This window comes from Urocitellus parryii, chromosome 10 (genome assembly GCF_045843805.1).
Source record: "Urocitellus parryii isolate mUroPar1 chromosome 10, mUroPar1.hap1, whole genome shotgun sequence".
Classification (NCBI taxonomy): Eukaryota; Metazoa; Chordata; class Mammalia; order Rodentia; family Sciuridae; genus Urocitellus; species Urocitellus parryii.
The window spans coordinates 97,569,775-97,641,863 of NC_135540.1; the positions used below are offsets into that span (position 1 = coordinate 97,569,775).

Sequence of the window (72,089 nt, forward strand, 5' to 3'; positions counted from 1 at the left end):
ACTGTATATAGTTGTTTTAAAATGCAAAAGAGTGAAAATACGTTTTATTAAATTAATTGATATAGAGAATTTTCGTGATGTTAAAAGAATTTCATTAGTGTTTCTGAAAGTTTGTTAAAAGAAGAACTTAAAGTTAAATTAAGAAATTTAAGTTCTAGAAGACAGGCCACAAAAAGTTGCATTTGTACAAAATAGTAACTCTAGCTAGGTTATTCTCAACCTGTGTGGAAAGAATCTAGACACTTTGTCTTTGTTTACGTAGCTTTTGCTTCTATTTTTTAAATGTCATGAACTTAACAGTCTGACTTTTAATTCCTCTTACATATTTTTCTACATACTTGTTTTTCTCTGAAAAATCATACATTGGCTCCCTAATTACTTTATGAAGATGGCAATGAGGATGATGATGTTGATGTTAAGATATTTTGGCATTTTGTTGCAATGATAATTACAGGTTAGGTGTTATGCAAAGCTCATTACATAAAATTTCCTTTAGATTTCATAGAACAATTCTAGGAGGCAGTAGATATGAATATCAACTCCACTTTTGAGATGTTTAATAGCAACCTAGAAAGGGTAATTTACTTAGCTAAGGTTACTGAAATAAAAAAATAAAGGGGAAGGGAGGGGACATGGGATAATTAATGATGGTGGAATGTGATGAGCATTATTATTGAAAGTACAGGTATGAAGACAGGAATTGGTGGGAATATACTATGTATACAACCAGAGATATGAAAAATTATGCTCTATATATGTAATAGGGATTGTAATGCATTCTGCTGTCAAAAATAAATAAATAAAACAAAAAAGGTTAATAAACAAATAAAGATGCTGGAGTTCACACGCAAATAGACTAGTTAAAAAACTTGGCATCTTAACCAATATGCTGTTATGTTTCCCAACTGCAGATGATACTCTACTAATTATATCTACATATTCCAAATTTAATAATCATACAATGACTCTATAGTGAAATGTGTGTAAAAAAATTCCAAATATATAATTTTTTTCAAAAAGTTGTTGACTTCTTAATTTACAAGTAAAATTGTATATATTTATAGTGTACAAAATAATTTCTTGATATGTATATATACACATTGTGAAATAGCTAAATAATATTATTTAACATGTACACTATCTCAAACCTTTGTCTTTTTTTGTGGTAAGAACATAACTTCTTTTATAACAATTTTTAATTACCTAATGCATTGTTATTTCCTGTATTCCTACAATATATGACATATCTCTTGAACTTTAAATGAATTAGTATCCTTTGGCCAACATCCCTCTAATACCTCTCCCTAATAACTGACAACCAACCTTTCATTTTCTGTTTCTATGAGTGTGACTTTTTACATTCCACATATAAATGAGATCATGTTAACATTTACCTCTGTGCCTTGTTTATTTCTTATAACATAATGTCCTGCATATTCATCCATGTGGTCAGAAATGACAGGAATTCTTTCTTCTTAAGTTTGAATAGTACACCAAATTTTTAAAAAATTTTTTCAGTTGATAAAAAATTTTATCTTGTATCTTGGCAATTGTGAGATAATGCTGCAAAGAAGAGGAAAATACTGATGTCTTTTTGGAATAATAAGTTTGTATACTTACGAAATATACCAGTGGTGGGATTGCTATTTCTTCTTCTTCTTCTTCTCCTTCTCCTTCTCCTTTCTTCTTCTTCTCCTCTTCCTCCTCCTCCTCCTCCTTCTCATCCTTATCCTCATCCTCTTCATCCTCCTCATCCTTCTCATCCTCCTCATCTTCCTCATCCTCCTCCTTCTCCTTTCTCTAACTTCCATATTGTTTTCCATTATGTTTGTATAATTAAATTAATGCAAAAAATTTACAAGTTTTTTCCCTCCACTTCCTCTCTGAGACTTATCTTTCATCTTATTCACTAATAGCCACAATAAAACATGGGAGGTGGTATCTCATTATGATTTTAATATCACTTTCTTTTTTAAAAAAACATTTGTAGATGTAGATGGACAAAATGCCTTTATTTATTCATTTATTTTTATTGGTGCTGAGGATTGAACCCAGTGCCTCACATGTAGTAGGCAAGTGCTCTACTCCTGAGCTACAATCCCAGCCCTTAATTTCACATTCTTAATGATTAATGATGGCAAGTATTTTCTTATAATACACTTCAGCAATTTCTGTTTTCAATTTCTACATATTCAAGTTCATTACCCATTGCTTTAGTTAGCTTTTGCATAATTGCAAACGAAATACCTGACAAGAATAACTTAGAAGAGGGAAAGCTCATTTGGTCTCATGATTTTTGAGGTCTCAGTCCATATGGCTGACTTTGTTTCTCTGGGCTCAAAATAAGATAACACATCAGAGGGGAAGGACTCATCAGAGCAAAATGGCTCAGCTAATGGTAGGGTCAGAAAGTGGAAAAGAACAGAGAAAGATGCTACATGGAAAGATGAACCCTTGCAGAACCTGATCCCAGTGATCTACCTACTCCAGGCATACCCCACCTGCCTACAGTTACCACCCAGTTAGTACTTTGGAACCAGAACGGACTGATTAGGATATAGCTCTCACAATCCAATCATTTTTACCTCTGAACATTTCTGCATTTATATAGGAGCTTTGAGGGGACACTCATGTCCAAATCATAATACAAAACCTTTTTTAATTTGGGTCATTTTTATATTTGTTCAGTTGTTTGCATTCCTTGTGTATTTTGCTCACCTTGTCAGTTGTCTTATTAACAAACATATTCTCCTTTTATACTGAATGTCTCTACTCTGTTGGCATATATTTGCTTTTCATAGTCTCTTATGACCTTTAGTAGTTCTGTGTTATCAATTTTAATCTTTTCTTTCATTTTTGGCTGTAAAATCTCATTTGCCTGTTTTCATTTTGTTGCCATGCTTTTAGGTCCATATACAAAAAAAAAAAAAAATGCATTGCTTAGTCTAATGTTATGGAGTGTTTCCTCTGTATTTTCTTCTAATACTTTTATAGTTTTAGGTTTTATTTCATTCTTTAATACATTTCACTCCATTTTTAAATATAATGTGAGATAAGGATCTAACGTTATTCTGCTGCATGTGGACATTCAGTTTCCCTAGCTCCATATATTAAAGAGGTTGTCCTTTTGCCACAGTATCCTTAAAATTATTGTTAAAACCAATTATTCACAAAAATGTGTGCAAATGTGATTATTTCTGGGCTCTCTACTATACCCATTAATTTTCAAGTGTCTGTTTTTATGCCAGTAATACATTGTTTTGATTATTATATCTTTGTAATTGATTTTAATGGGGCAGTGTTTGTTGTTATTTGTGAAAGGAAAGCAAGGAAGTAGGAGACAGGTAAGCAAGAAATGAAAGACAGAGACCAGGCAGAGTTACTCATGAGAGTTTATTTGTGACAGCTGATAAATAAAGGCACATCTCTCTATAGACAGAGAAAGGCAACACAGGCTTGAATATTGGGACTTTTCTGGGGCAGGCTCAGGAATTAGAGCCCAGCAGGTCCTAATGAGGGCAGTTTGGGCAGTTAAGGGTGGAGTAGGTATGAGAGAGTGCTGAGCCTTTCTCAGGAATGCCCTGGGGTGGGAAAGTGAAACTTTTTCTTAAGATGGTGGCTGTCACTTAAGATGGCCAACCAGATGTTAATTAAGCAAGGACCTTACAATTTGCCTCAAGATTACTTTTTTATTTTTTTTTATTTTTGTATTGGTCTTTTGTGCTTGCATATGGATATCAGAATTTTTTTTCTAACTTCTTTGAACCATATAATATGAATTTCGATGGAAATTATATTGAGTCTGGAGGTCACTTTGGTAGTGTAGAAATTTTTAAAAAATCTGTGACTTTGGATTCTCTTTCCATTTATTTGTATCTTCTTTAATACTTTATTAATGCTGTTTAGTTTTCAGTGTACAGATCTTTCACAGACTTGGTTAAATTTATCCCTAAGTCTTTTATTTATTTGTTCTTTTTGGACGTATCATGAATGACATTTGTTTTTCAGTTTTTTTTTCAGATAGTTTATTTTTGATGTATAAAAATCTAACTGATTTTATGTGTGGACTCATATTATGCAGCTATACTGAATCTGTTCATTAATCTAAAAGTTTTTGTAGAATACTAACCATTTTATATATAAGATAATATCATCTGCCAACAGAAATAATTGAATTTCTTTGCTTCTGATTTTGATGCCTTTTAATTCTTTCTTGCCTAATTGCTCTGACAAGAACTTTCAGTACTACGCTGAAAAGTGCCAAGAGTCTGTATACTTGTCTATTTTTCTGAATTTAGGAATAAAAAGTTTTCAACTTTTCACTGTTGCATATAATGTTTGATATGGGTTTGTCATTTATGGAATTTATTATGTTTAAGGACATTACTTGCATAACATTTTGTTGAGAGATTTTACCAAGAAAGTTGTTGAATTTTATCTATGTCCTTTGCTGCATTGAAATGATCATAAAATTTGTGTTCTTCGTTCTGATAATACAGGGTATCACATTTATAGATCTGTAGATTTTTAACCATCTTTGTTTCCAAAGGATAAATCCCAATTTATCATTGTATACGATTCTTTTAATATACTGTAGCATTGCTAATATTTTGTTATGGGTTTTTGCATCTATGTTTATCATGGATCTTGGTCTACAATGTTCTTTTTTTTTTTTCTCTTGGTGTGTCTTTCAATGTTCTTTCCTTGTATTATCCTTGTCTGGCTTTAGTATCAGAGTAATGTGGTCCTCCTAAAATATATTTGAAAGTATTCCCTTCCTTTCAAGTCTTTGGAAAACTTAAAGAAAGATTGGTATTCTTTTACTGTTTGATAGAATTGAGCAAGGGAATCATAGTTAGGTCTTGGTTTTTTTTCTTGAATGGAAGATGTTTTATTACTAGTTTAATCTTCTTAATCATTATTTGCATGTAGAAGCTTCACATATCTTTATGGTTTATCCTTAGTCATTTGGATGTATCCAGATATTATGTCATTTGGAAGCCAAAATTAGACAGGCAGTCAGTATAGATAGGTAAATTGAGTCAGGTTGCATCAAGGAGACCAATTTTGAGTTGGGGAAGTTGGAGACTGTCCCCTGAGGGATTGAAATGTTAATTCCTTAGGAACCCTTCCTCCACCCTTATCAAGAACCTCCTCTTGTTCCAACTTGTTGCTAAGGTAACCTGTTGCAGGAATTGCCCCTCCCTACCAGAAGCCACAAAGTTGTTAATTAATGTGTCCTTGGCACCTCCAGCCTGCCCTTCCCCCTCCAGCCCACCTGTGTCCCACATTTTGGCCATCCACATACCACACAGGAAGGAGAAAGGTAAGAAGAAGAGGGCAGGAGAACAAAGAGAGCCTCGGATATATAAATAGGGCAGAATACCTCACTTTTTGGGATACCAGGATACCAGCTATGGTCCTCTTCTCCCTCCTGGGAGAAGGTCTATGTTACACCTTTCTAAATAAACCCTGCTTTATATGCTTTCCTTGGCGTGCTTCTCCAATGTTGAGATTTCAACATGTGGGGGAGCAGCACTCATCACCAATAACTTGCAGTATCAATTTTTTCTACTTTATCAAAATTGATGGTTTATAATTGCTCATAGTCACTAATGATTCTTTGTAGTTCTATGGTATCAGCTGTAACTTTTCTGATTTTATTTTACTAGATCATCTTTTTTTTATTAGTATAGCTAAATGTTTGTTGATTTAACTTTGTAAAACATATTTTCAGGCCATTTATCTTTTCCATTGGTTTTCCAGATGAACATTCCATTTGTTTTATTGATTTTGACTGATTCTTATTATTTTTTTTCCCTTGTACTAACTTTGCGCCTACCTCTTTATTATAGTTTCTTGAAGATTAATGTTAGGTTATGTAAAGTCCTTGCTTAGCCCTTGGATGGCCATCTTAAGTGACAGCCACCATTTTAAGAAGAATTTTGCTTTCCTACCCAAGAGCCTTTCTGAGAGGGGCTAACCACTCCCTCATACCAACCCACTCTTAAGACTTTTAACTACCTGCATTAGGACCTGCGGTGGGCTCTAATGCCTGAACCTCCCCCATAAAAGTCTCAAACCCCAAGCTTGTGTTGCTTCTCTTCTCTAGAGTGATGACCTTTATTTGTCAGCTCTGACAAATAAACTCTTTGTGTATCTCTACCTGGTCTCCGTCTTTCATTTCTCGCTCACCTGGTTCCTTGCTTTCCTTTCAGGTTGTTGAAAATATTTCTTCTTTTTTGATTTAGGCACTTACTGCCATAAACTTTCTTCTTAGAATAACAAGCATGCCATAAATGTTAGTATGTTGTGTTTCAACTTTAGTTAGTCTCAAAATATTTAAGTGTCCTTTATTTTCCTCTTTGACCTATCATTTTTTAAAAGTATTATTATAGTTTAGATATTAAGTGTGCCCCCCAAATTCATGTGTGAGACAATGCAAGAAAGCTTAGCTGTGAAAGAATTTGGTTATAAGAGTTAAAGCCTAATCAGTGCATTAATATTTTGATAGGGACTAACTGATTGGTAACATAAGACAAGTATGGTGTGGCGACAGAGGTGGGTTTTTGGTGGTGTGCTTTTGGGGTAGGTATTTTGTCCCTGGAGTGTGGGGCTATCTCTATTTTCCTCCTGGTACCATGTCCTAAACTTCTTTTCTCTACCTCACTCTTGTGCCATGCTGTTCTGCCTCCCCTCCAGTCCAGAGCAATGTAGTTGGCCATTTTAGACTGAAGCCTCTGAAACAATGAGCCCTAAATAAACTTTTCCTCCTGTAATTGTTGTTAAGTCTTTGGTCACAACAGTGAAAAGGTTGACTAAAACAAGTATGTCATTTAATTTTCAGGTATTTGTGAATTTTCTCAACTTCTTCTGATTACTGGTTCCCAGTTTCATACTGTTGTGATGGGAAAAGACACCTGATATTTCACAGTGTAGTAAAAAAGATATGCATTTTAAACAATATCCAAAATACCTTAACATTTAATTTACATTTATATTACTTTCTTTACCACTATTCAAATTAAAAAATACCCCAATCTTGTTTTCTTAATTCATATATCTGTGTTTTGTGAACTTTATTTTGATTAATTCTCTGCCTTACTCTAAGCTTATTCAAATCACTTTAAATATTTCTAGTATTGACATTATACTAAACATCCTCGAAAGATTCTAACATAACAAGTTGAAAACATTATCTTAGATTTCAGTAGCTTTCAGAAAATCTTTGTAATTATATAGATAATGTTTTCTGGTACCATTTCTATTTTTAACATTTGTTTAGCACATTTTTATAGTCTTCATGTTTGCCCATACCAACTAAACTATCTTTGATTTGGTGACTTAATCTATATCTGTTCTTCATCATCAAGTCTCACCTATTCTTAAAACTCATTTTGAGTACCTTATACAATCTCTAATGTCCTAAGGATCATGATAATCTAGAATGTAGATTTTGGCAGCATTTTAAAAACTTAATGCCAGCTGGCAAAACAATTAATATAGTTGTTTCATATTACCCCTTTAGAATAAAGAATATTTTAAAAATCCAAAATAATTATAAAAGAACACTAGATTTCTTTTTGAAATATTGGTTCTGAAGTGAAAGGCAGATTCTTTTACAAAGCTAGGGTTACTGCAAGTACTCTCTATTAATGCATAGCTTCTTTATAGAAATAAACAGAAGACAGGAGATAAATATCACAATTAAGATTAATGTGAGAGAAGTATCTGTAATAACTCATTCCTAATTGCTCTTACCCTTATTTGGATGAGATGTTCAGGTTTCAGCTTTCAACCTTATAAATTAAAATTGTAATGAATTTTAAGTTCTTACTTAAAACTTCTATTCTCCCCAACTAATTATGGTTAATTTAACCCCATAACCCCACTGAAATTATTTTGCTATTTTCTTAAGTAACCTTCTTATTGTCAAATAGTCATTTCTCAGACTTAATTTTATTCTACCATTCAGTAGTAGTTGATTTTACTTGCCACTTCTTTAACTTTGTGGAAAGTTTTTTTGTTTTTTTTTTTCTCTTCTCTCACTGGATTCTTTGTTTATCTGATACTTTTCTTATCTTTTCATTCTCTCAGTGTTGTTAGGTTTCCCCTGCCTTTTGATATGTTCACTGGGTCATTAGATGATAACATATAGTCACACAAATTTCAATATTATCTCTTTTCTTTCTTCAGAAATTCAGACTACTTTAATCTACTTAATATGCATTCTTTGATACGTAGTTCATGTCAAAAATAACAAGGTAAAAGGTCCTCATTTTTCTCAAATCCTTCTAAGCTATTGTTTTTTTGTTGTTGTTGTTTGTTTGTTTGTTTTTTGGCAGTGGAGGTAGTTTGTTTTGGTTTTGGCTCAGTAGAAATTTACTTCTAAAGGTTCTAGAGGCTGAAAGACCAAGATTAAGGTGTCAAAGGTAAGTCATTTCTGAGGCCTCTTTTTAGACAGTTATCTTCTCCCTGTATCTTTACCTGGCCTTTTCTATGTAGTGACTGTGTGCTAATCTCCTATTCTTATAAAAACATCATGTGGCCTACCCTAATGACCTCATTTTAATTTAATTGCCTTTTTGAAGATTCTCTCTTCAGTTGTAGCTACATTCTGAGTACTGGGCATTAGGACTCCAACATAGAAATTTTGGGGCAACATAACATCATTCCCTAACAAATGCTGATTGTTAAATAAGTCTTCCAGCCCTGGATGTCACCTAATGATTAAAAAAAAATTATGTGAGAAGACACATTAATGGTCTTACAAAAAGTCAAAACTGACTTAATTATTTCCTCTTCTATACTTCAACCTTAAAATAAGAATAGATGGACCTAGTTTTATCTTTTCAATTTTTCCCCTTTTGAAATATCTTATATTTCATGAAAAAATCAAGATTACTGAAAATACATCAAATCAGTATTCTTCAACTTGGTACATGTCCATTCTTGCTGACTATCTTCACACATGCCATATGTAATTCATTTGAGATCTTGAGCTTTTTTCACTACTTCTACCACAACCTTCTTAGTATAAACAACTTCACTATAACATTTGTGAGGTCCCGAGCAAGAACAAAAATGCAGTCCATATGTAAACAAAGTTTCACTCACAGACAGATTTACTTCTATGGAATAGAACACAACTTCCCCTTTCTCAAGGATGTTTTTATTTTAATTAATTACAAGTAAAACAAAGGATCTCCTTTCTCCTGCTGTCCAAGTTCATTGCCTGTGAACCAGAGTGATAGCAAGGACAAGCCAGGGATGAGCCACAATTTTCAAAGCTGCAGTTGGGTTCTAGGACTCCTGGTGCTTGACTCAACAATCTTAAACTCTGTTTAGAGACTGATGAGGTGTGACAAGGTAAAATTCACTGGAGAACCAGGACATGCTTGTTCCCCTCACATTCTGTCCTTAACACCATTGACAAAATACTACCCCCAAGAAGGGGAAAGAAGAAGAATTATTAATCTGAAGACCTTAGGTTATACACATGGGGGGAGAAAAGAAGAAGAGAAATTCGTTGGGTTAAACAAAGGGGAAGAAGAGAAAGGAGGGGAATGGGAATTGGAAAGACAGTAGAACAAATCAGAATCAGACATAACTTTCCTATGTTCACATGTGAATAAACAACCCAGTGTAAGTCCACATCATGTTTAACCATAAGAATAGGATCCTAATTAGAGTAAGTTATTCTCCATATATATATATAATATATCAAAATACACTGAACTGTCATGTATTTCTAAAAAGAACAACAACAACAACAACAACAAAGAGCTGGGTTGCATAGGCTTTCTGGGTGACCTGAGTTCTTTCCTCCTCCACCTACTTAGATTGGCAGTCTCACTGAATCTTATGGCTTGTTCAGGCAAAGTGCTCTCTGTCTGTCTGTCTCTCTGTCTCTGTCTCTCTCTACACACACACACACATACACACACACTCTATTTTCATTTTTATATACAATCATTGTTCACTTGCATATATAAATATATAGAGAAATAAAATAAAATGTATTTATGTTTCTGTTTCATTGTATAGATATAGTGCAATATTTGTGGAGCCCTCCAACATGTGGCCCAGGTAGAACCCCTGCCTTGCTCAAAGTGTCCTGGTATTTGTTGTAGTCATCATTATCTGGCTTTTGTGCTATTTTATTACCTCTGACAACAATTAGTGCATAATTATATTCCTAATAACTTCATAAGATATAATTTAATCTATATTATTTATCTAGTTTTTAATAGAAAATATCAACTTTGTGAAAAAAAAAATATATATTCTATTTCTATCCAAGAAATATAGCTCTTAAACTCATACTATTTCCAAAAGATCACAGGGAAAAAGAGGATTCACTAACTTGATACGAATTTACCAACTTGTTTAAAAATGTCATATGTCATTATTTGGAGATTTTCCTGAAAGTGCATTTCTAGAAATGGAAACTATCTCAAAACTTGCAAATTGTAGCCTCTGCAAATAAAGTATGATCTCTTCACCAAGTGTTGATTTTTTTTTCATTTTCAGTTTTCACCCTGATTTTTGAGAACAGTGATTTTCAGATGTTTTAGCTAAAGTACTGTGTTACATAGAAGCATGTAAGGTTATATGCCAGTCACGCTACATCACAAAAGTAGAAAAGTATGTCTTAAAGTTGGGCTTAAAAGACACTGCTATTTTCGAATGCAGTCCAGCAACAAAATCTTTAAAGAGTCTTTTTGTTGTTGTTGTTGTTGTTGTTGTTTAGTGCCTCAGGAGATGCTTTCACCTCTAACACAAAAGAAATAAAAATGGTTTGTAATGGAAAAACTATTATTGAAGACTCAGCAATTTGTGATTATTGAAAGTACATAAAAATTCAATTCTAGTTTCATCTTTGTCAATGTTTTAAAGGGAATTTAAAAAACTAACAACAGATACTCTCTGTTTTCTGACCTAATATTTGAATTTGCCATTTTGAGAGTTTCACTGTGCTAACAAAACTTGGTGGTGTGTAAATAAGCACTTGCCTTAAGAAATATGACTAGACTTAAACTACCAAGAACTTAAGATTAAATGTTCTTGGACTTATCCACTATTTATTCGTTTGAGTAAAGCTGTTCCATGAATCTGTCACTTCTCATAGTTATATTGCAACTATATTAATTAAATAAATTGCAAGTTGCATGCAATGGCTCAGAAGGCTGAATCAGGAGGATCACAGGATTGAAGCCAGCCTCAGCAGTTTAGTAAGGCTATAAGCAACCTAATAAGACCCTCAAAATAAAATAAAAAATAAAAATGGCTGGGGATGTGGTTCAGTGGCTAAATGCCTCTGGGTTCAATCCCTATTATAAAAAAAATGAAAGTTCATACATCTACTGATTTATTCAAAAAAGTAAAATATCTCATGCAATAGTACAGAACATTTCTAGTACTTAGAGGAAAATAGAAGTTTTCAGTTTCAATATCATCTTAATTCCGTTTTGTTAAAATATATTACTAATAGTATAATATCCATTAATACATTCCAAGAAAAACTGGAAAACATACATTTTTCATGTATGCTTAATAAGTTATACACCCATATGTTTTCAAATGCAGAATTTGTAAAATTTTTATTTCTATATACTACAGATATAGATACAACAAAAAATAAGTATTTAAATATTAAAATGAAATTTAAAGAGAAAATATCACCATATGGCTCTTATGATTTTTATAATCATTCAGACTATTATGATTATGGACTTTTCCCCCTTTTTTTATATCAAAGTGTTAAATTTGTGACCTTACGGAGATACGCTCCATTTGTCAAGCAATTTGGGGAATTTTCTCAAAATTCTTGGCAATGAAACTAAATGCATTACTCACCAGATTCACATTTCAGGCTACATTAACTAAAAATGAATCCACACTAAAATAATGATTATATAGGCAGACCTATCTGAAAAGAGCCTCACTAATTCACACTTAATGAATAGCAAAGTAGGGTCATTAAAAAAAGGACTTATCCTGATACTTTTGGAGGCACCATATTCATTTACTTCTCAAGAACATTCACTTTTTTTCCCCTGTAATGGTCATTTCCAAGAAGTTAGTCCATCTACCATTCATTCATGTGTTATGTTTCTCATTTATAAAATGCTCAAGAACTTTACATAAAACTTCTCACTTAATCCTCAGTTACTTAAAGAAATCAGGACTGCTGAGAGCCAGACTGCGGCACAGGACTACTATGAGCAGTTTAAAGACAGTACAATAAAGGCATAGAGATCAATTTATGGTCACGTGTCTAGAAAGAGATAGTCCCAGACCAAGAATGTAGTACAACAATTCTGTCATTTTCACCTTCCTTAGCCTTAATACCATGATTATTTTGACTCTATATAGTTTTCCAAATGGATGAATCTAGTTATTCGAGTCCAAACTAGATTTAGTATAACATTATTTATTGCCAACCTGGCCCGCGGGGGCAGCTGAAAGTAAGGTACCCTAGTGTGAATTTTCAGGGACACTAAATAAAACACAGACACACACTTTACCTCCAAACAAGCTTCAGGGTGGCTCCTCCACTCTCGGCCTCAAGCTCCCCAAATGGGAGAGTGAGGGACAGTCACGAGACACTGGGGAGGGGGGAGAGAGAGAGACAGTTCAGAAGTGGGCTTTTATTGGGAGGACCCTCATTCTTAGAAAGTTCCATCCAAAAATGGTAAGAAGGGATGGAGTTAGAAGAGGGCAACGCCTATGTCTGAAGATGTGTCCTCAAACTTCCGAGTGGCGGCAATGTCCAAGTCACTATGAGATGTAGTGACAGTCAAAGCCTCTTGGCTCCAAGGGAAGACGTGACTCATTCAGACTGTCTCCCCACAATTTATGCATTTGAATAAGTCAAATAAAATTGCACTAATTATCTCTAAATTTGAAAATGTAAATGACTGCTTTTTTGAATATAAAAATGCATCTTTCATATTAAAATTTATATTTAAAAAATTATTTTATGAGAATCAATACAGCTGCAAAAGTATGAGTTAGCTATAGACATTTTTAATTAGAGTAGAATTTGAATTCGTATCACAGGCACTTTTAGGTATTTACCACAAATTAAATTTCAGTAATACAGAAATATAACCAGAATTATCATGTTTGCCAAAATTATCTTTTTCTTGTTTGTATTTATATATTCAAAAAAGCAACTGAAAAATAATTTCTGGTTCTTTGTCTTATATTTGTCATGTATATTTATATTTTTAACTATATGATACTTTTAGTTTGTTATATAATGTACAGTGGAAATATTAAAAATATTAGATTAATATTGCAATGATCTGCATGGTAAGTGAACAGTTCTCCAAACATTGGCAGTAGGCAGAATGAGAAATAAGAAATTATTTGAAATTAAAACAAAGACTCAATTATAGGTCAGAAGTGGGACTTGGTTTGTGAATCAGCACTAGTGGGGCCTGATCCAACAATGAATTAGAGTCACTTATACATTATAAAGTCTTTAAACATCAAAGGGTTTCACTGTGAAAAGGCTTCTTGAGGTAAACAGGAGGAAGTTGTGAGCAAAACAGTTTAGTTGAGGCTTATCAGTTCACACCCATCTCTTCTATCTCTGGGCAGCTGGGATTTGAATTCAAGGCTTTTGAACTACTAAATTTCATGACAAGCATGGAATACTCCCTATCAACAGAAGTCATCTGCAAATGGACATTGCTTTCAACACCCTCCCACTGGACAGATTCCCAGGAGAGACATCTCGCTGTCCAGGGTTACATAGTTTAAGGTAATGATTCATTCACAGCTCCCAACAGATAAATTAAAAATATATTATTCCTTATAGACATTTTATGTGACAAGAATCAGTTCAGCTCTAAGTCATTTCAAATCTTTTCTTTACATTATGCTTCTTTAGCATTTAAAAATCTTATTTATTTATATAAATCTACATTGAACTTCCATTTTAAAAGGTAACAATTAATCACCAATTATTGAGCATGTGAAATCTGACTAGTTTGAATTGAAAAATGTTGTGAGTATAACTCTAGAATTTGAAGATGTAGTATAAAAAAATTCCTTAATCATCTTTCATTGATTACATGTAGAAATAGTACTTGGTGGATAGACTGGTTTTAAGGAAATACTTAAAAAATTATGGTTGCTCTTTTTTAATGTGGCTACTAGAAAGTTTAAATTTCATATAGACTTACACTGATGATTCACATTATATTTTAATGGGGTAGCATTTATCTATTAAAATCTGTGTCTATGCACATAAATGTTAGTGCACATATGGGTTAATGTACACAATGAAAAAACTTGCATGATTTCATTATTCACTACACAGACTTTACAATATGGATCTTTTCATTATCTTTACTGAAAGGCATATGAATTCAATGTTAAAGTCAAGATTTCATGCTATAAGAAAATAATAATTATTTTCTATAACCACTTTTTTTTTAAATACCAATTGCTCTACAGTATATTCCTTTGGAATAGAGACTTTTGCAAAGGTTAGAATATACTATTCTTAACCTTTGAAGTCTGATTATTCTTTGTGTAACATATCATCTGACATTTACTCATTTGCTCATCATAAATAAGATTTATGAAAGAAGTAACCCCATACATGTTGTTCAGTGCTATGTGCCCAAAACCTACCTTAGTCTGTAGCACATAGGAGATATGCTATCATAAAAATTATATAAATGAATAAAGGCATCATAATATATTATGCAGATTAATTTAATGTCTGCATTGTATTCTATGTTGCAATTTATTTAGTAATTACTAAACATATTTAAAAATATCTACATTTGCATATATATATTTGACTTTTATACTAAGATATTTGAATATTTATAAACTCTTTAGGGTGAATTTGTATTCATTTAATTGAGTACATAGTAGCACACAAAAATAAATATTGCTAGTTATTTTTCCAGAAGTATTTCTGAACTTAGAGAGAAGTTACATTGCTAGTACTGTCCCGGAGTCTTACATATTCAACAAAAATAGATTATAAATATTAAAGTGGTTAGAGAGAGAAATTGCTACAACTTTGAGCATTCCATTAAAAAAATTATGTGTTCATATTTTTATTATATAAAACTTAAACACATTTAAACCTGATTTTTGTATCTTAGGAATAACAGAAAAAGCATATATATATATATATATATATATATATATATATATATATAGACAGAGAGAGAGAGAGAAAGAAAGAGAGAGAGAGAGAGAGTCAGTATAATAGACAATTCCAACTCAATGTGACTTTATGAAAACCATCTTCTTTTTAACAAACTTGGATTTTTCTGGACTGTTGTAATTTTAAAAATGTATTCTCAGGTTATCATAAAACAGTTGTACATGTTTGAAATTAATTTTTTTATTTCCATAATAATTTAAAAAAACATTAGAAAAATATATTTGAATAAAATAATAGTCTAGTAACCTTAACAAGTATTTCTCTGGAGTATAATCTTGTAGACAAGACTAACTTTTAGCTTTCCTCTTAATATCTACATTCAAGTTAGGATAACTCTTCTGTCAAGTATATGTTTGTAATACCATATGTTAACATTCTTTGTTAATTTTACATTACTAATCTCATTTTATATAAGTTCCCTAAATGGAGATTTGTTTTTTATTATGCCTTAAGTAAGTAGAATATTACCTGGCAAATGCCTCTTGAAATCTGTAAGATCATGGATGATTATATTTATCAATATGAACAAAATATCCCAATTTTATTGATATATTACAGTTAAAATTTTGTAGATTAATTTTATTTAAGCATGTAATTAATTAAAATATTAAAGTAATTTGTCATAAAATTGTGTAGCAATTTATATTTTATTTGTCTTATGGACTAAACTGTAATAATACAAAGTGTTTGTTATAATTAATTAAATGTACTGTATGAAAAATTACTTTGAAGTGGTTTGAAAAGAGGAATATGTTAGGAAAATTAAATCTTTGTATAATATACTATCATAAAGATGTATGATCACCACCAAAAGGACATTTAAGTGCATGTATACAGTTTAATATGCTGTCAAGTAGTAGTAAGTATGCTATGAAGTTTTTCCTAAAAGCATATTGCTTTTATTTTTTCAAGATCATACTCCCAAAGTAATATCAGGCCACTGGTCCCCCAGAGGTATGGGGAGAAGACAAGTTCACAGAGTGCTAGACACCTCCAGTATTATCCAGCAAGAAGTAAATGGTGTCTGTCCAAAGACGCCTTTGTGCTGGCTGGATTGGGGGTTGGAGGGGCTTCCAGCAGGGTGTTGAGAGTGAACACAGAGCTGGTAAACTGTATCTGAGTGGGGCTTAAATCCTTGTGATCCTGTGTAGACAGGGTTATGGGAAATCAAATGGGGGTAGCTGATAACCCTAAAAGTTTCAGCTTTTCTGGAGAAATTCTTTGTTGAATCTTAAGGGATATACATGTACAAACCAGATGAATATTGCTTTTCTTTCATTTTTTAATTTTATTGTTTTACTTCTATTCCACTTTATTTACTATTACCTGGGCATTGAACTTGTGTTTGAATTAATTACATCCTTCACAGTTCCAGTTCAGCACATGCAAATGTGTATAAAATAATTAATGATAAGCCTCTTATTTTTATTACCTTCATTCTGCTGTTCCTTGTTTATCAGTCTTTGATCTTCTAAAATAAGTTCACATTAAAATTATCTTAAGGTATACAAATCTTCAGAAACATCCTTTGACAACACACTTCTGTTACTTCACCACTGGCATCAAAAAAACTCAAAATTTTATTAAAGTATTAAAACATTATTCTTAGTACATACTTTAAATGTAATGTTATTTCAATTAAATTATAATAGAAATTTGCTCATGTACACATAAAATATTTTTGCTAAAATTTAAGGTAACAGTGATGTTATCCTAACTGGAGAAAATAACTTTTATTTCTATCTTAAATTTGAAGTGAAGAATCACGCAAATCACCAGAAACAAAAATATTTTATTTAATTAGTATATTCTGTTTAATTGTGCCAAATTATTCAGAGGAAATATATCAAAATGAAGTATTAGAAACTATAATATATGTTATATATATATACTGTAATATATGTTATATATATAATATATAGATAGACAGATATTACAAATTGTGAACCCTAAATATGAATAACTTTCTGAAAGGTGAGTGCTTTAAAAACTTCAATTATTACTGCAAAAACAATGGTTTAATTAACTTTTAGATTACCAGAGAATTTTTTAATAAATTAGAGCAAAAGCCAAATATTTAATAAGAAAATCAGACAACAGAAGAATAGTTACCCTGTACAAAACTGCTTTCTAAATGACATTGCATTTGCTAGGTAAAATTTTTGTAGAATTTTCCATAGAGATCTTAAACAATTTTATAAAATCTAATAATACACATACATGAGCATTTATGAATTATAACATCACATCTTAAACATCAATATGTTTAATAAAAAGTGAAAACACAAGATAGTGTCAATTTATTAGTGCTAACAAAAGGTTTAACTCCTGTGTTTTGTTTGTCCAGTATTGATATTCTATGCCTCCATGGAAGTCTTATCTACCTGAGGCAGAAGATGGAAGAATCAATTTCTTACTAAATAAGGAAAAATGGCATTACAGCGGAACAGTATGAGGAACAAAGTAAGATAGAATATATGGAAGACAAAGAGGTAGTCACTATTTTTAATGAAATGACATTTCTGGTGTTTCAATGAATTGCTTGATATAACTGGTGAATTATTGAAGGAAAAAAATAACCAACTCTATAAGCAAAATGTCTACACAAAAATCTTTGCACTTCTCTTTATTATTAGATCTTCTGTGCTGAGGGTTTTTTTTGTGATACAGTTATAACAGATGCAAATATATTTATAAATACATATTTCTAAAGCTAAAAATTACTCAAATCATTTTTCTATTCACAGTTTTTGTCATATATCAAATCTTAGCTGACAATTTGTATAAAACCCATGTGTTAATTAATTATTTCTACCTGAGTGGCTTGTCTTTAACAATATTGGCTAAAGCTAGATAATAATTCTACTGCAGTTGTGGGAGTAATTTGCTTGATGTTGACATTAAAATTTTCAGTAGAGTGCATTGATTAATTACAACAAAATTAGAGGGTTTAGATCACAAATACTTTAACAGAAATACATGCTAGTAGATACAATACAAAATTACAGAAATAAATTGAATTGTCTATTTCTTGTACTTAGAGAATAAAAAGGAAAAACTCAAATCTAAAGATCTAGGAAAATTTACTCTCTTGTTCCATGGCTTTTCTAACATATCTAATAAACTAGAAATAAAATAATGCAGTAATAACCCAAGTGATATGACTTTAAGTTATTTTGTTTATTTGAAGTTCAAAGACTTCCTGCATTACTCATTTAATCATGGACATTTCCCTACAAATGTTAACTAAGCAACTGTTTTATTCTGGATATTTTGTTGGACTAGAGGATATAATGTTGGGAAAGTATATTCTCCACTCTTTGGAAGCAGGGGAAGAACATAATAGTTGGAGGGTAGGTGCACTTTTAGGTGGTAAGTGGCGTGATGTGTATGTACAGACAACCTAGAAACCCATCAGTCAAGTCAGGAAGTCATCTTCTTACTACAAGTTTCCTGTGAAATGATGGACAAGTTGAGTCAGTGAGACCCAAGTGGGAAAGCGTATGGCTATGTTTCAAAAGGAGAGAAAAGATCCTAGAAAGAGAAAGGACCCATTATGTCTCACAAAAAAGTTGAGAAAGTATCAGTTTATTAGGGGAAATTTAAAGGATCTAATATATAGAGATCTCAAGAAAAAAAATATGATTTGATAATGAATGTAAATAAGCTATTTATCAAGAAGGATGGCCTTTCCTTAACTATCAGATTTGACATTATGTAAGGCTTTAATGGTTGTGCTATGGATGTAGTAGTTGATACACTTTTAACAATGTTAAAGAGCATGTGCTAAGCTAAGTTTTCCTATATGGGAGGAAAAAATATTATTTATTATCAAATAAATATTTTCTTGTTATTAATAATTTACCAAATATTCATTTATTCCTTAATTTTTAATGTTTCACAAAATAGCCTCCATTAGATTTTTGTATAGTGCCTTACTCAATACTATATATAGATAAGTATATCTGAAGCTTCTTTATTTTTTTAACATCATGAGGTCACTGCAAAGTGAAAGTTTATTGGATTCTGTTCTATGTTTGTATTGAATTCCCGTTATTCATCCTATAAAGATATACTGTTCATCCCAATTTAATGCAAAGAGATATACACAATTAGCAATAGAGGACTTCAATTCATGTATTTGAATCTAAATTTTTTTTTATTAATGAAGAACAGCACATTATCTAACTAGACATTATCTAATTAGACCTAAACAATTATCTTAATCCAAGATGCAGAGATAAGTATTTTAAATACCTAAGCTTTTAACAAATGAGAAGAGGAACACTACTTTACTAGCTATATTTCCAACTAAGTCCCTAACTGAAAAACACATAACTTTATATATAAGTTTGTGTTTTAAAAATGATAAAAGTTTAAAGTAAGGTGAAAGGAAACTATTGTTCTTATATTGTAATAATTTAATTTTATATTTAGTTTCAGGTAACTAAAATGTTTTTAGATGAAAGTCTTAAATACATGATGAACACTTTTAACTGCTTTATCAAATAAGCTAGGAATAGTAACTAAGAAGTAAGGGAACTCTGAGACTCTAAAGTGTGTTACACTGAACAAAGAGTTTACAATTATCTATGCCTTTTTACAAATTAATGACTAGCTCTGATTTCCCACTGTGCCCTAAGAAGTCTCTCATTTTCTCAACAAATTTTGCTTGTTACTAGATGACTTACTTTAAAATAGTTTTGTCTTGGTAATCATTTTTCACTCTGCATGGAATGCATGATATTTTCATAATCTATGAATCTAAAATGAATATTTTAAAACAGAGCACAGATTATATTTAATTTGAATACCAGCTGCTTAGCATCCAAACCTATTTGTATAATAAACCTCAAATATATGAAAGAAATTATCTGTCATTTTCACGCTAAAGAAAGAGTATTTGCCTCCTGAAACAGCAAAATCATGGTGCAAGTCAAGGGTAAGATACCTTTTCTCAAATGATAAATGAGTAAATAAATCATATAAAGATACTTATAATAGAAGTTTTTATATTAAATTCATAAGGGAAATATAAGTTTGTTTTACTTATTTCTGATAACTTGTCATTTTGAATTGTTTTTCAATATCTTGATTGAATTAGCAGTTCAAGAAATTCAAAATAAAATTTTTAAGGAAAATTATGTAAAAGGGGAAAAATCTTTTTTTTTCCTTTGCTTTCTACAATTTCTTAGATTGATTCTAGGATCCCAAATTTTGGATACAGTGTTTAGTCATACTGTGATGTATTAGATATTATGGCAAATTGTATTTATGAAAAAAATAACCAGAGGATTTAACCGTCACATTTGTATCAAAGGTATCAACAGAATTAAATAATTACCTTTTCTACTACATGTAGCCCAGTAGTGATTACACTTACATATGTATAGGCAACCTGAATTATGTCAGTCATATATGGCCTATTAATCTTAAATTTATGAGTATTTTATATTTTATCAATTTCTTTTTTTTCTTTTTCCTTTTCTTTTTTCTTTTTTTTGCACTAAATGATTTTGTTTTTATTAATTAGCACCCCATATTTAAAAAGACAAATGAGGGAGAGTTCCCTGGATACACAGGAAGGATACAGGTAGATGGGCTCAGGAAGCCTTCTGAGTACTGGGAGGCAACACCCTCTAGGAGTGAGCCTTCACCCAGGGGTGCTCCAGAATCTGAGCCAGGGAAACACGCTCTGAGGGCTGATATCTAAGAAGCTTGGAGACCAAGTCCTGGGCCCCCACAGACACTGAGGGGGGAAATGTCACATCCATGTTGAGGATGCGTCCCTGGGTTTCACTCTGAGAGGTTCTTTCAAAAGGTGGCTTTCCCACCAGCAGCTCATAGCAGAGCACCCTGACGCACCACACGTCCACCTTCTTGTCATAGGTCCTGCCTTCCACTATTTCTGGGGACAAGTAGTCCAGAGTCCCACGTGTAGTCTGCCTCCTGAGGGAGAGAGCATGCACAGACCAGCCAAAGTCTGCAATCTTCACCTCACCCATCAGCCCCAGCAGCAGTTTCTCTGGCTTAATGTCCCTGTGAATCACCTTCTTGTCGTGGCAATATGTCAGGGCATCTGCCAACTCCTCCATTATCGTTGCTGAAGCTCTGCTCATCTAAGGGGCCGCTTTTCTGCAGCAAGCTGTAGAGCTCACCCCTGGGAGCATACTCCAGAATCGGGTATACCCGTCATGGAAATAGCATCATGGAAATGGTTGTACAGGCATAGGGTGTTCTGGAGTTGTAGATGCCCCTGGATCTCGATTTCCCTGCGCAGCTGGTGCTCCAGTCCTGCCTTCTCAATCTGGGCCTTGAAGAGGACCTTCAGGGCCATGATGAAATGGTTCTTCTTCAGTAGAGCCAGGTAGACATTCCCAAATCTACCCTTGCCCAGACCGATTTCAAAGTAATTGATTGCGAAGCGCTCAGGGCTGGGGTTCCAGGTTGCATCTGGCCTGCTGCAGCTCCTGCGGGTCTGCGCAGTACGGGAGAGGACTGCCACCCGGGTGGATGCTGATAAAGGTGAGGGCGAGCCAGGGCCCTCCTGAGCCCTTTGGAGATGGCGGATGGGGTCCAGATGGTCATGAAGACGGGGCCAAGGAAACACAAACAAAGGCGGGAGGTATTGTGGCGGGAAGTGCACTTAAAATAAATAAATATATATATATATATATATATATATATATATATATATATATATATTAGTTGTAGATGGATACAATACCTCTGTTTTATTTATTTTTATGTGGTACTGAGGATAGGACTCAGTGCCTCACACGTGCTAGGCAAGGGCTCTACCGCTGAGCCACAACTCCAGCTCCTATAATGCACTTTCTCACATACCATCTTGTTTTGAATATGTGTGTGTGTGTGGTTTTTTTTTTTTTTTACATTCTTTTTTTTTATTGGTTGTTCACAACATTACAAAGCTCTTGACATATCATATTTCATACATTAGATTGAAGTGGGTTATGAACTCCCAATTTTACCCCAAATGCAGATTGCAGAATCACCGTCGGTTTCACATCCACAATTTTACATAATGCCCTATTAGTAACTGTTGTATTCTGCTACCTTTCCTATCCCCTACTATCCCCCCTCCCCTTCCCTCACATTATATTTTATCAATTTCCAAATCCAATAAATTCCTCAAGAGTCAGCGGAAAGCTTGCCTTTGTGAGAAAAACAGAAGGATTTTTGAGTTTTGGTTTTTATGTTACTGATTATTCCTGTTTGAAAACTATCAGTTAACAAATACACTCTCAATCTTTCCGAAGAATTTTAGACTTTATATATAACTTAACCAATCTTAAAAGTCCTAAGGCAAGATTCAAAGTTATGTCAAAATATTCCTACAGTTAAATATTCCTCTAAGTAAATTAATTCTTTGTTACATAGTGTTAACTAGTTTTCAAAAAAAAAAGCCTTTAAATAATTAAATTCTTGCCTAATCAGTCCTACATTCTAGCCCTCTCTACCAAGGATCAGGATTAAGATTATGATGAGGTCAGTGAGGTTCTCAGGGCATAAAATTTAAAGAAACACTCATATCAGGGTCTTGAAAATATTAACAAATTATTTAGATATATCAGGAATACACTGGCATATATCTATATGTATAATTGACATATATTATCAATTATCCACAGTGACATTGAAAATTTTAAGGAATACTTATGAATATATACATATGTATATTTATTTATACATATGTGTAAAACATGTGATAATCTATTATTTTAATTCAAAAACTCAACATTAAAAATAGTATGAGTAATTCCAATGGATAATATCTAGTAATATATATTCAAGTAAATAGTTTTCTGATTATAAAAGGATCAACAAGATAATAGTAAGATAATTATAGTTGGTATTTTTTTTTTGCTGTTAAATACTGAATTTCTTAATTTTTTTTAAAGAGAGAGAAAAAGAGAGAGAGAGAGAGAGAGAGAGAGAGAGAGAGAGAGAATTTTTTTAATATTTATTTTTCAGTTCTTGGCGGACACAACATCTTTGTTTGTATGTGGTGCTGAGGATCAAACCCAGGCCACATGCAGGCCAGGCGAGTGTGCTACCGCTTGAGCCACATCCCCAGCCCCTGAATTTCTTTATTAAATTTTTTTTTTACCAGCACGATTATAAATCAACAAAGCAAAAATTTCATTTTCTGCTTTTCTTTTCTGGACATTGTTGATATATACTTTGCATTAATTATTTATTGTTGTATAACAATATTATCACAAACTTCAGGCTTTGACAAGATTTCGATCAAAGTGTCAGCCAAGATAGAAACAAAAGGATCTATTTCCAGGCTCAAGTGGCTGTTGGCAGAATGCAGTGACTCAGGGTGTTAGACTGAGGGCCTCAGCCCCTTGTTAATGTCAGCCAATGACCACCCTCACCTCCTTGCCTCATGGGCCTTTCCAACAGGGTTCTCTAACTTTTTTTTTTTTTTTAGCTACACATGACATTAAATGATATTGGCAATTCATACATTTGAATCAATCAGGGTATAATTTCTCATTTTTCTGATTGTACAGATTGCAGAATCACACTGGTCATACAGTCACCTATATACATACAGAAATCATAATGTCCTATTCTGCAGCCCTTCCTATCCCCCCTTCTTCTCCCCTCCCCTCCCATCATTTCTTTATATCCAATCTAATGTGACACACTTTTTTTTTCTTTTTCTCCTCACAACATTATACATGTATTCTGTATAATGATGAGGGTCTCCTATCTTCCATGCAACTCCTCTTCTTCCTCCTTTTCCCTCCCACCTCTCTTCCTTATTTAGTGGTAATCTTCTTCTCATGCTCTTCCTCCCTATCCCATTTTTAGTCACCCCCTTAGATCAAAGAAGACATTTGGCATTTGTTTTTTAGGGATTGGCTAACTTCACTTTGCATAATCTGCTCTAATGCCATTCATTTCCCTGCAAATGCCATGATCTTGTTATTTTTTAGTGCTGAGTTATATTCCATTGTGTATAAATGCCACATTTTTTTAATCCATTTGTCTATTGAAAGACATCTAGGTTGATTCCTCAGTCTAGATATCGTGAATTGTGCTGCTATAAACATTGACTTGGCTGTGTCCCTGTAGTATGCTCTTTTTAGGTCTTTTGGGTATAGTCCGAGAATGGGAATAGCTGGGTCAAATGGTGGTTCCATTCCCAGCTTTCCAAGAAATCTCCATACTGCTTTCCAAATTGGCTGCACCAATTTGCAGTCCCACCAGCAATGTATGAGTGTACCTTTTCCCCCACATCCTCGTTAGCACTTATTGTTGTTTGACTTCATAATGGCTGCCATTCTTATTGGAGTGAGATGGTATCTTAGAGTAGTTTTAATTTGCATTTATCTGATTGCTAGAGATGGTGAGCATTTTTTCATGTATTTGTTGATTGATTGTATATCCTCTTCTGAGAAGTGTCTGTTCAAGTCCTTGGCCCGTTTGCTGATTAGGTTATTTGTTTTTTTTGTTGTTTAACTTTTTGAGTTCTTTGTACACTCTAGAGATTAGAGCTCTATCTGATGTTTGAGGGGTAAAAATTTGTTCCCAGGATGTAGGCTCCCTAGTCACCTCGCATATTATTTCTCTTGCTGAGAAAAAACTTTTTAGTTTGAATTCGTCCCATTTGTTGATTCTTGGTTTTAACTGTTATGCTATAGGTGTCTTATTAAGGAATTTTGGGCCTGCCCCCACGTGATGAAGATTAGGGCCAACTTTATCTTCTATTAGATGCAGAGTCTCTGGTTTGATTCCTAGCTCCTTGATCCATTTTGAGTTGACTTTTATGCCTGGTGAGAGAAAGGGATTCAATTTCATTTTGTTGCATATGGATTTCCAGTTCTCCCAGCACCATTTGTCGAAGATGCTGTCCTTTCTCCATTGCACGTTTTTAGTACCTTTGCCTAATAGAAGTTAGTTGTAATTTAGTGGATTTGTCTCTGTGTCCTCTATTCTGTACCATTGGTCTACCAGCCTGTGTTGGTACCATGCTGTTTTTGTTACTATTGCTCTATAGTATAAAAATCTGGAATCGTGATACCACCAGTTTCACTCTTCCTGCTTAGAATTATTTTAGCTATTCTGGGTCTCTTAATTTTTCCAGATGAATTTCATGATAGCTTTTTCTATTTCTGCAAGGAATGCCATTGGGATTTTGATGGGAATTGCATTGAATCTGTAAAATGCTTTTGGTAATATGGCCATTTTAATAATATTAATTCTATCTATCCATGAGGAAGGTAAATACTTCCATCTTCTAAGGTCTTCTTCTATTTCTTTCTTTAGGGTTCTGTAGTTTTCATTGTATAAATCTTTCACCTCTTTTGTTAGGTTTATTCCCAGGTATTTTATTTTTTTTTTTGAGGAGATTGTGAATGAGGTAGTTGTCCTCATTTCCATTTCAGAGAATTTGTCACTGATATACAGGAATGCCTTTGATTTATGGGTATTGATTTTATATCCTTCCACTTTGCTGAATTTATTTACTAGATCTAGAAGTTTCTTGGTTGAACTTTTTGGGTCTGCTAGGTATAGGATCATGTCATCATCAAATAGTGCTAATTTAAATTCTTCTTTTCCTATATTTATGCCTTTAATTTCTTTCATCTGTCTAATTGCTCTGGCTAGTGTTTCAAGAACTATGTTGAATAGAAGTGGTGAGAGAGGGCATCCCTGTCTTGTTCCAGATTTTAAAGGGAATGCCTTCAATTTTTCTCCATTTAGAATGATGCTAGTCTGAGGCTTAGAGTATATAGCTTTTACCATGTTGAGGAAATTTCCTGTTATCCCTAATTTTTCTAGTGTTTTGAACATAAACACTCTTTGTTATTTTGTAGAATGCTTTTTCTGCATCTATCGATATGATTATATGGTTCTTATCTTTAAGTCTATTGATGTGGTGAATTACATTTATTGATTTCCCTATATTGAACCAGCCTTGCATCCCGGGGATGAATCCCACTTGGTCATGGTGCATGATCTTTTTGATATGTTTTTGTATCCAATTTGCCAGAATTTTATTGAGGATTTTTGCATCTATATTCATTAGGGATATTGGTCTGAAGTTTTCTTTCTTTGAAGTGTCTTTATCTGGTTTTGGAATCAGAGTGATGTTGGCCTCATAGAATGAATTTGGAAGTACTCCCTCTTTTTCTATCTCCTGAAATAGATTGAAGAGTATTGGTATTAGTTCTTCTTTAAAGTTCATGTAAAACTCTTCTGTATATCCACCGGGTCCTGGGCTTTTCTTGGTTGGTAATCTTTCGATGGCTTCTTCTATTTCATCACTTGATATTGGTCTGTTTAGGTTGTTTATATCATCCTGACTCAATCTGGGTAGCTCATATGCCTTAAGGAATTTATGGATGCCTTCACTATCCTCTATTTTATTAGAGTACAGGGTTTCAAAATAATTTCTAATTATCTTCTATATTTCTGAAGTGTCTGTTGTGATGTTGCCTTTTTCATCCCGTAAGCTAGTAATTTGGGTTCTCTCTCTTCTTCTCTTTGTTATCATGGCTAGTGGTCTATCAATCTTTTTTATTTTTTCAAAGAACCAACTTTTAGTTTTGTCAATATTTTCGATTGTTTCTTTTGTTTTGATTTCATTGATTTCAGCTCTGATTTTAATTATTTCTTGCCTTCTAATGTATTTGCTGCTGATTTGTTCTTCTTTCTCTAGGGCTTCAAGATGTAGTGTGAGGTCATTTGTTTGTTGGCTTTTCCTTCTTTTAAGGAATGAACTCCATGAAATGAATTTTCTTCTTAGAACTGCTTTCATAGTGTCCCAGAGATTTCAATATGTTGTGTCTGAGTTTTCATTTACCTCTAAGAATTTTTTAAATTTCCTCTTTTATGTCTTATCTAACCCTTTGTTCATTCAGTAGCATATAGTTTATTCTCCATGTGATGTAGGAATTTTTCTTTCTTATTTTATCATTGATTTCCAATTTCATTTCATTATGATCAGATAAAATGCATGGTAGTATCTCTACTCCTTTGTATTTGCTAAGATTTGCCCTGTGACATAACATATGGTCTATTTTTGAAAAGGATCCATGTGCTACTGAGAAAAAAGTCTGTCTGCTTGATGTTGGGTGGTATAGTTTGTATATGTCAATTAAGTCTAAGTTATTAATTGTATTATTGAGCTATATAATTTCTTTATTCAACTTTTGTTTGGAAGATCTGTCCAGTGGTGAGAGAGGTGTGTTAAAATCTCCCATGATTATTGTGTTGTGGTCTATTTGACTCTTGAACTTGAGAAGAGTTTGTTTGATGATCGTAGCTGCACTATTATTTGGGGCATATATATTAATGATAGTTAAGTCTTGGTGTATGGTTCCCTTGAGCAGTATGTAGTGTCCTTCTTTATCCCTTTTTGATTTGTCCACTGAAACTGGTAAAAATTAAAAACAATAAGTATTAAAGCTATTTGATATTGTCTTAGAGGTAAAGAGCAAATGAAGAAACATCTAAAGCAATTTATGAAAATTAAATAAAGAAGATACTATTTGGCAAAGAGAAGCTTGGCATTTTCCCCTTCACAAATCAAAAATTCTTTCTAAGATTTTTGCCTATGAGGGGAAATATGGGCCCTAAAATGAAAAACTCCTAATAGTTTCCCAAAGACATGACTCCATTTTGTAAGAGAGCTTGGAAAATTTTAACCTAAGGACTATTTAAAGAACAGTGAGAGTTGTAGTAAAGGCAATTGTAAAATATCCACAAATATAAGGAAGATAAAGCCTAGAATGGGAGCCAACTAGTTAAGGAGAGTACCAGAGAATATTATCCCTATACAGACATGTACATCTAACATAAGAACAAAATAGAGGAAGAAAAAGCATTGACAGAAATAAGGAACAAATATACAATTCAACGACAATAATTGGAGATTTCAATATCCTATTTTCAGTAATGGATAAAACAATTACATCATTAACAAAGAACTACAGGACTTGAAAAACTCTATAAACCATCTAGACCTAAAGGATATCTCTTAACATTCCATCTGACAACAACAGAATATAGATCTCAGGTACACAAACAATATTCTGTAGGATACACTATATACTTAGCAGCCATAAAACAAACACTGATGAAATTAAAAGAATTGAAATCATAGAAAGAATGTTTTCCAATCATGATTGAAAGAAACTAGGAATTGGTAGAAAATATTTGGGAAACTCAAGAAATATTTAGTAATTAAACTCTCACTAAGAACCATTCCTTTAAAGGAAAAAAAGAAGAAGAAGAAGAAGAAATATAAAATGTTATGAGATTAATGAAAATGAATAAAAATCACACCAAACTTAAGGGGTACTATTAAAGTAATAATTGAAGGTGAAAGAATTGTTATAAATGACTGTTAAGAAAGCATAAGATCCCGCTATGAATGGTACCTCACACCTATAATCCCAGAGGCCTGGGAGGCTGAGACAGAAGGATCATGAGTTCAAAGCCAGCCTCAGCAATTTAGCAAGGCACTGAGCAACTGAGCCAGATCCTGTCTTTAAACAAAATACAAAAAAGGGCTGGAATGTAGCTTAGTGGTTTAGTGCCACTGATTTCAATCCCCAGTACCAAAGACAAGAAAAAAAAAAAAAGAAAGAATAAAAGATATCAAATAAAAAAACCCAGCCTCTCCCATAAGACAATAGAAAACATAAGAGAAAAATTAAACCTAAAGCAAAGAAAGATAATAATAAATACGAGAACATCAATTAATAAAATAAAAATATAAAACAATAGATGAAATGAACAAAATGGTTATTATGCTGAAATATGGTTAATTGAAGAAAACCTACACAATTGTCAAAACCTTAGTTTGATGATGAAAAAAGAGAAGAACTCAAATTTGTATCAAATAAAGAAAGGACATTACTACTGACTTTACAAGAATAAAAACAATTATAAAGTGATACTATGAAAAATTATATGTAAACAAATTATGTTACTTATATGAAATAAAAATTTCTGAAAGCAAACTAACAAAACTAACACAAACACAAACTAACAAAATTGGCTAAAGAAGAAACAGAAAATTTAAATAATTTTATAGCAAATAAGTAGAATAATTTAGTAATTAAAAACTATCCCCAACTAACAGCTCATCACAAAAGAATTTACTATTGAATTCTACCAAACATTTAAAAAGAATTTATTTTTAAATCATTTTATAAAATATGAAAGATAATGGAATACTTCCCAGCTAATTGTATCAACTCTATGACCCTGATTTCAAAACCAAACATAGATATCAAAAGAAAACTAAAAATCAACATATAAACATGGGTAAAAACTTCAAGAAAATATTAGAAAAATGAATCAAGAAATTTATAAAAATAATTATGTGCTACAATCAAATGTGATTTATTCTAGAGATGCAATGTTTAATAGCTAAATATCAATTAATGTAACACTTCTTACCAACAGAATAAAAATACAATTACATGGTAGTCTTAATAGAAGTAAAAGAAGCATTTAATAAAAATAAAAAACTTTTCATGATAAATTATCTCAACAACCTATAAGTAGAAGGGGGTTTCTTCAGTCTGATAAAGAATATCTATGAAGAATCTATAGCTAATATCATATTAATGATTTAAGAGTAGAAGCTTTGGCTTTAAGATAAAGAGCAAAAAAGAATTATCTATCCTCTCCACTTTCATCTTAACTTTGTAATACAGATATTATCCAGGACAATTTGGCAAGAAAAAGAAATAAAAGGAGGCTAGGTAAAAGAGGAAAACATAAAAGTATGTCTATTCACAGATGACTTCAATTAGTTCATGGATAATCCTAGGAAATCTGGAATCTATTATAGTGAATAATTGCATTCAGAGAAGCTTCAGGATAAATAATCAATATACAAAAAGTTAATTTTATTTTTATATACTTATAATAGAAAATTTAAAAAGAAGTCAAGAAAATTATTCCTTTACAGTATCATGAAAAATATTGAAATACTAAAGAATAAACTTAGTAACAAATTATAAAACAGAGCAGGAAAAATATTGTTCAAAAATTGAAAGATATAAATAAATGCAAAATATCCAAATTTCACTATTTAAAAGACTTATTGCAATAATGGTGATTCTCCAAACTTATATACATAGTTAATGCATTTCTTAATCATAATTTCCAGTTGACTTTTGTAGAAGCTAGATACCTGATTCCAAAATTCATATAGAACTTCAAAACACACTACAGAGAAACTAGGAAAGTTCATTGCTAGCATCAGGATAGACATATAGATCAGTGGCATAAAGTTGAGTATTTACAAAAGAACTGATATATCATAGATCAAATGATTTTTGACAAGGATGTCAAAACCATTCAATGAGGGAAATCATAGTATTTTCAACAAATGGTGCTGATCAAAAAGAAAAATTGGTTCCTTACCTCACTAGAACTCCATGTTCTAAAGTGGGCTTATAGTATAGACCTAAACATAAAATTAAATACTATAAACTTCTTAGAAGAAAACATGAGGATCTATCTTCATAATATAGAATTTGACAGAGGATTCTAAAATATTATGACAAAAGCACAAATAAAAAATAAAAGGTAAATTATAACACATCAAAATTAGAAACTTGTGCTATCAAGGCTACCAGGGAAAGTGAAATGACAACCCACATAATGGATTTTTTTCTATTTCTTTTTTTTTTTTTTTTGAGTTGTATTAACCTTGTAGTCTATATCAGCAAGTTGCAAGCCCATTTTTCCTTTTTTTCTTTCTTTTTTTTTTTTGGACAAAATTTGTGTGTTATTCTCAATACCTCTCATTTTCTCTTCCCTTAATTCTAATATAACAAAGAGTCAGTTATCACTAGTTTCAGAGTACAACGATTTCTAGGTAGGCCAAGTTTTTATCACTTTCACTGTTAGTATCTTGATCCAAGTCACCATCATCTCTCATAATCATTATTATAATCACTTCCCTGTTTATCTCTAAGTCTACCCTGTACATTTTGCCATTTATTTTTAAGCAAAGCAAATCAGAAGAGCTGTAAAAAGACCTGCTAAAGAGTTTTGTATTATACTCCAAGGTAAAGAAAAGTCATCTAAGCTGTATAATCTATTAAGGCTTAAAGGCATTGCTCCATCATGAAGAAAATAGAATTTTAAAAAGAAATATGGGAAGGATTCTATGGATACTTCCATCATTAGGTGAGACATTATTATGCCTTGGAGTAGTTTATATCTAGAAAAAATCAAAGGAATTAAATGGATTATAATTTAAAAGTAAACAAGATGTACAAATGAATCATTCATGTATAATAAGGGAATAGGAACAATCAAAACTAGATTAAATCTTGAGTAGATAATGGAACTTTCTGAAGAGACAATGAAACTCCTAGAAACAGAGCAGAGTGGTTCTCCGAAGTTGGGGAGAGCAGCTGGGAGGGAGGATGAGAAAGGCTGATCAGTGGGTACTAAGTGAAAGCTACACAGAAGTGGGTTCTGGTGTTCTACTGTAAAAAAAGACTGTAGATAATGGAAATAAACTATGTATATAAAAACTCTAGAAGAAAGAATTTTAAATGTTTTCTCCACAAAGAAATATAAAGCATTTGAGGTATAGATGTTTATCCTGTTTTGAACAGTACACAATTTATACATACATCAAAATATCATTTAGTACCCCATAAATAAATGAAAAAAAATGGATATAGAAATTCTACCTTAAAATTCTATTAGTAAGACACTAAAATATATCAACTAGGTATGTAGAGATGGCAGAGCTTATCTAGTGAGAGTGATTAATCTGAAACTGTAAATTTATATGAAAACATTTCTAACCAAGTTTTAAAGAATATTGTCTTGGGGCTAGGGCTGGGGCTCAGTGGTAGAGCATTCATCTAGCACGTGTGAGGCCCTAGGTTCGATCCTCAGCACCACATAAAAATAAGTAAATAAAATAAAGGCTTTGTGTCCAACTACACCTAAAAAATAAATATTAACAAAAAAGAATGGTATTTTGGAAGGGAATCAATAAATATGACTTCTTTCCTTCCAAGGTCCTAAGTAATTTGAGAAATAATTAAAAAATATATTATCTTCATTGTATTAATTGGCATTTAAATCTTTCTTTACAAAAAATGTGATGGCTAAGTGAAAACAAGATGTCAGGAGAAATATTACAAAAGTGCTTTTTCCAGTGTTTATTCTTCTTCTTATTATTATTATTATTATTATCATGGTCAGGGATTGAACCCAAGGGTGTTTAACCATTGAGCCAAATTCCCAGCCATTTTCCTTTTTATTTTGAGACAGTGCCATGCTAAGTTGCTTAGGGCCTCACTAAATTGCTGAGATTGGCTTTGAACTTGCAAACCTTCTACCTCAGCTGCCAAGTCACATCACTGGGATTATAGGCAAGTGTGATTTCACCAGGTTCACCAGTTTTAATTATTATTCTATATCTTTGTGCTCAAGTCTTCCCTCTTTTTACACTCTTGTTTCTCATAAAATGTTACATTAATTTTTTGAATGTTTTAAACAACATTTTTGAAATTAAAATTTCTTTTTTTTTTTTTTTTGTGGGGGGAAGAGTACCAGAGATTCGGGGGCACTAGACCACTGAGCCACATCCCCAGCGCTATTTTGTGTTTTATTTAGAGACAGGGTCTCACTGAGTTGTTTAGCATTTTGCTGTTGCTGAGGCTGGCTTTGAACTCATGATCCTCCTGTCAGCCTCCCAAGCACTGGGATTACAGGCATGTGTCACTGTGCCTAGCTGCAAAATTTCTTCTAAATGCATGAAATGTTTGTAAATGCCTAGCTTTAACTGATAATCACATTGAATTCAAACTAAAGAAACTGTTAAAATTTAGCTCATTCTTTAATAAGACTTAATTTGTACATTTTCAATTAGATGTAATATTAAATATTAGATTTAATATAATAATAAACTAGGAATGGTAACTGAAAGCCCTTTAAAAGATTATTGAAATTCTTAGCTTGAAAAATTATGAAAATATTTACTCATTTTGAAATAATAAACATTTGGCATCTTAAGGTATATTCTAATATTTAAAAACATTTAGAAATATATGGCAAAGCAATTGAAAATGTTGAATCTTTCAAACCACAAATAAACATCAATATCCAAATTTGCAAGTACTTAAACATATGCTTGTAATGAAGCCTGTCTAAATTCAGTGATATTGATAGGAAAAAGTAACACTGGAAAACACTGAGAAATTGCGTCAATATTTATAGCACATTTAGAGTTTTCTATATTATTTCCATATAATTTTATTTATAAAAATTAAGCCTGAATAACTAACAACAAATTCCATATTTCCTCATTCTGACTAACTTGAGAGACCTCTTTTACTTGAATCAATATGTCTTCTCCTTCCTCTACCTTTGTCTGATCTGAAGGCTTTGGACTAAGCAAACTAGATACGTTCGTCCACAATGGCAATGTGCCAACTGGCAGAGTCCCTGGGTTGTTCTTTTCTATTCTTTTTAAATCCTCACCATGATGGTTCCATTGTGATATATCTAACAACTCCTCCTTAAAAAGCCATGGGCTATATTTTTGTATTATATCAACGTATGCCCTGACTGCTCTTGATTTTATTGGGAAGCCTCCTTGCTCTAACAATTTACTTAACACTCTTTCAGTTTGTTTTTTACTAATTGCTGATCCCGTATTTCTACTATAATACAACCCAGCAAGATAACACCAAACCAAACCGAGACAGAATGAAATAAAGTTAGAACAACACAAAATCATTATAGCCTTTCTATCCTCCTGACATGTCCATCCGTCCTTTCTCCCTGTCTGTTCCTCAGACGCAAATAGTTTTTCCTCAGATGTGAGCGGTTTTTCTTCCGTCTCACTCATCTCCAGGGACAGGCAACTTAAAACAAAAATGAAGCAAAACAAAAGAGGAATCTTAGAATGGCTACCCATCCTCTCGCCCTGCCCTCAGGGGCGAGCAGTTTACTTACCCTCAGTCGCTCCCCGTGGGAGCCACCAAATGCCGCAGTCTGGCTGGGCACAATTCAGGAGCCACTTGTCAAAAGAAACTAACTTTATTTTTAGAACTACAAATGCCAAGCAAAACAGCTCCTCAGGAAAAGAAACCCTCAGAGCCCAACTGCCACCACCGGCTTCCACCAGCCTCTCTCCCACACCAACCTCCCACAATCCTCCTGCTCTTGAGGCCGATTGGCTGGGTCGCTTGGGCGGAGCCAAAGAAGTCCCCCAATGAGCAGTTCCGTAGTCTGAAGGGCAGGGAAACAGCCCAATGAGCAGCTCTGTGGAGGAGCCGATCAGCTAGATGTTGCTGGGGCCACTGTGAGCCAATCATCAGCTGGCAGTCTGAAGGGCAGGGAAACAGCCCAATGAACATCACCGCAGAGGAGCCAATCAGCTAGATGTTGCTGGGGCCACTGTGAGCCAATCATCAGCCAGCAGCTGGAAGTTTGCTGGCAGCTGGAAGTTTGCTGGGGCCCCTTTGGCTGTGGCTCTCAACATTGTTTTGTGAAGTGATTTTGTATTATGTTTTAAGTAGATTCAAAATATATACAGCAGATGGAATGAAAGGCTTTGTAATGCCCTTCATTCAATTATGTCCTCAGTATAAGTAACTATTTCATGCCAGATTGTTATAAAGTTCGAGTACAGTGCATCTCAAAATTCCCAGATGCTGTGATTATTCTTTTCCTTGAATCACTTAAAACACCTTTTAGCACTGTTGGGTTCAAAAATTAGAAAGCAAGTTTCTGTTCTTTATGAAGAAAAGAGCAAATTTATGTAAATATTTAGAGTGTAATTAAGGATACTTGGGAAAATGAAAAAGATAATATGTAAAACAAAAGTGTCTAATATATAAAGAAAAATTATGAAATTTCATATCAAAACGTATGTTTAAACTTAAAGTGTGTTAACAATAATATAATTAATTGACAAGTTCATTGATTTCCATTGCTTATTTTTACAGCCTAAAACATTTAAGCCTATGCTGCAACCACCATAAGGGAGAGTTAGCTGTCTGTATGTTAGAGACTATTATTAATTGTATTTGAGGTAGAAAAATTGGGCATCTACTAAAAGTGAACAAAAAAATAACATAAATGGAAAGTTTCAGTGGTCGTCAAGCCTATTGTTCTCTAAGTAATGGATTTTAAATTTGTTAAAAGTATATTTTATTCAGTCTGCTCTCCTTTTTCATTTGCCACTTAGACTCAAAGGAGAATTCTTCTCTAATTATCCAGAAAGCAATAGGGCTTCCATAATGGATCTTCAATGTCTGGAAATATTTTTATTTTTGTTCTCCAGGAGCATCTATGTATTATGTATTCATTCAAAGATTCAAGAAAAACACAGGGTGCATATACTATATCTTAGGTCATGCTTGAGTATGATCTTTGATAGTAAGTAATCCATCTTCTTCCTTTTTATTTATCATGTGCAACCTAACAAAATTCCTTGAGCATAACATTATTCAATGTATGTGTACAAATTTAAATAGCTTGAATCATTGAGTGCCTACTAATGATTAAATGACTAATAATGTATTAGTGTCTAATATAATCCAGACATTCTCCTAGTTGCAAAGACAATTAATGAATATTTTTAAAATTTATTTTTTCTACCAAGGAAGATAATACTTGTTTTGTATCTTAGTAGTTAATTTCTTAATGCCAAGGATCTAAATATTAACTATTGTTTAATAAACTACTAATCAATTTGATACTCTCCTGGAGTTAAAAGAATTTTTTTACTCTTGTATTTAAAACAATCATGTAATTTTAAACAATATATTCAAACAATAATGTAATTTTCAATAGTAATGAAATTAAAGAATTTTAATTGTTATATCTTCTTTCATAGCACTAGATATTTTTCAAAACATGTCAGACACTTTGAGTGATATACAGCTGTACACAAATAGTTTGGATGATATTTTCTTTTGTTCTCAAAACTGAAATTTTTTAATATTGATGTCAAAATTTTACAAAGCTGAAGACTTTTTAAGTTAAACTGATTCATCTTAAATTGTTAATATTTTCAGCACAACTTATTCTTCTTTCTTTTTCTGGTAAAGTCAAATTCACAGACGGCAAGTTGAGATATAGCTCTCTTAATAACCCAGTTTCTAGCTTAAAATGAATAATCCCACCTATCAATAGAATACCAGCCTCAATGTGGGGCACTAGGAACAGCAGTGCCCTCTTTAACTGCATGCTATGGAAGTTCTATTTAAGGAACTAAGTGTTCATTACCTGCCAACTTTTAGCAAGATAGCAGTAGTTTAAGCATTGTTAAAATTTTGTCACATTTAATTCTTCCATAACTATATTGCTTAAGAAATATTATTATTTTACTAATATCATCATCATCAGTTTTAGAAAGGAAAGATTTTCTTAATGGCCAAGAGTTTATGACAGCTTAGAACAAATTCAGTGAGTTAGATTCTCTAAGCAGAGTTTTGAGGCGAATAAATTCAGTGAGTTAGATTCTCTAAGCAGGACATAGCTTTATTCAATCCCTTACTTAGACTACACAAGGAATTAAGTTTGAAATTTCTGCAGTTAAGCATGCTGTTGAGTTCTGCAGTGAGTTCTTTTGTTTAGCTGGCTAGGTGGTTATTTTAAGAAAAAGCCCATTTAGAGCCTAGGGAAAACTTCCTGCAAAAGGATCTGTCTTATTCCTTACTTAAAATTGTAATATTCATTGTCCCATTGGGTTTGTGAGGTTTATAAGTCCTTTATACCATTTGCTTCTGTTGCATGTCTTTATGGGGGTATGTAAAAAAGCTGGGATCAGAGAAAATCTGAGAAAGCTGTATCTCTCTCATAACTCATCTCCTCCCCCTGGAAAGGGTAGAAGTGGGTGGTAGGCAGGTGGTAGAACATTTAAGAATTAGGACAGAATAATTGGTGGATGTTTATTACTTAATATTGTATAATATGAATTATAAGAGAAGAAAATTTCTAAGAATATATTCTGATGAAGACAAAAAAATATTTATCTCAAGCCTAAAGAGAACATATTTTACTATAAACTGATCCCTAGAAAGAAATTTTGAAAGATATTAAAAGAAAAATAATACTGTTTTTATACTATAATTATTAATTTATTTCTGATAAAATTTTAAAAGTTTTTTCTTAACCACCATTACCAATGGACATGAATTGAGTACAGCATGAAGGTATAAATAACTGTCACACAATATTAAGCTTCTATAATTTAGTTCCTAGACTTATTACAGAATTTTAAACTTCTAAATTATTTTCTACTTAATTATTTATATGTTACATATGCTAATTATTTTTATCTATGTCATATAGATCAATAAGCCTACTATTAATCAATAATTCTGTTCTTTTGATAACCTTTAAAAATGGTAGACATAAATAATGGCAACTAAGCTTATGATTTTGTAAACTCCCTTGTGAATACTATTAAAATAAGTAATACTATCAACAAGCTGCAAAATCTGTTCCAATTAATAATTTTTAAATTGTTATTTGTAGTTTGATTACCCTCCTGAAATCAAGAGAGCAATCAAAATCCCTTAAGGACAGTTGGTTATGTGGATATTATATTTACATTCAGCATAATTTCAGAGATGTTTTAAGAGAAGAGTATTACTACACTAAATTACTTAAATGCATTTTAACATGAACTAATTTTCTAGCAGTTGTACTAAGGTGAATCGGTGCCAAGCTGCTTTTATATTTAATAGCTTCTGGGACACTGGGATCCAACTTCCCTGTGGGCCATCCTCTGAAGACTGAAATGTTGCAGTAATTTTTCTTTCCCTAGTACAAAACAGAATTTTAGAACAATTGTTTCCAAACAGCAGGAGGGCTTAATTAAATTAAAGCACTGAGTTAAGAAACCAAGTATTATCTTAGCACCAAGAGAAGAGGATTGTTGAACTTCGGTTTAAAAATAAAATCTTGCCCCAGGATTCTGAAACTAGAATTCAGAATATATTAATGAATTTATATAAAATTGTTCAAGGCAAAATATAATAATGAACTGGTGGAACATACTTCAATCATAATTCAATTGAACCATGCCACAGCAAATATACAAAGCAAAATATATTTTCTCTTGTTATTATTTTTTTTACTTCACTCATGTTTATACATTTATTTGATAGAAACAAATATTTCTACCATGTTTTACATGTTAGAAGTGAACAGAAAAAGACTAGTGTTACTTTCTTTAGCTTAGTATGTCATGTCACCTTTGATATCTCTGATTCTCAGCTATATAATTTTGAAGAAAACTGAATTTCCAATAATAAATTTATTCTATATTTAATTATTTGTTTCAGTCTTAAATAATATAATTTTGAAATCTAAAGTCTGCAGTTAATCTAAAATTTATTTAAAGTTTTAGTTACGATTTTGATAGATGATTTTAGTGTGAGGACTAAGAATTGTCTTAATCTTGATTTTAAAAATGATCATTCTTATATCTAACTCTTTTAGTTTATTCATTATAAGGGTACATAAACAACATAAGCAAAACAGAAAGAAATAAAAAAAAGTAGTTATGCAGGTAGTGCATAAAGAATATGTTGACTATAACAACTTGTTTTTTTATTTGTTTGTTTTTGCATTGCTGTCAATGACCAAGGTAGAAAGAGGGATACACAATGTAAAAATCAATTTTATTCAGGCCATTGGACATTCAACTCAGCATGATTTTTCAATTTTACAAACAGTAGGAGACTCAACAAGAGATAATGAGGTAAAACAGGACCATGAAATCACTAGCAGAATTATTTTCTTTTTCTATTTTTTGATCATTTAAGTTCAGAATTAACTTCTTTTAAAAATGGTAGCAAGACTGAAATTGTAGAATTTGTAAACAACTATTCTTTATTTATGTGTTATATACAGTAAAAGCCCAAACTTTTCACCTTAAAAAGTGATACTGAAAATTTACAAATAAAAAAATAAATTTATAAAGGAAAAAATATTGGGTAAATATTTCAAGAATTTAAGTAAATTATTATGTAAACTTTAAAGTAATATGCTACTTTGAGTCAAGGAAATTGATTTTTAACAATTATCTTTCCTAATTTTTATGCAGATAGTCATTCTGGTCTATAAATCTCTACAAACATAATTTCTAAAAGACAGATCATTCCTTAGATAGATATGTGGCATTTTACCATCTGGTTATATATTTCTAGCTTTCTCTCTTATTCAAATCATTCTATATGAGTCTTTTAGAATATCAATTATCTATCATGGATGGCAAACTTTCCCCCACTAGTTTTTTAATACAAATTCCTATCTAGTCTTCAGAGTTCAGCATTAATAAAATTTTCACTGTGGAGTGTATCTTTATGTTATATACAATATAAGCAATATGGGATACTTCATTATTATCATTTTATTGACACAATTATTTCATATTGAGCTAAATATTCTTTAATTATGGTACATATCATTCAACTTTATTATTTAGAATAGTTTTGACCAGTAGAAATATAAATGAACCATTACAGGGTGCAAAATACACATTTTTATCAGGGTATGGAAAATTCATTAAATAACATAGAAACAAATTTACACTAATTTTAATGATATACTTAACATATACAATAAAATTTCAACTTATAATCAATATAAACCATTAATGGGAGATTTTACATTTTTTTCTAGCTTCAAATCCATCTTAAACTTTTTTTTTTTCATTATTGCAGCACATGTCAATTCCAAATGGCTCTATTCAAATTGCTTAAATTGCCTCATATATCTAGTAGACAGCATATTGGACCATGTCAGCAATAAATGTTTTAGGTTATGAAATAGATGTATACACACATATATATGTAATAAAATAATACATTAGAAAACTTGATACAGTGGTACAATAAACAGAGACAACCAGATTAGTAGACATAAAAAGAGGATCCATTAGGAAGAGAAGAACATGTTATTTTATGGATAGTCACACAGAACAGCTGAGTAAAGATACATAAAAGTGAATAAAGGAGTTGATATTTAAGAAGAAAAAACAAAAGTATTCAGTAAGATATATGTCATAAATCATTTTCATATCTTATAATGTTTAATATAAATTTGACCTTGAAATGACTTTTATTTGTTTTTTGATAAAAATTGGGGGCTGTGAATATATATATATATATATATTATATAAAATTATTATATATATATTATATAAAATTATATATTTATATTATAAATATATATATATTTATTTATTTAATGTATGGAGAAAAAGAATACTATGTAAAGCAAAGATGACCAAAGCTGGAATTCCTCTCTAATATCTTACTCTAACCCTTTGAATAATCCCAGACAGTAGACTGAGGCAAGAGGATCATAAATTTGAGGCTAGTCTGGGAAACTTAGACCCTGTCTCAAAAAAAAAATTATATATATGTGTGTATATATATATATATATAAAGAGAGAGAGAGAGAGAGGACTAGATTTTTAGCTCAGTGATAGAGCTCCCCTAGGTTCTCTCTTCAGTGCCACACACTGGGAAGGGAAGGCAGGGGATCCAGCAAGGGGCAGGCAGGATCCAGGCCCAGGGCCACTGCCAGGTGTCAGGGTTCCGGGTGCAGGACCAAGCACTCAGGAAGAGCAAGGGCCCAAGCAAGGGGCAGGGCTCTATTTCCCATAAGGCATCCTGGCCCAGATGAGAATCCAGGGACAGGGACCTGGCAAAGGAGGCCTGACAAGGGAAGGAGGCCAGAAGGAAGGCGACTGGAGGGCATGGCGTGGTGGGATTGCGATGGGTACTTGGAAGGGAGAGAGCCAGGACCCAAGCCAGGAGCCCAGGCATGGGACCCATTCGAATGATAGGGAATGAGGGACTCAATCCACAGAAAAGTGTTCATAGCACAAAATGATAATTGTGTGTGATAACAGAAATGCTAATTAGCCATGTTTAGTCATTTCAAGATATATAGGTACTGTGAATATCATGCTGTATACCCTAAATACAGATAACTATATCTATCATTATTGAAAACCAAAATAAATAAACCTATCTTAACTGCATAAATGTTTTCATGTAATTTGTTCTCATATATCTTATTTCCTCTTCCTTTACCTGACGAACTTATGAGAAATAAGCTTTTGTCTAATTTATAGAATCTTAAAAAAAAAAATAGGATTTAACAGCTCTCATCAAAAAGTCAAAAGACAGCAAGTGTTTGCAAGAATGTGGAGAAAAGAAAACCCTTGTTTGGTGTTGCTGGATATGTAAATAAGTACAGGCTTTATGGTAAACAGTATGGATATTACTCAAAAAATTAAAACTGCCACATGATCTGGCAATCTCACTTCTGAGTATATATCCAAAGTAAATGAAATTACCAGTAGTGCAGATATATCTGCACTCCTATGTTCATTTATTGCAGTATTTTTTTACAATTGTCAAGATGTGGAATTAACATATATCTACTGATTGAAAAAGAAATTTAAAGAATGAGTAGTTAAAGAAAATCATTCTTCATTACCTTCTGAAAGCAATTCTGTCATTTGCAACAAAATGGATAAAACCTGATATATATATCACATATAATGTATCTACACATATATACATGCACAAATGCATGTGCACTTTATATATATTATAAATCCTGAGGTTGTACAACTTGAATTTACACAATTTTATTTGTCAAATATGCCTCAATAAAGCTGAAAATTAAAATGAATAAAATAAAAATAAATAAAAATCAAACAACCAAGTTCAGTTTGAAGAAGTTTCAAAGGGCACATCAGATTTTATTAATTTATACAAGTGATTGTTTCCCTAGAATACCTGATGGAATTGAATCATATATTAAAAATACATATTTGTAAAACAAATTTAATTCTTATTCATAACAATATGAGCATAAGATTTCAAGAGTCGAATTTTATTACAGATAATTTACAAAGCTGTAAAAAATGTGATTAAATTAGAGTTACACACCAGCAGAAGAAAGTTTTCTGCGATTTTATTTGCAAATTTCTTTTTGTGGGCATGAAATTAAATTTCTACCATCAGAAGAAAAAAATTTGTCTTCAGCAATTACATCAACATAAAAATGATGTGTTAAAAAATCACTAGAAGTTTTAAATAGCAGTTCAATGATCACAAAAATCATTAACGTAAAAATGCAATTACAAATTCTAACTAAAACATTTTATGAAATGATAGAATAAACAATATCTCAAAGTAAGTATAATTTTGTTCCATTTTAAATATGTATGTAGTTAATGTTTAATGTAATACATAGATATTTGAATATTTCATGCTTTCTTGACATCTTGTATTTTCCAACTTAAACCTCAGATAAATTAAAATACTATTATTCTTGAATTGTTTTTATTCATATTGTCTTAAATGTGTATATATGAGGAGTTACTGTATGTGTAGAAATGTTTTAAATACATGTGTATAAAACAACCACTCTGTCAAAATCTAAATAGGAAAACAAGAAGAATCACGTCTAATTTTAAAAATGGAATATTATGAAATAATTTAATTGAAATGAAAAACTAAAGATCATTTGGTGATAAAATCTTGAATAAATAAATTTAGGAACCAAAAGTGGGAGCAGGAACATGATGAAAACTGGAACCATGGATACATGGAAAGATGGATCCACTGCTGATATAGACACAGCTAATGCAGAACACCAGAGAAACTACCTTGGCTTTTCCCTTCTTTGAATTTTGTTTTCCATCTCTTTTACAGCATTACCCATCATCTAAATCCAACTTAAAGCCATGTGTGAGCATTAGACTCCAAAGACTAATACAAGAATAATGAAAAAAGTATCTGAAAGACAAACAGACACTGATGGTTGTAAGCTGCCACTGATGGTTGTCTTTTTTCTTATTTCCCATGAAATTGCTTATGAAACCATAAAATTTGTTATTTGGTTTTGTTTCTAAATACATTCATAATAATATCTAAACTTAAAAAGAATCTTTTGGAGCTGCGCACCCTGGTGCACACCTGTAATCACAGCAACTCAGGAGGCTGAGGCAGGAGAATTGTGAGTTCAAAGCCAGACTCAGCAAAATCAAGGTGCTAAGCAACTCAGTGAAACCCTGTCTCTAAATAAAATAGAAAATAGGGCTGGGGATGTGGCTCAGTGGTTGAGTGCTCCTGAGTTCAATCTCCAGGGATTGATCTCCCCCATAAAAAAGTATGTGGATTGGATTTTACCAAATGTAAATATGATTAAATGTAAATATGATTATAGTCTTTTGGGAGAAAAATACTCTGTAACTTGTAGTCATCAATTCATGTAAAACAGCAACACCAATAATATCAGCTTTTTGCCATAATTGTCCTTTCCCTATAGAAAATTGGTTCTAAAGTAAGAACTGGAATTCCTAAGTAAAGATGTGAGAGACTAATGCTTCTTTTAGCTGTAAATAAAATATAATTTTAGATTGCATTCCACATTCAATTATAGCCAGGTATGGTAACTATTGTTTTGGTTACATATATAAAAGAGAAACTCCATTTTCTAAGGTGGAACAATTTTGTTGATTTAGAATATTGTACTTTGTATAACACTCTAATCAATAAGGCAAATATTAAATAAATGTTGCAGTGCTATGTATTGCATTAACAAAAGAAAGAATTAAAGGTAAAATAGGAACTTGAGTAGGTAGGATAATGGCTTCCCAAATAGCCATATCCTAATGTTCAAATTCCAATGTCCTAATCCTGATATCTGTGAATATATTCTCTTACAGGACAAAAACAGAATTTTAATGATGTGATTAAGATACAGATCTTGGGATGGATATATTATCCTAAAAAATTTAATGGACCTAATATAAACATATAGGTTCCTAAATTTCTCCACAATGACATGTCTTCAAACAAGCATAATGATATACAAGTTTACCTTTTTTTCTTTTGTTTTATCATTTCTGAAGGCATTCATGTCATGTAAAACATATTAAATACATTTTATAGTTTTTCTTTTTTAAATTTCTCTCTTGTCATAGAGACCTCAGCCAGGAATCCAGTGATGCATGAGAAAGAAAATATTCTTTTATCCCTTACAAGATAAGAGCTTGGATTTTCCTAAATAATGAATTATCCACAGACAAGTAGCATGAATAAAACATCATTTCTAAGAGATCATTGATATTTTAATGTGGAAAGAGTGGAATGAAGAAAGCAGGAGACTATTTAGAACAATACTTCTGTAAACTCAAACTATAGAGTGTCATGTAGTAAGGGCAGTGATGGTGAAAATCCAGAAAAACTGAGTGAGTAGAGATATGTAGAAAAAGAATCATCAAGTCAATGCAGGTTATCTGAATAAATTTGATGAAGGTACAAGACATACTCAAGAACAAACCCTGGATTTCTATTTAAATAAGTTGTGCCCTTCAACAGATGAATGGATAAAGAAAATGTGATATATATATACTCAATGGAATATTACTCAGCCATAAAGAAGAATGAAATTATGACACTTGCCAGTAAATAGATAGAAGTGGAAAATATCATGCCAAGTGAAATAAAGCCAGTCTCAGAAAACCAAAGGCCAAATATTCTCTCAGATACGTGAATGTTAACCCACAACAAGGGACAGGAAGAATAAAAGTTCATTAGATTAGACAAAGGGGCATAAAGGAAAGGAGGGGAAATGAGAATAGGAAAGACAGAATGAATTGAATCTAACTTTCCTTTGCTCATAAATGAATACACCACCAGTGTAACTCCATATTATGTACAAGCATGAGAACGGGATCTTAATTGGAATGAGATGCACTCCATGAATGTATAACATGTCAAAATACACTCTACTGTCATGTATATTTAAAAACAACAAAGAAAAGTAGAAAACTCACTGAAATAATGTTTTGTGATACATAAGAATTATATTAAATTTAAAGAACAATGTTCATTAATAAAGTCTTATTACAATACAAAATAGAGGTTGAGCATTGTTTAATGTCATACATTGAGAATGTGAATATAAAAGGAGAAAATTGAAGAAAAGAGAGTTCATTTTTGGACCTGCTGCCACTTGTGATTCCATGCTAGATATACAACTGGATGTTTAAAGAAAGTATTTATATATGTACTTAAAGAAAGTATTTATATATGTACTTTAAATATAAGAGGTATTAGGTTGATTTCTAAAAATATTGCTATTATGTGGCCATTATATGTGGTTGCAAAATTAATCAGAAAATAATTCCAAAGGGAAAAGTTTCAAAAATACATGCCCAAGAAATACCAATTGTAATAGCCATACTATTGAGAAATATATAATTAAAAAAGTACCAAAGAAGAAAGGTGATATCAGAAAGGTATAATGAATCAGGATATGCAATAAATGTAAATTAATGAAACAGCTCAAATATAAGATGAGGGGCACCAGGAGGATCCACTACTCAGTTTCAACTCCTGTTTCAATGTATTCCTAGATTTTGATGTGTTTGGTTAAGCTACTATCAATTGTAAAGTCTTTTATAATTGATAGATAGATGTGAGTAATGTTGAACAGATGTTTACAAAGTTACAATAAAGAAATTTTTACAAATAGTAATTAGCTTTTCTTTAATTTGGGAAGGGGGAGGAACCTCTGTGAAACTCAACTAGCATTTCTAAACCCAGAGAATTACAATTTGATCCTCACACTAATTTTAATCTTGGTTCAAGTAACCAGAATTACCAAAAAAATATTCTCAGGATTCTTCTTTAAGTATAGACCTTTTAAGAATGGACATAAAAGTATATGAAAAAAAGTTTAATATCTCCAGCAATTAGAGAAATTCAAATTAAAACTACAATGACATTTCATCTCACTCTAAACAGAATGGCAATTATCAAGAATATAAGTAGCAATAAATGTTGACAAGAATGTGGGGAAAAGAGTACATGCATACCTTATTGGTGGGACTGCAAATCACTGCAAACCCCCTGGAAAGAAGTATGGAGATTCCTCAAGAAACTAAGAATGGAACAACCATTTGACTCAGTTATCCCACTCCTCAGTATATATCCAAAGTATTTAAACTCAGCATACACAGTGACAAATCAATATTTATAGCTGCACAATTCACAATAACTAAGTTGTGGAGCTAACCTAGGTACCCTTCAACACATGAGTGGATAAAGAAATTGTGGTATATATACATAATGCAATATTAATCTGCTGTAAAGAAGAATGACTTTATGACATTTGCCAGACAATGGGTGGATCCAGAGATTATCATGCTGAGTGAAATAAGCCAGTCGCAAAAAACCAAAGGATGAATGTTTTCTCTGAAGTGTAGAAGCTAACCCACAATAAAGAGAGAGGGGATAATAGGAGTTTATAAGATTAGAAAAAGGGAATGAAGGTAAGGGAGGGGGGATGAAAATACGATAGATAGTAGAAATAATCAGGAAAATAATTTTCCTATGTACATATATGAGTACATCTCAGTGAATCCCACCATTGTGTACATCCACAAGACTGGGGCTCTGATTAGAATAAGATATACTCTATGCATGAATAATTTTATTAAAATGAACTCCATTGTCTCAGTCCATAGACATCCAGCTCCATAGCTCTGGACAGATATATTGTTATTGTTTAAATATGAGGTGTCCTCCAAAAGCTCATGTGTGAGACAATGCAAAAAATGATCAGAGGTGAATTATTAGATTATGAGAGCCTTAACCTAATGAGTGGGCTAATGCATTATGGCAGAGGAAGCAGGTCAGGACATGGTGATCAGGAAGCAGAGAGAACTCTGTTCATGAGTGATAAAATGTATATACCAAAAGCATGCCTTCAGTGACCCACCTCCCCCAATTACACAATACCTGCTTACAGTTATCACACCTCATGTCTAAACCACAACAATGTGTTTATGAAATTCAAATTTGACAATACATAGCTTACTAACTAATTTAGTTTAATTGTCATTTGGTAATTCAAGGCTATTACATCTTTGTTTCCTTGTAAGAGATATAATTGATTTGTGTGCATAAGTTTGAAGTAAATCACAATAAAAATTTAAAAATATATGTATTCATAATTAAAGATCTATTTCCAATATTAAGAAAATACTTATATTAAAAAAGCTAATAGATGTAATGGTAGATTTTATGTAAAATGAAAATCCATAACACTTTTGAATGTATTTGCAATAAATTACATCCCACAATTCCATTCAAATGCAATAAATTATTACAAAAGATTCAATTTACAGAAATTTTATAAGGGGTCATCAAAAGTACTGGTAAGTTTCACCATTTAGCAATGATATACTCTATTGAAATTTTATCTTACAGTTCACAAGTCCATAAGAAAGGAATGTTTTCTACATTGGTTGTTTGAATGGTTACACATACATACATATTACATTAAGCACATTAATTTTTCCCATTGAATGTATAGAATATAATCATACATATTTATTGATTTCTAACTACTTATGATTAATTATATTAGTCAATATTCTCTCAGAAACAAATTGTTGATAATTGTCAACATAAATATCTGTGTGCACTTGGCATAGATTATTAAAGAGGAGATGATATAAAATATTATATATAACACTGTACTTTGTGCCAAGTATTTATGAACATGATGATGAGGCTCAAAATATGTCTATTACAGAATATTTTATTTGCATTTATTTATTGTATGCATATGTATTTTTTTTAATATTCACAATCCTTTCATTCTAGCTTTTTGAAATGTGTTAAATTATTGTTTTCAATATTCAAACTACTATGAAGTACAAATACCTATAACAGTACCCACTGTTCAGCATTTCCACATCCCTTCCTTCCTTTTATGCTTCTCATCATCTGAAAACCACCATTCTACTCTCAACTTCTGTGAGATCAACTTGTCTTTATTTCACCTATGAGTGAGGTCATGTAGTGTTTGTCTGTGTCTGGCCTATTTCACTTGACATAATGACCTCTGGTTTCATCCATGTTGATGCAAATGACAAGATTCTGTCCTTTTATATGGATGAATAGTATTCATCAGTTTGTGATGTCTTTTAAATTCATGATCATTTCTTTTTATTTTACATCTTTATTGAGAGCATTACTTAATGTATAATGCTCCCTCTGACAAACTTAAGTTAGCTGAACTAAGATTCTTCCACTCGCCTATAAATTTATGAGTTTACACATTTTAGAACTGATTTTAATTATGCACCATTTCTTTTAGTTGTGCTTTTTTCCCTGACTCACTGAAATAAATATGGTATTTCAGCTATTTCAGCATAGGAACCTATATATAATCAGCATTTTGGACTTTGTCTGCAGTACCAGAGGATGCTTAATACATATATAAAAATAAATAAATGATTTGGCTTAGCATTGTATTAGTTTTAGGTCCAAGACTTTAAAAGTTGTTATTTGGGCTTAAATTATGTTCCTTTATAAGGTATTTTCCTTATATGACACATATTTACACAGAAGCAAAAATATCAGTTAAAACTCCAGACAAATTGTGGTTTGTGGATTATTTAATGATTAATTTATGAACTATATTTAATTATGAGAGAGTAACAGTTTGCAAAAGAAACTTTTTGTGAGCTTTGGCCACTCAATAGTAAAATAATATACTAATTTTTAAACGTACTTTTGCTTATTGTAGGCTGGAAATGGTGGTGCATATCTCTAATTAGAGCTTCTCTGGAGGCTGAGGCAGAAGGATCACAGGTTTGAGGCCAGCCTCAGCAATATAATAGTAGATCCTGTCTCAAAATAAAAGATAAAAACGGCTGAGGATGTAGCTCAGTGGTAGAGTGCCCCAGGGCTCCATTCCTTGAACATACATAAAATATTTGTTTATCATAAATTATACTTATGGTTTCTGTAACTTATAATATGTATTCTGTGCAAAACATATAGCACAAATACTATTTCAATTAAAATATCATTTCAAAATTATTCCAATTTGTACTACATAGTGTGTAAATTGCATATGCTCAAAATTAATATACATAATATATAATATATACATATATTTACATAAATACATTGATATATACTTATTATTATTTCAAACAGATTCCATAACAATATGAAAAATACCAATGGATTTGCTCATTATTTAATATATAATCTTAAGATTCTCCCCTTTTGTCTCCTTCTTTCTTTCACTCCTTTCACACATGCTTCATTCATTTATTCAGACACTATTAAATGAAATGTATTCTAGTGTTGACTGCTAATAGATACTGGGCGTAGAATTGTTAAAACACAGACATTATTCATGCCAGCAATTTCCCTCTGGTCAGTCTTGTTTAATAAGATATGCATGGCAATATTGCTTCCTGGTAATGATTCTCAGTTTATTTTGGAGGAAAGGGCAAGGATAATATTAAAATATTATTTGAAAATGGAAAGTTCAATAGGTAATAAATGATAGGACTGTATAGATGAGGACCAAATATATATATGAGAACTAAACAAGCAAAATTAGTATATACCACCTAGTAACATTCTATTCCTATTTCTAAGACAGAAATCTGAGCACCAACTTTGTCCTTGCTTTCTACCTCACAATCCATTGGCAGATACATATCTTGTCAGTTTTGCCTTCATAACAAAATATCAACAAACTTTTGTATTCTGTACCCTTGTATTACTTTTCTACTGTGGGGAGAAGGAGAAGGAGGAGGAGGAGGAGGTGGAGAAGGAGGAGGAAGAGGAGAAGAAAGAGGAGGAGGAGGAGGAGGAGGAGGAGGAGGAGGAGGAGGAGGAGGAAAAAAACAGCAAAAGCAATCAAATGCTACAGTGTTTAAAATCGAGCAACATATCTTTCTTTATCAAGGAAATTTCAGAGGAGGAATTAGTGTTCTACTTGGATGGGATTTGTTGGACTTAATTCTATACTGCAGGTTGAATTCAGGTCTACTTCACCCAGTAGTTCAGTTTAGACCAAGAAGTTTCCTAGCACATTTTCATATGTAGAAGAGCAGAAACATATAGAGGTGAGTGGAAACCTGTGATCTCTTAAGACACTGACTATGAACTAGCACACTATTGCCTTCCCTATATTTCATTGACCAATGCAAATCATAAAGTTAAGCTCCGTGTCAGTAGACAAGATAAATGCACTTCACTGGCTTGAGTGGGAGGAATTTCAAAGTTACACGGCCAGATGTGGATGTACAGTTCTAGTAACATACAGACCTACTTGAGTCTAAAGCCTTCTTTAATGAATTATTCCAATAATTTATTAATCACTTTATTTCTGTTGCTCAAAGCTACTACATCCAACAAGCTACCAATTATTTTTGACACTCATTTGAAGGCCAATTTTAGAATTAAAAATTGTCTAAACTACTATGCACTTAGAAATCACTGAGTAAATTATCATAATATTAGGATTATGTTGGATTATATAGTGTCACATACAAGATCTTTTAGTATCTTGTCCTGTTCATATTTCTATTTTGTTCTTCTTCCTGATCCAAACAATTTGTGATAATTTAGTGAGCATTTCCTAAAACAAACTTCTTCCATTTACTTTTCATTTTATTTGTTTGTTTATTTATGTATTTGTTTTTGTACTGGGGATTGAACCCTGAGGTGATTTACCACTGAGCTGTATAGCCCCAGCCCTTTTTATTTATTTGTTTATTTATTTTTTAGCCATGTCAATGTTCCTAATTTACTATGCCAAACAATGCGGCAAAACGTAATTTTCAACTCCAGATTTTCTTAACATTTCTTCTAAGAGGCTATTGAACAGGGTGTACAACAGAATTCTGTTTCAGAAACCAAGGCATCAAGGAGGAAAACTGGCTTCAGGGAACTTTTGGTGGGGACATAGAGAATGTCAGTGTATCATATAGGTAAAGGGAGGCAGAAGTAGGTAAAGTGTTTTACACACAAGGCCAACACATTCATGTTCAAAGATAGGAGAGGAAAAAGAGAAGGGAGAAGGAAAAAAAAAATCAAAGAAAAAAACATAATATCAAGAAAGTAAAAGGAACACACTGAATGCACAAATTGGTGACAGGTAAGTCCATAGGCAAATGTGATAGGTCTTTCCAGCATCAATCAGTTTTCTTCTCATCTGTTATCTCAAGATTACTTATAGATGTGGTGACTGAGTTTCTCACTGAAGAACAGTCAAGCAGGCTTTAATCGTTGGTTTCTGGATTTGTCTGTGCCATTGTAAGCATCCAACTCTGCATCCAGATAGGCTTCAGTTTTAAACATGTGTGCATCCAACTGGTTGTCCATCGGCTCCTTGGTCAATATAGGGGAGTGAGGGCACCTTTCCCTGGTCCACTGTCTTGTCTTCGGCCTCCAAAACCCCCTTTCACTGTCCTATCTTGCCCTGACTTCTACCACTAATTTAGACACTACCATAGCTCCACGCCCCAGACCCCCTTTCCCAGAGCCTCCGTGACTTTGAACATCACCTCCTCTTAAGCCCATTTGGGGAGCTACAGCTAGTTCACCTAGGAGCAGGTTTTGACCTCAGAGCGATATCCTGTCTCTAAGTAAGATTCTGGTGGTACATCCCTCACGTTGTCTTCCTCTGGATAAGTCTCTCTGGATTATGAACATAACTTGTCCTCCAATTGCTCCCATGGCCAGGACCCCTATGAGTTGGCCTGACCTCACTTGGATATTACTCTTACCCAAGTGCTGCTTTAACTTCTCCTGCTAAAGTTTTAATGCTGCCTGTTCAGAAGTTTGAGATGGGGCCTAGCTAAGTTGCTGAGGCTAGCCTCGATCTTGGAATTCTCTTGCCTCAGCCACCTGAGATGTTGGCATTGCACTTGTGTAGTATTGTGTCCAGCTTACTTTTTATTTTAAATAATTCTGCTTCAAAATTTTAACATGAAAATTAAATTCTCCAAATGTCAAACAAGTTAATATTACTCTATTTAATCTGGATTATGATTTCCTCTGACTCATGTATTTCCTTGGCCATTTCTACATAGTTTATCACATAATATTATAGATGCACTACTTTCCTTCTTCACTAGAAAATAATGGACTCTGTATTCTTTGGGGTAATTCCCGTGTTCTTGAAATTTTCTGTGACTGTTATATAGTGCATACTTGAAACATAACTTATTGAACTACCATTAAATACATATCCACAAAACCATGAGCAGAGCTGCACTAATTAAAACATTACATGAAACATGTATTCTATCCTCAAGAGTTTTATAACGTTGTAGGGATGATAGGATTCAGGAGTAAATTATAATGTTATAGGATTTATATTAATGTATAATTAGCTATTTGTGTGTATTAGTACAAGAATATTGTTACAAGGGATATTAGAAATATTTTAGATTTTGGCTATGGAATTTAGGCCACTATATTTTTAAACATGTGAATGAACAGAAGTACTGAGTTATCTTTAGGAACCCTAGATTACTTTAAAAGCAGATAACTTGAAATATGCACTGATTTAAATGATTATTTTAGGATTAAAAAGCTATTTGTCCACTACTAAGTCTTTAGTGCAGAAGAATTTCAAATAAATTATTTAGACCCTCCACCCTAATAAAGGAGGAGTATAGTTCCCCATTCTCTAAGTGTAATTGGACATAAGTGGATTTTTCCAAAAGGAAAAAAAAAATATGGAAATGGTGAGATGAGGTAAAAATAGTGATTCAACTATGGAGAAATGTGACAAGTGCTTGAGAGGTTAGTGTCAACAATCATAAATGTTGTTGATAGTAAGTACATTTGATATAAGGCAACGACATTGGTGCTTTTCCCATGTGATCTTCTTATCCTGAACTCTACCTCCTAATTATTAGAAAACATCAGAAGACTCTGATAAAAATGAACTCTACAATACAATTGACATTCTTCTCTACTGTCAAGGTTAATAAATACAAGGAAAATCTAAAATTATTATAACCAAGAGAAATTTGGAAACATAGAAATTAATATGAAGTAGTATTCTAGATTAAATCCTGGGGGAAGTAAAATGACATTAGGGAAACACTAAAGAAATCTGAATCAACTGTATATTTTAATTAATGAAAATAGTACTATCAGTACATTAGTGATTACAAATGTACTGATGTAAGGTGGTGATGTCGGGGGAAGTAGTGTGCGGCACGTGTGAACTAAGCAGATGAGTACCATCTGCTCAATTGCGCTCTGAATCTAAAATTGCTGAAAAATAAGTTCTATTAATTTAAAAAAAAACAAAATTAGAATACTTAAACCATGACATGATGAGTTTATATTAGTGTTATTAACAATTTTTACAGAGGAAATTCTATTCACAGCTATGTGTCAACATGTCATTGTTACGACAGGGATCATAAAACAGTTTTCTTTTATATCATTTTGTTTCTTTTTTGGCATTTGTACATTATCAATTGTGTGTGTGTGTGTGTGTGTGTGTAGCCTTTGCTATAAGTTATGTTAGAAAGGATAATTTAAAAATTAATTACAGAATCAGGTAATCATATTTTATTATTTAGCTATTCACAAGACTATTTGATAAAAAGTTATTTCAATAGTTAGTGAATTAGTTTAAAGAATATCTACCTTTACATACCTCTGTGTAGGTATACCACTTTTGGATTGATAATAGTGAAATTTTCACTACATTTATGTAAAGCTTGCTATATTATTTTTACTGTTGTACCCCTTCAAAATTTTTAAACACTTTTATTAACTTATCTATAGAGTTTCCCTGGTAGATATCCAGAGAGGTTCTGAATACTTTATGTATGCATAAAGGTAAATATAATTATTTCCCTTCATTTACATAATTAATAATTTATTCATATTAAATCATATCTGCTCACTAGTTTTTCAATAAAAAATATTCCTCTTAGATTTTGGACCATCGATATCTAACTAACATATAACATAGATATCCCACTCCATTTTTCTTTCCTTCTTGACAAGAACGTGATTTTGTCCTTCCTTACTCAGTAAATAGGTCTATTAATATCTGCCCCTCTAATATCAATGTCATATCACATACAAAGTACTATATTTTCAAAAAATATATTTTGTGATTTAGTAATTTTGCTATCATTTTCAAATTAATCTCCCTATGTTAATGGTTATTATAGTTTTTCTATACCTGACTTAACATATTACAAATAAGGGTTGTTTATTGTAGTCATTCCCTTCTAATTAGAGGAATAGTGAAAGAGAAATCTTTATGACATACTTTAAGATTACAACAAAATCTTAATGCAAAAATTATTCCTGTTTAACATTGTCTACAGTCCTTTTAGTATAATAAAACAGTTGAGTAAAATAGAAAAAAAAAATTTCTGGACATAAAGTCCACATTAAACAGTAATTATATTTCTATAAACCAGCAAAAATGTGTCAGAAAATTTAGCTTTGGAAATATAATTTATGATATTTCTAAAAATATAGTTCTTCTATATACAAGTCTATAGTATTCTTGTAGAAAACAATTACGAAACATCAAAAGTCATCAATTTATATTTAAATAAAAATACATGTTTCTCATGGATTAAACACTCAACACTATATAATAAGATTTTAAATTTTCTAGCTTGATTGATCAAAGGTAATAATTCATTTCCAAAATAAACTGTGAATATGTGTACTGGTATAAATCAATGTATTAATTTTAAAGTGACACAGAAGAATAAAGAACAAGAATAAACAAAAATAAAATTGTTAAGTAGAACATCACATACTATTCTGAAATAAAAATATGAAATTATTTTAGTTTATATTTACTCAATTAGAAATTGCAAATCAACAAATATATGAATATATTGAACCAACAATGGGATATAAATTTCCAAAGTACACACATGTATTTTACTCAAGTATTACACTCTGGTGCCTTATAGTATTAGTGCATATATTATTCAAATCTCTCTTGTAAAGACTTCTGTGATTTTTTAAAAAAAAGTTCTGAAACCAATGCCCTCATTTCAGTGCCTTGCTACTAAATAATCCAATTAAATAAACCAAAGCATTTTTATGATACTCTCATAGTATGGCTTGCTCTTAAATATCCTTTATAGAAATAAGTAATTATAAATTTATAAATTAATATAGAAAACAGTAACTACCATATATTTATATCCCATAGCAGTAAGTTATCTTCATTACTTGAATTCCTTTAGAGACTTTTAAACTACCCGATAAATACATTAATTCAAAAGTTGATGAATGATATACAAAATATTACTGTTAATTCACTCACCCCGGTTTGTAGAGGACACAGTCTTGCTTTGTAGGTGATATGTTTAGAGAACTTTGAGAATATAGTTTCAGTTCACCTGGCTAGAAATAAAGTTTCCAAAATCCATTTCAGTAGGCAAATATGAATCTGTATTTTTTTTCCTTAAAATTTTAATGGATAAGATTCTATCTCAACCAAAACTCTCACATTATATTTTATTGCTGTTTTGAAAATTATTATTCAGATGTTGACTTTATGTACGAATGATGTCAGTTTCATAGAAATTAAGAAATATTTTAATAAGTATGAAGATATGAATACATGATATTAAAGTGACATCAAAGTGAAAGACTATCTTAAAACATTCCTTATATCGTTTAAAATCTTTGAAATTTCTGAGTGGATACATTAATTATTTCCTGAATGACAGAAGAACAATTTTATGTTGAAGAATCTAATGAGATAAAGGTATAATGACATGGTACAATTAATGACATTTATCCTCTGCTGTACAAGGTTTTAAGATATTTGTGACTTGTACATATGATACAACAATACAAAGATACAGAATACAGTCAAGTGTGAATGCAGCTTCTTTATGGATTTTACTTCATATATGTTATCCAAATTATGTTCTTAAAAAACACAGTTCTCCAAGTCATCAGAAAATATGTCTGAAAGTTATATATTAGCTCTTTTGAGTAAATTTTGAAAGCTTGTATAATCTTATATCATTAGAATAATGAATTATTTATCACACATATGCTCAAGCCTACCCCTCTGGTTAATTTATAATATATAAATGCTGTGAAAATGCTTTTGGTTTCAAATGTATTCCCTTTAAAAACAGTCCCACTGAAGCTATTGTTGTTGTTGTTAATCTAAGAAAGTACAGCAATACCTTTAAGAAGCAAAACTTAAAACTAATTTTATTTTTAAGATTAAAAAAACTAATGTAATTTAAAAACACATTGTGTCTATGAATAGGGAGGCTTTTGAAAATGCACATGAGATATATAACTGAAGTTATTTAACAAATCAAAAACCTATTCAATGTAAATTTTAAAATGTGAGTCTTGGTATTCAACAATTAACTTAAAATTAAAATTTAATAATAAATAACATAACAAATGTCTTAACAATCTGAAAATGGATGGAGTATATTCATCATCTCTAAACTTTAATCTCTAGGTACTCATTTTTTATTCTTAATTTCATGTGACTTTATCTTCAGTCTCTAATTTACTATCTATCAAGCACAGTCATTTCTAAGCATGCTAGAAAAAAAAAGAAAGCATAAGATTTGAACTGTCCCATTTTGTTTGAGGCAGCAATTTAATTTAAATTGTTAAGAATTGTCTCCAAATTTGGCGTGAAATAAGTTTTTAATTCTATTTAAAACTTTAATGTAGAGGGCTTCTTGTTGCCCTATGGATATATGAATAATGAAATTATATGGCAACTTGTGTTGTGCTATATTTATACAAATTCTGGTAGTTAATATAAACTTTAGTACATTATGATGCTCCCTTATAAGCATGCAAAAACAAACCTAGCAGAAAATGACTTCTCAAATTTCTAGAATAGTTGGTTGGTTGTCTTTCCAGTTTTTTTAAAAAAAAAATCTAAGGCTAATTTTTTTGTTGTTGTTTTGAGTCATTTTGAAGTACAGGGCCTACACTTATTTAGAAACTTGACTTGAGATTCAGTGGCTCTAAAGAAAATTAGTCTCTTTAAAGAAAAATTATTTATTTAAGTCACTAACCAGGAGTGGTGTAAAGATTAGGATATCTGGAGCACCTGGGCTCCCTTAGCTAATTTTGGAATAAGATAGTCACACTGTCAAATAGTGTTTTGCTTTCTTACTTTATATTTAAAATAAAATTTGTGCCTCTTAAACAAATTTACTAACTAAAATTTCATCCAGTCATTTGTTTTCAGTTTCTAACAATATGAACACTTGAATGAGCAGGAAATGTTTGTGTGTTGGTTCAGGGGATATATGTGTGTAAGAGAAATTTTTAAAATATTTAATCTGTACTGCTATCAAACCATACTTATAAAATTATACTGTCAACTTTTTATTACAGACAGGATGTTAAAATCAGTAATATCCAACACAAGAAAAAAGTGTCCTACAGTATGGTTTTGTGGATATCCCATTTAAGTAGAAGCTGCAAACATGAGGGTACTCAATTAAAAGTTAAGATGGATGTGTATGACTGGTTCTTGCAACTGTGTGAGAACTAGTATAAGCTATCTCAAGCAAATTATAAGAAAATAAGAACTGTAAAATAATGTTATAATTTAGATAACAAGTTGTGCCCTAAAATTCATATGTGAGATAATCAAAGAATGTTCAGAGATAAAATGATAAAAATAATCGCTGGCTTAAACCACAGATATGAATCAATTGGGTGGCAACTGCAGGCCAATGGAGTGTAGCTGGAAGAGGCAGGTCACTGGGAGGATGCATTTTGTCCAGGTAAGCAGAGACCTCTCTCTTTCTGCTTCCTGGCAGCCATGATCTGAGCTGCTTTCCTGTTCCATGCCTTTCCACCATGATATTCTGACTCAACTTGGGTACAAGTTATGGAGTCAGTGGACCATGAACTGAACCTCTGAAATGGTGGGCCCCAAGTAAAATTTTTCTCCTTTGTGCTCTTTGTTTCAGGTCTTTTGATAACAGCAATGAGTAAGTTGACTAAAACAAGTCTTAACATAAAAATAGAAAATCAGGATGGACTACAGATTGTGATTGTATGGTGCTAATTCAATGTTTTTGAAATGAAGTGGCTATTAGCACCATCTATCCACAAGGACAAAATTAGTCGTGATTATAAAGGGCCACAAATGAAAGACCACAGTGTATTTAGATGAAAGACAAAACATTACTGTGGTTATCATGATGTTCTAAATTGGTGTTGACATTGTTTTTTAATTCTAGAAAATTTGACCAATAAGTTAAATATTCAGAGTAAAATAGTAAGGTTGTCAAACTGAAGAAATCAAAACTACAGAGCAATATGCTGCTTATAAGCAAAGCATCTTAAATATGAATTACAGGTTAAAAATATAAATATATTCATACTAACTAAAAACATTGAACAGAAGAATGCTCATTAAGCCACATGACTATCACACATACACATGTGTATGAACATAATTATTTTCTCCTTATGTACAAATTTTGGGAATATTGAACTAATGACACAATTTCTTAGTTCTTGGTAAGGACCTAATTTCTGGTTTATAGAAGGTGTTTTCTAGCTTGTTATCACATTATGAAAGGGAGAAAGGTTTTGTAAGTGTAATAATCTCTTAGCAAATCATCACACACCGTGGGAAAATCATAAAACAACTCTAAAACATGATTAGCACATTCACTGGCAGGAACAAGTTGTGTAGGGGTGATTAGTTAGTACAAGAGGGGGATTCGTTTGAACTGATTGGTTTAAGCCACAAGGGGAATACGTGCTGAACTACATGGTTTCCCAACATGTTATCAACCACCATAAACTACTGAGAGGGTCATCTGGCATCCCAGGTACTTTCCATGTCTCATGCTGATTCCTGGTTTCTAGGGGGTTGCTATGGATCTTCACCAAGCCTGACTGAGTCAGGGACACCTGGTGCCACAGATCTCTCCTGTTATTTGTAGATAAACAATTCAGCAGGGTGGGTATGTGCCTAGGAGCTCTCTGTGGGTTTTTCCAAGGACAAGGGTCATGCCCCCTTCCTTGGACAGGCTTTGCTCTGAGGCAGAGGCTGGTTTCTCAATAATAGAATCACCATCAGTTTCTCAATACTACTTCATAAAGGAATCATAAATTATTTCAAATATTGACATAATATCAATTTTATACTCTGATCAATGGAAATTTAGACTACTAGAAAATCTTCAATAAGATAGAAACAATGTATATATTCATCTGAATTATTTGTGATTTTAAACAGAAATCACAAAAAAAGAATAAAAATATTTTAGGCTGAATATCATTTACAGTATATATCAATGCTTACTTGATGTAGCTAAAACACTGGTTAAAAGAAAATTTAGAAATATAAATGTATATATTTAATTGAAAAAAAAGAAAATCTTGAAATAATTTATCCTAGCTAAGGCCTGTAGCTAGAGAACGTTTAGCAAATTAGAAAGAGAAAGAGAACAACAATGATTTTTCGGTAAAAAGGGAAACAATTGTTCAATAAAGAATTTCAAGTAAGTCAAAAGCTTGTTCTCTAGAATCCATCAATCAGATGTATAGAGTGATATAGATTAGGAATAGAGAAAGAAATCAGTTGCTATTGTGCTAATATAAGCAAATAACTTGGGAGGGGACATCAAGGAGAAGAAGATCACCATTCATTTTGAAAGATAATAATAAGATATAAACAATTTTATCTCAATAAAGTTTGACAACTCTAGTAAATTGAACAATTCTCAAAAAAAAAAAAAATGAAAGAGAACATGAATTGGCAAACTAATACCAAAAAATGAGAAACTGAATACTCCTTTATTTTTTAAGATAGCGTATTGGTTACAAAACATGATCCAGCAAAGAACAAAAAGGGCCCAGAAGCTTCCTCAAAAACTCAGGGGAAAAAGTCCCCTTCTCCATTGGTCTGGAGGTTGATCTAATTACCATTTTCCATTCCATTGCTTATATTTCTCTTAGTACCACAGGGAAACATTGCTTCCTTCCTGGGATATTCTTGATGACTAAAAAGAAAAACAAAATCTCAATTAAATGTTAATTTTGCCTTTAGTCACTAATGTTTGTTTTCTCACCTTGCTCTTAATGCAAATAGATTTAATTTAAGTGTGATTTCCTTAGGGAATTACAAATTAGTGAGTCACAAGTGTTAACACTGGCCCAAAGATATCAGCATTTTTAGTTATCACTATCCTGAGAGATGAGTGAAAACAGCTGCATAGTCCCCTCCATCTTTGCCCCATAGAATTTCTTGGCTTCTCATATTTGCTATGATACATTCTACCATTTTCCAAAGATTCACAACTATGCATATAAGTATCTGTTTATTTTCTGTGAAGTGACAGGTGGTGAAAGTCAGAAAGGAAAGTTTTTTGACAACTTTAATAATATTACTCCATTTTTTTAAGACCTGCATAATACCACGATGCTGAAAAGAAGGAGCAAGTGTGTGTAAGCACTGGAGGTGACAAACCTAGTACACAGTTATATGCATGAAAGACAGGCCACTGTTCTTACTCAAAATACAGAGCCTCTCACTAGGAAAAGAAGAGAAGGAGAAAAAGAAATGTTTCCAGTTGTCTGTAACGCTGAATGCATTGTAAAGGCAGGTTTATCTTAACCCCCACTGGAACCCTTTATTAAATAGCTATGCTCCATGCTTTAATCTCAAGGCCTGTAAGAGATCCCTGATTGGCTTACTTTGGATTTCTTACTAACAGTGGTAACACTTGAAGCTCCTGCTCCTAGATATTGCCACTCTTAATAATGCCTAGGTCTCCTTAGTGCCACCTAAATTATTCATATATTGGTTTATCAAGTCTATTCTCTATTGCCTCTTTCTGAAGGTCCCTACTGAGCTTGAGAGGGCACAGAGGAGAGCTCAGATAACATAAAGAAGGAATTTAGGAGCAATAAGAGTGCTGTCTTCTTTCACTCCAATAAGAACATTTAAGACACTCGTGAGATTTTTCTCACTCCTGTTGGCTCTCTTTTTTTATTACAACATTTTTACTCAAATTGGCAAAGTAGGCAAACAGCTATTCCAGTGTGATCTTTGCACTACTAAACAGCAGAGGGTGGTGATCCAAACCATGCAGCTAAATGATTTTCTTTCTCCCAAGGTATCAGCCTATATATAAACAGTGTAAGTGAGTTTTGTAGTACTATAATTCATGAAAAAACAAAACAACACAAAGATACAGTGTATTAACATATGTTATATAATATAGTCGGTGAGAAAATTAAAGATTTAAGTGTCTGTCCATAACCCTGATTACCTAAGCCATATCACTTTAATATCATCTTAGTTACCATTATTAATTTCTCTATAAAGGCATATATATAATATATATATTATATACACACACTATATATATACTACATACTAAGTAGCTTGCTGATCTTTAAAATAATCATAAATTAATATATTGAAAGATATTCATTGTTTGAATAAGAGTTATTTGGTGTTTGACAATTTTGCAGTGAAATCATATTGGGTTTAATGATAGATTTTTTTTTTTTTTTTTTTTTAAAGAGAGAGCGAGAGAGGAGAGAGAGAGAATTTTTATTATTTATTTTTTAGTTCTCGGCGGACACAACATTTTTGTTGGTATGTGGTGCTGAGGATCGAACCCGGGCCGCACGCATGCCAGGCGAGCACGCTACCGCTTGAGCCACATCCCCAGCCCTAATGATAGATTTTTAAATTGTCTGCTTTTCTAAAGCACAGGCTACTGTTATTTGTCGATTCTGTAAATTTAAAGTAAATTCACTGATTAGAAAGTCTTATGACCCATGTATTTCAGTTCCTTTTCTGAGGAATAGCTAATCCTGCTGTTAATCATTAGGATACAGAAAGTATCTTTGACCAGAGATATCAGGAGAAGATACAGAGAAGCAACTTTCCCCTGAGAAGAATTTTTAACCCATTATGCAGTTTCAGTTCTACCAGCAGGGACTTAGTTTTCTCCTATTTAACTATATGCAGACCCTTACTTGATTTTAGGATCATAATCTCCCTTTTCTTAGAGTGTTAACTTTAAAACAAAAACAAAATAAAAAACCTTTTAAAAGTTATGTCTCTGGTCCTTCAAGAGATAAATCTTTTCAAAATTCTTTTGTCAGTTTTACAAACTTAAGAATGTCTTTCTCGAGAATCTGTTTGAAATGTGGTCATTACTACCTAAGTCTCCACATCTCTGTGACTCTGAGATGGGAGGAGCTTAATATTAACAGGCATCAATATTTTTAAAATTAATTTTCTGACTGCAAAGTACAAAATGATGAAAGGGTGTGGTGGAGGAAAGTGGCTCACAATATGACATCAGGAAGCAGAGAAAGAGACTCCACTGGCCAGATACAAAATATATACCCCAAAGACAATCCCCCAGACACCACTTCTTTCAGCCACACTCTACCTGCTTTCAATTACTACACATTTAATCTCTATCAAGGGATTAATTCACTTGTTAGTTAAAGCTGTTATAACTCAACCATTACAAATCAAAACCTTCTTACTTTGTCTCACATATGAGCTTGGGGGGACACTTCATATTCAGACCATAACAGGTATAAGTGTGTGTGTATATGTGTGTGTGTGTGTGTAAACACACACACACATATTCCTGATTGTGGAATATATATATATATATATATATATATATATATATATATACACATTTGTGTATATATATATTCCTGATTGTGGAATGAATATATATATATATATATATATATATATATATATATATATATATGTATACATTTGAGATATATATTCTTTTATTAAGTTTAAGATGTTTCAGTTATTACTTTTCAAATATTCTTTCTCTTCCTCTACCTTCTATCTTTAGAACATATCTTATGCTTATGTTTATACAATTGATGGTTTCCTACATTTTATTCATTTGGAAATCTATTTGTTCATTTTTATTCTTTTCCTTTTGATTCTTTAGACTAAATGTTCTCAGTTGATCTATTTTCAAGCATACTGATTTTTCTCTTCTTGCATTTCAAGTGTGTTCCTGAGACTTTCTAGTGAATTTTTTAAAACTTTCAGTTTATTTTATTTTTCAAGTTCAGAATTTCTACTTGGCTCTTTTAGATAATTTTATAACCTTTTGTTGGTATCCTCCATGTAGCAGGACATTGTTCTCACAATTCCTTTTAATTGTTCGGACATGGCTTCCTGTATTTTTTGAAAATATTTATAACAACTGACTATTTATAAAAACATTGTCTAGTAATTCCCTCATCTGGGTTTCATCAACAATAGCTCTTGCTATTTACTTTTCGTGATTGTGGATCATATTTTCTTGAATTTTTGTATGTTTTATTGTTATTTAAAATTAAACTGGACCTTTTAAATACTGCTGTTTTGCAAAGGTGAGATCTGGAAAAGAGGATGAGGGAGAGGGAGAGAGAGAAAGAAAGTTTAAAATTCATAAAACTCTTTTTCCTTCTGAGAATGAGCTATTTTTTTAAGAAGCATTCCTGAGATAGTTGCAAGCCTATGATTAATTTGCAGCATTCTTACTTAAAGTGTTGATCTTAATTATTTTTCCAGTATTCTAAATTTTCATATGGAAAAAACATTTTGGAAATAGTATACCACCTCCCTAATTACAGTCTTTAAACTAAAGCATTTAGTCTTTAAACTAAATTTAATCCTTCAACTAAAGCATTCTCTTAACCACTATGTTTAGTATGACTAAGAACTAAATATCCTTGTTTCATTTAAATATTTTTCTTTTCTTTTGGAAAATTGTCTTTTAATATATAATTTGTGTCAAATAGAAAAAAAATATATACAATATATTTGTATTTTAAATTGACTCTATTATTTCTCTATTCAATTCTATTATAGAAATCAATAATAGCATAGATTAAATGATAAAAGATGTAAGAAGCATATAAGTAGCTCATGAGCCCGCTGATCTTAGGAAAGTATAAAAAGAGTTAAATATGCATCAAGTACTCATGAAACACATGAAGCCCCAAATATCCAAGGAGTCTTAAATTAGACTCATTCATAATATCTATTCATGACACATTCACACTTTGCCCTAGACTTGCAAATAAAAACAATAGTTGCTTAGCAAGTAATCTCTGAGTTACAGTTATTGACAAGGTACTCTCTCCTTTCTTAAACCTCTGTTTTCCCATTATTTATCTTTATTCATGGGTTTCATTTGCACAAGGCTTTTATTGCTTTCTCATGACATGCTCTTTGTGACTTTTAGCTCCTTTCTCTGCAAAAAATTAGCTAAATGACTAACTTGGATTTTATTTTTTACTAAAGAAAGAAAAACTAACTGGCTCAGTAGATTCCAATAATCATATTTTGATAAAAGATTCAGTGCAAGACTTCTCAAAATCTGCTAATCTAACAAGAATTCATTATTAACTACCTTAAATTAAAATTGATTATGGAAGCCTGAGGTGCAAAAGGTTTCCTGGTGGATATTGAGACAAACCAATTGTGATCAATGGACAGCATCAAAATCTCAAGGATCACAGTAGTCTGTCAGCCAATTTCTGATTACACTACCCTTGCAAATGATGTCACTCTTGAGTGTTTTATCATTGCTTCCTATCCTCTGTGTACCTTCCCTCAATGTTTATAATGGGCAAGTATATATAAATAACTCCTATATCCTGATGAAAATTTGGGTCCCATAGGCAAATGTTTCTTCTCAAATATCTATCAACTCCTTTGGATTTTTTTAATAGCCTCAATTCCAAAATAGTAATAGACTTCATTGTGAACTCTAAAGGTCTGCTAACAATACATTTCATTTAGAAGATAAATATATGGAGGCAGGGAAAGCATTTGATTAAAGATTATTGGTTTTGAAAAGATAGCTGGGAGATAAAAGTAAACAAAGAAAAAATTTAACTGAAGCTATGTTTTTTTAAAATAATTACCATCCATACATTCTTCTGAGTGAACTTAGGCTGAGTCAACTTGAAATTTTGGAAGACCAAGGGAAGCCCTAGCAATACTGCAAAGGTAGATGTAGTAACCAGACCTTATTGCAGTTCATGAACTTTCTGATAAAATACTATTTTACTCTGTTGATTTGAAACAATAGCTTCTGGGTCTGAGGCTCCCATAACAATGACCATCTGTAGTTTCTTTAACATGTGGACCAAGGGCATATTCATCCTATGATGGAAGTGGCCAGCTGCTTTGGCAAGTTACCTCCTCACCACATTTGAAAAACTGAAGGCAGTGGGAGACCAATACAGTTTTCAGCTTTGTTATTATGGACTTCAACTTTTCCTTTTTTTGTCCTATTCCTTTCACTTTTACAAGTCACCTGTTCAAAATCATATTTAACCACCTGGCTAATAGTATAAGATTGAATCCTCTTATTAAATTGTATAGTTTAGTTTATATGGGGGAACTATAACTGAAATATTAACGTCCCTTACGTCTTTGGTGTTTGTTTAAAGGTTGTACTATGCTCCTTCATTAGCAGAAATTCATTAATCTCTTTTCCATTCCAATCCTTTCCCAGTCTACCTATCACTACCTGTGGACAAAAAAGAATGGAGTTGCATATAATAATAATAGAAAAGGGGTCAAGGAAACTACTTCATGAAGGCTGTAAGATAATCTAAGAAAGCATAACAAGTGGAACTTTGCATGCAGTATAATCTAAGTAAGTAAAAATATGAGTAATAAAAATTTTAAAGGGTCTATGATTAAGCCAGCCATAGTGGTGCATGCCTCTTCCCATGTCCCAGAGATTTAGGAGGCTGAGGTAGCAGTTTAAAGTAAGTCTCAGCAACTTAGTGAGATCCTCAGAAACTTAGCAAAAAATTTTTTTTCTGATATTCTTTTTTTTTTCAATAAAGTGTATATTTGAGAAAAAACCCAAATTTCTATATAGTAAATAAATAGGAATTAATGTATGGACAATGGTATGGTTTGGATATGAGGTGTCCCCCAAAAGCTCACTTGTGAGACAATGCAAGAAGTTTCAGGGCAGAAATGATTGGGTTGTGAGAGTCTTAACCCAATCAGTGAATTAATCCCTGATGAGACAACTGAGTGGTAACTAGAGGCAGGTGGAGTATGGATGGAGGAAGTGGTTAATTGGTTAATTGTGTTAATTGTGGCTATGGGGTATATATTTTGTATCTGGAGCTGGCGTCTCTCTCTCTCTCTGCTTCTTGATCAGCATGCAGTGAACTGCCACCCTCTGCCACCGTCTCCTGCCATGATGTTAAGCCTCACCTCAATCCCTGAGGAATGGAGCCGGCCTTCTCTGGACTAAGACCTCTGAAACTGTGAGCCCTCAAATAAACTTTTCCTTCCCTACAGCAGTGCTGGTCAGATCCTTTAGTCACAGAAGCGAAAAAGCTGACTAAAACAGACAATAATAAAGTTCTGTAAAATAACAGATTTTGTTTTGACTTGGAATATACTAGAATTAGATATTATTATTTCAGTTAAATCAACATAAAATATTCATAAGTTTTGACCATTGATTATTTTTCATTGAATTTTCACTTAAATTTTTATTTAATGGGAGAGATCAATATTTCAGAGCTAAATTCATTCATTAGCATACATCTGAAATCTGTTTTAAAGTACTGCATAGACTAATATTATTTGGGTTGTAAAGTTGTTTTACCATTTTAAAGAGTAGCTTATATCTGTACTTGAAATTTAAAAGGAACTTGGATATGAACATATATCAGAAAGAATGTGTCTAATAACTAAAGAATTTCAGAAAAGAGTGAGTACCTTAGATAAAACTATTCTCTTCAACACTAAGTACACCTTAAATAAGTTTAAAAATAACTTTATTAATTGCCCATTAAAGAAATCTTTGTTTGTTTTATAGCTTAAACTTTTAGCACACAGGATGATAGTTCTATTTATTTGTCTCAGTGGATTACCAGGCTAAATTAAGAAAATGAAATGAAGAAGAGAGACATTGACAGTTGAAATGTTTGCTTTGTGTGCAAACAGTATAAAAATAAGTCAAATTACTTGCTTAATTCATTTTCTGCAGAGGTTATTTCACAAAAACCTGAAAGAAGTCCTGAAAAACGGGTGAATTAGCTACAATTCTTGCAATATTATACAATTTACCACAAACACAATTTTTTTAGAAAGCCCCTAAAGGAAGCAAAACCAAACTGCAGTCTAATGGTCAAAATGTATCTTTTAAGAACAATTTTTGAGGCAGATATTAATAAAAGTGTGGTAGCAGCAAGAAATAAGAATTGTTATGGTTGAACAGTGTCTGCCAAATTAAATTAACTGAAACTGAACAATCTAATTAGAAAAAGACTCCTAAATTAGCACAAAATCATTTGCAGAAAAGATTTATGTAGAATGTATGTGATTTGAATCTGTGGTCCTTTAATAAAGATTAATAAGATTATCAAATTCAACATTGTATGAGTAATATAATAGTGATATCACCTTTGAATTAGTTTTATTCTGTCTAGAAAGAGAAGTGAGCTCAATACCTAGTCATAATCCCTAGGTATAGAAAATTCGGCAGTCTTTTAAAATTAAAAACAAAATAAATCCTCAGTTAAAAAATAAACTATGTTAAATTCTGATCATATTTGCATAGTAATAGGGGAAAAACAGGAAAAATAAACCAGAAGAACATTAATAGATTGATAAAATTAGAAATGTCCTGGGGATGAGGGCACTTCTTTCACAAACTTGGAGGTACTTTTTCTTTGTAATCCAGTTTGACAAGGAGGCTGCTGAATGGACTTGAAATGTTTGATGTTAGTGGTGGTCCCAGGATCTAAGGGTACAGTCCACCTGTCGTTTTATTCAAAGCAGTATAATTAAAGTAACAACTGATATTGAGGATGTCTTGACTTAGAACTCTGGCATTGGGTAACAGATTAGGTTCAAATGTTAAGATAGTTGTTCAGAGGAGTAAAGATTTGATCAATTTGTACAATTTTTAAAAAAAGAAAGAAAGAAAACAAAAAAGGACATTATCAATCAACCCAGGGTAAAGTTTTGATCTCTTGCTCTATTAGAGGTGTGAGATAATTCATAGATGCCGTCCAAATGACAGTAGGTTGAGTCCTTTGATAAGGTGAAAAAACACTGCAAGTACAGCTGGGCATGATGGGGCACTCTTGTCATTCCAGCAACTCTGGAGAGAGGCAAGAGGATCTCTCTTAGCAACTTAGTGAGACCCTCAGAAACTTGACAAGATCCTAACAATAAAAAAAAAAAGGTTGGAAATGGGGGTGTCTGTTTCTCAGTGGAAAATAGTCCCTGGGCTCAATCTCCAGTTAGTAAGAAAGAAAGGGAGAGGAAGGAAGGAAGGGAGGGAGGGAGGGAGGGAAGGAGGAAATTACATTAAAATAGTGCAAATTACTGCTAGTCATTTAGTACATTGTTCTTTAACTCATATCTAAAGATATTTGCAGCTCTTTCCCTGGGTAATAGTGCAGTGGGGGAGAGGGAATATCTAACTGTTTCAAAGGCTTTTAGATACAGTTATGAGGTAAGAATGATGCCAGGAACATTAACCTCTTTCGTAGGATTCTGATGGCGTTGGTGCTTACTAAGTCCAGGAGCTAGAATATTGGCCCAGTTCATCTCAGAGAAGACAGCTTTCCATTTCATATTTGATTTTGAAAATAAGAGAAGCTTTTCTTGGTGCCTTTAAAAATAAATCTCTTTATCTTTGGTTTGTATCAATTGTTCAGTGAAGTAAATTCTTGTGTTTTTTGTTTGTATTCAATTTGGCTCAAGTTCATGGTGGTTCTTTATTCTTCCTTCACTCTGTGTTTGTTCTGAAGTACAACATACAGAATACACAAATCACCTTAGTTATATTGATTTTTTACATGTGCTTTGCTCATTCTGACTTCCATTTCTCAGTACAATGTCTATGATATTAATCAAAATTGTTAAAACAGATATAGATAACTTATTTTCCTTTCTGACTTGTATGCTATTATAAATTAAGTCAACATAGTTTAATTATCCAATATTCTCACATTTGACATTTGAACTTTTTCCAGAAAAGCTATCAAGGACACAAACATTGAAACCTCTATTTTATAGTTATTATTACTCTTTTTAGAAAAAGATGTGCCAAGTATGAAGTATTTTCAATTATAATTGATACTGGACCATGAATTTCCAAAGTGATTCTTACTCCTTATTCTCCTACCAACAATGTACAAAATTTCCAATTATTTATCATCCTTGCTTATATTCACACATTCAAAGGAAGAGCTTTCTCAATATTTGAAACAAAAAGTGAAATATGTTTCTTCGTATTCAAGAAAGACTGTGGTTTTCAGTTCCAGGTTCTTGAAATTTGACAAATTGTCAGTCTTACACAGGAATTTCAGTGTCTGAACTGATTCATTCCTAACTAGTAATGTTTCAAGGTTAACAAAATTACAATAATGTTAGTCCCAACTATGGACTGAAGGGTATTGCTCCACAATGTCTATGTTGAATGCCTAATCCCCTATGTGACTGCATTGGAAGCAGGATCTCTAAGGAGGTGATTAAGGTACAATGAAGTCATAAAGGTGGATTCTTGATAAAGTGGGACTGGTGCCCTTGTAGGAGGAAGAAGAAACAACAGTTGTTCTATTCACATCACATGAGGACACAGCAAGAAGGCAGCCATAAGCAAAGCAGGAAAAGGACCTTCAACAAAATCTGATCACACTCACACCTGATTTTCACCTCCTAGTGACATGGTTCCCAGGCTACTATCCCAAACAGTTGGCTTCCTGCCCCCTGCAGAGAATTGGCGGTGGACCAGTGGAGCTGGCTGCCCAGGAGCATTGGATGAAGGTGTCAAGCACAACCCATGGCCACTTGAAGCTTGCCATGCAGGTGTGGCAGGACTGAGGCAAGGCTGGCCATCTCTGAGGTGAGCCAGGGCAAGCCAAACCCCATCCACGAAGGGTCACCCAGCCTGCAGACAGTGGGGATGCCCAGTGCAGAAGCACTCTCCGCACAACTCTGCAGCTCCAGACACTCCATTGAACATCAATGACTTCAACCTCTCAGTTCCAAAATCAGGGAGAAAATGGAAGGGGGACAGTTCTGATTCAAGAATTGACCAATAGCATTAGTATGTTTCCAAACTAGAATTAGCATAAGTTTGGACCAAACACAGGGAATCAAGTGCTATATAAACCCTGAGACTAGCATAGCAGGCCTGAGAAAGTCTGCTATCAGGTCCCCTCTTACACTACAAGACTTATGATCCTGTTCTTCAATAAATCCTGCTGTGGCACTCACTTTTCCTGCTTTGTGGAGTTCATTCTTTGAATCCAGGAGACAAGAATCCAAAAGAACAAAAAATTGATGGTGAGCTGTTGGACTTTGCTGCAACTCTGCAGGGCATGGCCCACCATTAAGAGCTATAACACTTCTGGGCTGCAGAAGCCTGCAACCTTATGTAGAACCCACCTGCCAACAGAAGCAGAGAATCCAGATTCATCTCAAAACTCCAGTTTCACTAGCCTTGGGAATTGTGAGTTGATAAATTTGTGTATGTTTTAAATTTCTTAATGTATGGTATTCTGTTATAATACCACAAAATGGACTGAGTAACATGAAAAGAAGTTGGAGATGTAAGTACAAATCATTTTAGTACAGGACCTAAATAAAATATGTATTGTAGGCTGAATTGTGTCTCCCAAAATTCTTATTGACTACAAAATCCCTAGCATTTTAGGATATAATCATATTTGGATATAAGGTCTTCAAATAAGTGACTAAGTTAAAATGACTCTGTTAAGGAAAGGTCTTCATCCAATATGACTGGTGTTCTTATAAGATGAGGAAGAGACACCTGTGCACATAGGGAGGGCCAGGGAAGAGGCAGCAAGGAGATGAATGTCTATAAGCCATGAGTAAGGTCTCAGAGGAAAGCAAACCTGTCCCCACATGCTTCTTTGACTTCCAGTATCTAGAACTGTAAGGAAATAAACACCTGTTGCTTAAGCTACAGTCAGCGGGATTTAATTATGTAAGTCCTAGAAACTTAATATAGTATGGAAAAGGATTAATTTAACATATGTTTTAAAATATAATGAAATCATTTTAATGCAGGAGAATGATTGGATTCAATTTTTTTTTTAAATATCTTTGTTTTCTGTATGAAGTATGGACTGGGGAAATAGGAAAACAAATGAAGAAACTGATGAGATTATTAAATTGACCAATGAAGAAGCCTGATTCAACATTTTTTTTCCCAGAGAATTCAAAAATTCATTTAAATGATGGAGTCTCAGAAGTTTTATATACATCCATGAGAATAGAGAAATACTAATGGTTAACATTTTTTATTTGCAATAGAAATGCAAATAAGTAAGTTTAAATAATACCAGTTTTGAATGTATTTATTTATTTATTGCTTAAATTAGCTGGAATCAGTATCAATAAGCAATTGAATTTGCTTGCCTACATTTTGAATAGTGAAGGCAGTAATCTGAAGGGTATCTGATGTTCCCTATTAAGATGCTTGTAGATATTAAAGTTATGATGCCATGAGCCAAGAAATGTTGGAGATTACCAGAACCTGGAAAAGGAAAGAAGGGGACCTCTCTAGAGATTTCAGAAGGAGGATAGCCCTGCCTATACCTTGATTTCAAATTTCCAACTGTACCAACTGTAAGGGAATAAACTTCTGTGGTTTAAAGTCATGGTGTTTGTGGTACTTTCTTATACCAGCCCTAAAAAAATTAATGCAGTGTATATAAATTGATTCTTATCTGGGCAAATGACTCACAGATGTTGAAGAAAATATGTTATTTATTGTACTTGCATCTGTAAGGATTTAGGAATGAGTTTAAACGAAATGGAATTAGAGAACAATAAAATTGGAATTGAATTCTATTACGAATTGTAACCCAGTAATGTACTAACATTTTATCTTTGGTAGGCATTATTAAACACATGGAAATCTACCAAAAGACTTAGAGGAGAGAGGAAAGGAGGAGGATGGGAGAAAGGGGTTCATTTGGTC

At 32.4% G+C, this 72,089-nt stretch overlaps 2 pseudogenes; both read right to left on the bottom strand.

Moving 5' to 3' along the window:
* Positions 1–20,841: 20,841 nt before the first annotated feature.
* LOC113187270 (aurora kinase C pseudogene) lies at positions 20,842–41,043 on the bottom strand (annotated as a pseudogene).
* A 10,292-nt stretch (positions 41,044–51,335) lies between these two features.
* On the bottom strand, positions 51,336–53,316 carry LOC113187269 (chromatin target of PRMT1 protein pseudogene; annotated as a pseudogene).
* Positions 53,317–72,089: the final 18,773 nt, after the last annotated feature.